The following is a 72089-nucleotide window of genomic DNA, read 5'->3' on the forward strand; positions in this document are numbered from 1 at the left end:
CAGCTAATTAAGCATGAAGAGAGGGGGAGAGATGAGCAGAACTGGAGCTCTGAGTGGCCATTAGAACATGCATGACATTATAACATAATGTTCCTTTTTTTTTTTCAAGAAGGACAGATCACCTTAAAATGCTTATTGAATTTCATATGGTATTTATACCCTGAGATATACCATCTATGGGTACATCTCAGGCTTCTGTTCACTGCCTTTAAGTGGTTCAAAATGCAGATGTTACCCATCTGATCACTGGTTAAAAAACAGATCTCATAACCTCAATCCTGCCCTCTTTGTATTGGATCCTAGTAAATTGCTTGAAGTTGAACTACTAACTTTTAAAGCTCTACATAAGCAGGCCCCTGAGTATATCATTGACCTTCTATGAACCTACACGCCCTCTCAGGTCAGCTGACGTGAGTTTGCTGGTTGTACCCAGAGCCCGTTTAAAGATTAAGGGCTATCAGGCTTTTGCATTCAAGGCTCCCAAACACTGAAATTACCAACCTGCTGAGTTGAATACTCAGAAATAATATATAGATATTAAATCCTACACTTCTTATAATGCAATGTAAGTGTAGTCTTCTCTTTTAAAAACCTTAATGTCTGGTGAATTCAAACATCTTTTAAACTCCACACTGTCAGCTTGTGACATAGACTATCTATTGAAAAAGTTTCCAGGCTCATACTGAGATAACTCAGATGACATCACCATCATCATGTTCATTTTTTAAAAAGCTCCCACTATATTTTTTAAAGAGTAGTAATTCCATGATGATTCAAATAGAGTAATGACAAGATCTTGAGTGTAAGTTTGGCCAGGTTCCCTTTTAAATGAGTCTGCAGGAGTGTTTAAAGGTCAAAAGTTTGAATGCATCAGTTCACACCAGATATTTGCTTATATGATGAAAACTAAATTCAGCATTCCAATACTTAAGTTTTATAAGTTTCCGTATAAATAACACTAATTTATTTCAGCAGGGTTACCATCAATAGCTCTAATTTTGTTGACTGTGATTAAACTCATTACAGGAGATTAAGCACTCCTCTGATATTTCTATTTGTGGCCTTTTTGTTATTTATTACAGAAATTGCATTCTGTGCAGGTGTTGTCTCTCTTGTGTCACCCCCTGCAGCCTGCACCCAGCGGGGGGATATTTTGAAGCTTCCCTCCCCCTGTGAGCTCCCACTCACAGAAAATGTCCTTTCCTGACACTTTATCTAATACACAGTGTTACTATTAGCAACATAAACACGAGTAGACTCTGCCAGTAGGGTGAGATGGCTTGTTTCCAACACAAAGTAACTTGAACAAGAGACATCCAGCAATACTATGTCATACATTTCAACACATGAAAGATTTGACTCATGTTTTACTGGTGAAAGTTAGGATTTGAAGCCAAATAAGAAAGAAAATATGACTAATACCCCATGGATGATTTCTCTTGTTCCAGTTTTTCTTTCCCTTTTACACTTTCTCATCCAGAGCTGGAATTATTACAAAACAAAAGCTCTCAAAGTGAGGGCACTGCTCTTCTGTCTGTTTAGGGAAACAAAGACTACTTGTCACATGGAGACCTTCCAGAAACAGAGTGAAGATTATGAAACACTCCTTCACTGCTGTCTGCTAATAATCCACCCTGCCACTTCCCCACAAAGTACAAAAGGACACACAGCCTTTTGCGTAAAAGTGCATGTACTGTACAGTCAAAGGAGTCTGGATAATGTCTCCTACTAAAAATAAAGACCCTGGTTACACTTTACTCTCTGGATTTCCCTGTCTCTTCTGTCGTAACTCAACGTTATCTGTTAGTCCTGCATTAGGAAGTATTTGGGAAGCACTTATGAGCTTTTCATCAGAATTCAAGATGTGCGTAGGCCCCTGGGTAAAGTTTAATACAAAGTTACACATCAACTCATGGTTCACTCAAATTCAACTCCTCATTTGTTTTTCATTTGTTTCAAGATAAACACTCAAATTCTTTCATCTCTTATTGTTCAGTGCTAACACAACCTTCACTCAGTGACCTGGTGTTTCTCGTTCTTTAATGTCTAACTGCAGATTTTACGACACGCAGGCACAACTGTGTGATAGGTTTATCATTGACATGCAGGGATTGTGTTTTATGGTGTGCACGACTTATTAACAGGTTGCACACTTTGTAAAATGAGGTGTTGTTTCCAAAGCAGCATGTTCAGCACGTGTGTTGCATTTAGGTACAGAAAACTAATGGAGAAAAGCAAAAGAAGTGTAAAAACACATTCAAACTTACAGTAGTTCCCCAAAATTGTGATTTAAGTCTGTGTTATGCTGAAGAAATCAACACTGGGCTGCATTTCTCTCACAGAGGATGAACTGTATAATTTATTTTAGAGTTATTTGTAGCTGCTAATGTGTGCTATTGATCAAAATCTGCCAGATATGCAAAGATACACGTCAGTTTTTTGCAGGAGCACATCAGTGATTTTGCAAGGACCCTTAAACTAGGCCTCATCCACTTGTTGTTTATGGAGCAACATTGGCCTGGCCATTTAAACACAATATACAACCCCAGAGTCTAAACACACACACACATACACACACAAACCCCAGCACATGGCCTCTGTATTTACAGAACATGGATGAATCAAAGCGGCGTTAAGCCCTTGAGCTGTGTGTGACACATAGCCTCTAGTGAAGCGTCAGGCTTGCACTACAACCCCAAATAAAGACATAGGCCGCCGCATTGTTGTCATCAGTCCTGCTCCTGGTTTCAGGGCCTGGAAGATGAAGCATTTTTCTGCGGCTGTGTTTAGGAAAGCCTTCCAGAGGACAGAGCCCTGGGAAATGTTTGTATGATGTTGTCGGGCTGTATTATGATCACGGAACAAGCTTTGGAGAGAGTATTTGTCTTACCTCATGCTGAATCAATTCAAAGAGGAGGGAATGTGCATCCAATCAGAGTTTCTTTTTTGACTTTTTGTCCCACATTCAATCTCTGCAAGTGTTTATGTGTTACAGGCTGCTTTAAGGTTTGTAGTCCAGTACTGGTTGCCATCATTTTGAGGTTTATTGTGGAAAGCTGTAACATCCACAGACCGATGACTATAAAACTTGTTACGGTTAACATGAATACCAACATTTATCTCCTCATGGTGTAATTTGAATTTTTCTGATCCGTTGGTTTTTGTACACTTTCATACAAAACTAATAACGTTCCTATGGACCACAGTTGCATGTTTTCTTTGGTGCTGCTACTTAGCAAATGCTAGCCTACTAACATGCTAAACATCATATCTGGTTAGCATGGATAGTTTTGTTCACCTGGATGCATGCTCTCCTCCTTTAAAGACGTACAGTATATTGTTAAGAAGTAAAGCCTTGTGTAAGAAGGCTAAATCAGCGTGATAATTGAGCAACTATGGCCCAATGATTTCAAAACGTGAACCATATTAAAGGGAAGTTGTGGTTTATCACAGTCAGCATTTTTCAGTTCCCAATTAGATGTTCAGACTCAACAATTTGAGCTAATATCACTTTGGCAAAGTTTTTGAATGTTCATGAACGCAGATGTCACCGCACTGCCTGCTCAGCTAATTGTAAGTAATAAACAGGAAGTTAAACTGTCTCCTTTTCGTATCCACTCATGCATTACAGTCGTCAAAGTCACTCAAGCTCAAGCCTATACTTCTTGTTGTTTTTGTTTGCAGTGTTAAAGCTCCAAGAAATTAATCTATATCACACGACTAGTGATAAAATCAAAGCTGTAGACAAAATGATTCTCCACAGTTAAAGGGATATCTCATGCAAATCAGTAATGTTCCCTCTTAATGGCAAAAGTCCTCAATGGCATAACTGGGTAACTTTTTATAGCAGAGCAGTTTTAAGCTGCAAATACATTGTATGTGTTTCCTTTCATCTCACAAATTTCAAAAACTTTTTGAATCTAAAGTATCTTGTATGATGTTTGTGCAGCATAGATGCAGATCAAAACACTTTTTTTCTCAAAGCAGGTGCAGCCTTTCCCTTAGAAACATAATTGTATTTCCACATAAAAAGTAAGTTAGATATGTACTTATCCTTTTGCCATTTTGATCACAGCAGAAACCTCATGTTTTAAGATCTAGTGAGCCTGTCGAAATTCATGTTTATACATATTACATATACTTGTTCTTTCATCTCGCTCTTTAAACAGACTTTAACAGCCTATTCTTTGCAGCCTCCAATCTGATTTGGCCTTGAGCTCTGTCAGTGATAAAACATGTAAGACCTTTAAACTGTGTCTTACCGGCTGCTTTTACCTCCAGCTCTTGTGTTCATCATCCTCTGAGTTCAGTTCAGAAGGTGGGGTCCAACGAAGATCCTGCAACCTGCAGCCACCGAAGACACGTCTAGATCTTCCGCCTCCAGTTTGGATGGACCTCAAACTGCCATTTTTTCTGAAGTCATACTCAGGATGGGAACCTCATTGTTGTACTGCTGTATCCCAGAGGTGAGGTTAACATATGTTATCGTACAGTCTTATCCATTTCACAGCTTCCTGTTTGATCAAGCACTGAAAATACAATTAAAAGTTGGTTTCATAGTAAAACAGCATCAAATGTTCAAATTGAAAATGTGTATTGTTTTATGACAAATATATGCTAATTTTAAATTTGATGCCAGCAACATGTTTAGAAACAGTTATGGCTAAAAACCAGTACTGGGTGGCTGTGATTTCCGGGCCATAGGTAGTCCTGCGTTAAAGTCAGACATGAGTCTGTAGTGGAAACAACTGCATGGGCTGAAAGTCACTTCCAAAAGCCATTGTATTTGAACACAGTTTGTTGCTGCATTCACAAATGCAGATCCAGAAATGCCTGAGAGTTCTCTCTGCCCAAGCCCATGTAAGATCTACCCCCAGTGGAAAACTGTAACTGATTAATAAAAATTTGACATTCTTTCTGGAAATGATGGACACTGAATCCTCCACTCAGACGAGGAAGGAACATCCTGGCCTGTTACCAGAGCACAGTTCAGATTCTAGCATCCATAGTGGCATGCTCAATTTTTTTTCTATACAAAAAAGCTGGCATCAAATGTATGATGTGCATAGATTTATCATATAACAAAACATTTCAGTTTCAGCATTTGAAATGCTGTCTTTGCACTTCTTTCTATTGAATATAGGACTTTGCAAAGCATCAAATGTCAGTATTTCACACAGCGTACCAACCTTTTTCATACAAACTTTGTAAAAATCTGGAGAGTCTTGGAAAAATATTTGGAGTGAAAACCACATTTCATAACCCTTGATGTAAGCAACTAACACTAGTAAACCTATTCCTTAGCAGGAATTTTTGCTTTAACAGTGTGTCTTTTGTTACACAATCAAACTGTAACCTTACCATTAAGTAGCCAGCATTAATACTAACTTGGAAATGCTAACCTTGTATGTCGACTCAGATGCACAATATGCCACATTTTGCATCAAAACAACATATTTGACAACACATTTACTTCTGAAAGCAACAGCAAACAGTAGCATTCAACCGCTAGGAATTTTGGCTTTTCGTTATGTATCTTGAAACACTATCAAAATATAAGTTTAGGGGCACTGGTGGCCTAGCGGTCTGAGCGCCCAAACATACAGAGGCTACAGTCCTTGTCGCAGGGGTTGCTGGTTCAATTCCTGGCCGGTTGACCATTTCTTGCATGTTCTTCCCTGCTCTCTACTCCCCACATTTCCTGTCTCTCTTCAGCTGTCCTTTCAAAATAAAGGCAAAAAGGCCAAATATATATATATATATAGATATATATATATCTATATATATATCTATATATATATAGATATATATATACACTGTATATATATAAGTTTAACAAAAACAAAGTAAATGTGTCTGCTAAATACAGCTAATTACTACACACTGCACCTTTAAATGTTGTACCATCCAGATAGGCAACAGGCTATACATAGTTAAAACAACATGATTGTTAACCCATTAGCTACTGTCACATGAGCCATTGAAGTAAAAATATAACAACATTTCAGTGTGATAGTGTTAAATAATCGAATAGCCTAGCTAGGATGTGGTGATATGCTAATGTCAGCCATTGTGTGTAAGTGGAGATATTTCAAATAAGTTGTTTTTACATGAAATATAGCCTGTTGTCCATTCAGATCTTTTCATCTATAAATCTCATGGCTGAATTCAGTTGAAGTATTTCAGAGTACTGCATGTACTCTCCCTTTCAGTCCTTTAAGGTCATTCAACCACAATAAGATTTTTTATTTTAGTTGGATTTTCTGAGACAATTTATTCTTAAATATTTAAATACCAAAATAATCATCGAATCAGGGAAGCATACGCCATTCAACACATTCATTTCAGCTCAAACTCCATTTCAATGCATCATCAGTCACATTTGAAACACCCTTTCGTGTTTAATTCCTTTTTAAAAACCATAAATATTTGTCGCTTTGCTTTTATGAACATGACTCACTGAGCTTCAGTTATTCTTCAGACCAACAGCACACATCTGTTATTATTATTATTATCTGTTCTTTCTGATCATGTATTACTCAACGACTTTTCCCTCACATAGTGGATGAAGGACCAAGATGTTAGGACAGTCTCTTCCACAAAAAAAAACCTCAGTAAGTGCAACCAAAGACAAGGAAATGAGGTCACTATGCTGGGTTAACATACATTACATTTTCAGGTAGGCACAAAGTCAGAGAAAGAAGCCTTCACATAACACCAGTAGGACCAGTTTGACCACCACTCGTTAAGGCGTACCTTAAGGTGTTTTAAGACCTTATGAAATATCAAGAGCCGTAGCTGAAATAGCTCCGTACTTGAATGATAAGAAGAACCATAAGCAAGATTTGCAGATATTATTTTGTCATTTCATATCATGGTTGTTGGTTTTTCTACAAAGAAACAAAATTTATAACCAAGTTCACCTTTCTTTACTATCCTATTTCACATTTTACTCTCCACACTTCCTTCCAGTTTAAACAGCTACAAGAAAATCCACATTTGCATGATTAATAAGTTACATTTTTATACATACACACATACAGAAGGGGAGCTTGGAAGTTGCTTGGCACATTCTCATGCTTGACCAACCTCCTACAATCTAGTTAACTATACAGGAGACACAGTTAAACAGGTCTTCTAACACCAGTGTCTCCCCTCGGTCAGTCATGAGGCTTCAGCATGTACAGGAGATGAAACGGGAGCCTGCATGGCCACGATTAAAACACATTATCTGCATAATTATCCTGCAAAAAGGAGGGCATACACAACCCAATGCACTAAGTAACATGAACAGATCAGCTGTACATACAGTATCTTTACATACTGATAAAGTTTAGATTCATAATTTAATCTGTATATACTGTATCTTAATATGCTGGTACCAGGTATTCACAGTGACTCTAAAATAAAATTACAAGAGGAAGTTTGTACAAGAAAAACAAGAGTCTGAGTGACTGGCGAACGTTTGGCATCCCTTTTTTGTCCAAGTTGGTTGTCAAGTCAGTTCTGTTTGATTCCTCTGGGTTTGATAGAGCTGCCTGGGCTTTTTCGTTGGCACTGAGGAGAAGCAGTCTGACTCCTCTGAACACACGTTTCTTTTTTTTTTCTTTCTTTTTTTCAGCAGCAGTGGACACAAAAAAAGGTGAGGTAAGGTGGTGACAGGGGAGATCTTTTCCACCTTGTTATGCTGAGTAAGACATTACCTGGGCATGAGAATCAAATACAGCATGTGCCCCTATCCAGTGCTGATTTTACCTTAAAAGAAAGTGCGAGAATGACACAGAAACACACAAACACACATCAGGTATTGTCCTTACCACTACCACTCATAAGCCATATTTAACAAAATACTCACTGTATCATCCCAAAACACAAAACATTTTTAAATACAATATTCTATGTTTAGTTTGAACTTCCAGGTGTTGCTTTCAGACACCTAAAGCTATGTTGCCAGCTGAAGGAGAAGCTGCCTTTTTGGGGCATTTTGTGGTTCAGGCCAGCAGGAGGAGATCTTCTACAGTATGGCTGCTACAATAGTGAGGTTAGAAGAAAACAGCTACATGGAAGGAAGCTGAAGCAGCTCTTTTCCTGCCATTGTCTGTGTCTTCAGGAGAGGTATAACCCTTTTCAGTATCACTTTTATACTGTTTTCATACATACTTCCAGAGGGGGGGTCAAGCATGCTCAGGTCATTTTTCTGGGGGGGTTCCAGTTTATGTCCTTTCATTTATGTTTTAAAGATCTCCCTAAAAACTCAAGCATTTCTTAAAATACAGTACTACTGAGAGGAGAAGAGGGCAGAGAGTGATGTCTTTACGTAACAGACCTCGCTCTGAGGCGACTCAGTTACCATCATTACATCTTTTGAAGTAGAAGGCCGCCTACAGGCTCGTCATTGTCACGTCCTTTTTTTGTCTCTCGTTGTGTTTCAGTACACGACCATCCCACACTAACAGTGCCACACACACACTGAAACTACACGTCCGGCAGAGAGGATAGCAACACTACTGTTCACATATATTATTGGTGATATATATTTACACTTTTGGTCATTTCAGATAAGACACCACCTAACATGCTATACAGTGTCTCTCAGTCTTAATTGCCACTTTTTATGCAAGTGCTATTCAGCCCAGCTTGTCAAGTATTTAAGCAAGGTACAGTAAGAGATGCACACACACACGCTCGCACACATGCTGCATTAAACATCCACACACATACTGCTGTATCATACACACTAACAGAGAAGCACTCTGGTATAGAGGGTTGCACATTGGTCAGTCTGTGAAGGTGATGTGATGCTGAAAATGTCCTTTTTTGTCTTTTTTTTTCATGAGTTGATTTGCATACTTCCTCACCAGCAGGCAGGTCCAGGATTCAGGATTGAGATTGTGGTACCACACAGATTGAAGAAAATAAGTGTGTGTGTGTCTAGTTTTGCAAATTTGCATGAGAAAAATGAGTATACTGAGCGCAAAATCACGTAGTACAACTTGCATCTCTCTGCTGATTTTGTGTGTGTTATCGTGCATGCAGCAGTGCCAGAGCTAACAGGGCTTGTTGACGTTGCACAGCAGCTCGGTGACTTTGATGAGGCGAGCCACCGTGCTCTGAGACTCCTCCTGCAGCCGCTGGTTGTTCTGCCGGAGGCTCTGCACCTCGGCCTGCAGCACCGCCTTGTCCTCTTTCTCCTGAAAGACATCGGCACACAACAAAAACAAAAGCCGTCGCTCAGATCGCTGTGGCAGGAACGGGAGGGGAGCGACAGGTACAGCGGTGGCTTTAAGGTAACTAGTGGGCACACATAGACACAGAGCTTGAAACAAAAGTGACAGTCACAGTGTGGAGGAGCACATCTAGTGTGGTAGTAGTGAAAAACGGAAACAATATTTTTCAGAACTGGCAGAGTCTAAATGATGGAGGAGTCTCTGAGTTTGGTTTTGTGCTGTTGGTTAATCTGAGTAACTAAATTCCTACAGTAGGTACAGATAAGAATTTTGCTATCATTAAATAATGTTTACACTATCAAATGTTTAAAAAGTACATTTTATTGTCACCAAAAGCTCACAGGGTTGTCTTTAAATAGCTTGTTCGGTCAAGCCAACAGTGTTCAACCTCAAAATATTAAACTTAAAAACAGGAAATCTTCACATTTTCGTAGCTGGGACCGGAGAAAGTTTGAATTTTGCAGTTTAGAAATAAACTTTGCAAAATTATAGTTGAAAAGTTTTCTGTTTAACAAAAACACAAGTAATTGTTGCACCACTAAACGTGTGTGATATCATTGTTTTTGACAGTTTACAGGTTGAAAGGTCGCTCGATTGCAAAAATAGTTAACAGATGAATTGATAATGCAAGACGTGTAGTTGCAGTCCTTATAAAGGATATCAAAATAAACAGAAAACATTCCATTTAATTAGAATAAATAATAGCTTTTATATAATATGTGTACACACAGAAGCACATACACTACTGACAACAGAATGCTCAACACAGAGTCCACTTGTTTACTGCTGAGTGACTTAATCTGCTGAAGGCCATGAGAAGAGGCAGAAAGCTTCAGACGCACAGGCGGACTTTGTGTTCAGTCTTCCGACACATTTTTCTTACAGTATTTTTCGAACATTAAAATAAACATCAACAACAGATTTATGTTGAGTAGCAATCGAATTAGAAAATACTGGTAACAGCATTTAAGGAGTTGACATAAGATCATTTTAAATATGATATTTGAAAACTACAAATGTCTGTACAAATTTACAATAACGTCTCAATAAATAAACGAGTGTTTTTTGTAATTAATGCATCACCTGTGAGTCAGCTCAGAGTTGACATGCTGAATAGACGGGAGGATTTGTACATGTAAACAGCAAAGTTGCATCAGAAAATACAAAAGGTCTCACTCCAGCGACAGAAGCTGAGAAACTGAAATACTTTGTCCTACCTGCTGACTCTCCCGTGGAGCTCACTGAAAATATATATCATAGAGAAAAACATTCATGAAAGTCAAAGCACCTTTTGCAGGTCATCTTGCAGCTTCTTCAGCATAGCTTCCAGCTGGGATACTTTCTCCTCTAGGTGACCTGGAGAGTCACTGCAAAAAAAGAGACGCAGTGACACTTTGTCAAGCAAGTACAGAGTTCAACATTTTATACTCATTAAGCATAACAACAAAAACCAAGGTAAATCAACACATTCGTTTTTACAAGAAACATTAATGCTTTTACCGGCAACTGCTGCAGTTTAGAGAAAATTAGTGTAACGTTAATTCAGGCAGGCCACAAATTGAAGCTCGGAACTATCAGCTGACAGCTCAGCCGATAACATCTACACATCCAATTGGCAAATAGCAAAATTGGAGCTCTGTTTTAACTGCTTTAACCTGCCTTCTCTTTCTGCTTCTACCCACCTCCACCCTAACATCTCCTTTTCATGCTGTGTCTGATTTTACTAGTGTTGTAGGTATTGCTACTGATGCCAGCTCCGTTCCATACCCCTGGGATCTTTGCTGCTGCTCTCCCTGCTTCGGCTTCTTCATGCATGCACATGAAAGAGAGGACTGGGTGTGCTCTCACTACCTCAAGCCTTGGCATTCCATGTACACACGTGGAAGTAAGTAAGTAAGCAAACTTTATTTAGTATAGCACCTTTCACAGACATAGATACAAAGTGCTTTACAGAGAATCAATGTCGACAAGACAATACAATGAGCAATAAATAAGATAATAAAGAAAGCAGACAAAATGACATCAAATTACAACAGAAGGTTGAAAGCCATAACAAACAAACGTGTCTTAAGCTGCTTTTTAAAAGTCTCAGTCGAATCAGCACAGCACACTTGGGGTGGATGACTGTTCCTCTTTTTTCCATTTAAATGAAAAATTTTAAATTGTAAACTTGTACGCAAATTACAATGTCATTGAATTTCGCTCAATAAACAGAACTGCCCAAAAAATAAATAAATCAGTTTTAACGCCTCCTTCATCTCATACAGCGTGAACTTGCTCATTTGCCGGATTGGTCGCTGAGCTGTGTGTCACTGTGGTAACCTCACAGCTTAAAAGATTGTTGCCTTTAGTGTAACCTGTAATACTTGCAGATCAATTACAGTAATTACTACAGCTGATGAAAATACCCAGTCTGAGTGGGTGCAGTCATCCCATGATGCATTGCATCTGACTACTGGTGATGTCAATGGCATGACATGATGATGCTTTTACATGAAATTGGAAGATGTTAGATCCTTTTTTTGATGAGATTTTATGCTTTTTCAGTTAAATCTTTGCTTTTACTTTCTTCTTCCTCCTTTTTGTCATTATCAGCCATAGCTGTGTGTAAACAGTGAATGTCGTGTGTTACACTGATGGCAGAGGCTGTTATGTAAAGCACCAATCAGTAGTCCCATTCAAACTCTGTTGCCACAGTCACCTATGGCAATTTGGGGGGTGAAGTGTCTTGCCAAAGGACACTTCAGCATGTGGACAGTGTTTTATGTCTCATTTATTATATGTGTATAAATACTTGGTCAATGAAGCTGGTTTTGTAATGGGTTGCCCATTCTAATGGTAATGTTACAGCTACATTTTCACCTCGCAGCTGCTTTGCCTAAGATATTAAAAAGTGCTGCTGGATGTATTTGCAGAAAGAAATTCAGACTGTCTCTCTTTTCATAAACCAAAAAAATACAAACCACATTTTTGGATGTAATTTTCCACAAGGTACATACTGTACAGTAATGGTGTCTTCTTCTATCTGGAGCCAGATCTAATGGTGAAACAGTCATCCATGCTGACCTCTACAGTACGTGGGAGGACATAAACTGTCTGTGTAATAACTGGAAACCTGGACTGATAAAAGCTTTAAGTTTGTTTTTGCTCTGTTTTTATGGACTCATATTCTTTTGGCCACAAGCTCAGTGGTCTTTAAATGTTTCTACACAGCACGGAGGAGAGGAGTGCGGCCAATTAAGGTAAACAAGGAGCTGGATGAACTAGAAAAGACAAACAAAAGGGAATGGAGTGGGAGTTGTACGGAAAGATGACAACGACAGTGAGTCAGACATGATCCCGATATGTGTGTGTGTGTGTGTGTGTGTGTGTGTGTGTGTGTGTGTGTGTGTGTGTGTGTGTGTGTGTGTGTGTGTGTGTGTGTGTGTGTGTGTGTGTGTGTGTGTGTGCATCTGTGTTTGCATGCACAGAAGTGCACCACTGAGTCAGTGTGATGAGGGCTGTGTTTATGAGGGAGAAGCCATTACACTGACTGAACAGTTAGATGTTGTTGATGAAGTTAAAAAAATTAAGAGAGAATGAAAGACCAGAGCTGATGAAGAGGGTGTGTCCAACGATCAAACAGAAAGAAAACCAAGACACTAACGAGAGATATTGTATGAACCGTGTAGCAACCCACCTATCTTTTGAGTCTCTGAGCTTTCCGTCTGTCTGGTCAGCACCGGCTTGGGATGGGTCTCCAGCTTTACGGTCTGTAGTCAAAAGAGGTATAAACATTTGAAACACACTGGGATACACATAACAAAGAGTTTTTATACACTTTTATAAAGACACACCTAAATGGAACAGCTCTGTCTTTAGCTCAGACTTATATTCATTATAGCTAAAAGTATGTGGACATCTGAACACGACACCCACTCAGAATCACTGAATGAATATCTCATTTACCAACAATGAGCTGCTATAACAGAGTGCGGTCTACTAAAAGGACTTTAGAAGACTTGCTAAGGTTTAGGCGGTGTTGAATGATAAGGCCTGGTTTCTGTTGGCTGCTGAGTTTATGCTGAAGGTGTTAGTCAGGCTTTAGGTCTGTGCGGACCTTGAAAAAACATCTCCTTGTGTGTTCTGCTTTTGTCACCGGGGAACTAGGTTCAATGAGATAAGTGGCTTTTCCAATAATTTTCCACAAAGCTGTAGGCAGATAAAGTCCAGAATTTCAACATAACTGGAACAAAGGGCCCTAAAGTAGCACCAGACAGCTAGGGGTGTCCACTTGTCATATTTTGTAAGTTCTTCAGTCAACCAGAGGAGAAACAGTACATCATTACTTAATTACTCATACAGTATGGTAAAAGTAGCTCCTCACCCTCTCGTGACAGAGCCTCCAGGATGCTACGGCAGGCGGTAGCCAGGTCAGCGATGGACTGCCATTCCTCCTCGGTGGAATCTGTCGTCTCTGAGAGGACTGAGAGACACAAGTCCAAAATGAACAATTTAACAAGCTTTCTTATCTGTGTGTGGAAAGTATTAACCTGTCTGGTACAAAAGAGCAGAACAGAGGGACTGCAGACTACAGGGCAGCTTTTCAACAATAGCAGGAAGTCACCACTGGGGGATGCTGCTGCGTAATGCTGGTCAGAGTCAGGGGCAGCGGGTAAGAGGGAAGTGTAGTGCTTACTGTAATATGCCAGCAGGTTTCAATGGAATTAGTGACTTTGTAAAAATGTTTTTAACATCAGTTACACTGAAATTTTAGTCAGCATGACACTGAAATACAGTAGATGGGAATAAAGAGGTGTGGTAAAGAGCTATACATAGATTAAATAATTTATTTTTGGGGAATTCTTCTTCAAAATATACATAAAAAAATTATATTCAAGATGCTACAACCAATTAAAAAAAAAATCACAATCACAGCTTTGATTTCCATTTTACTGTGATTTAAGTTAAAAGACCCTGAAACTTCCTGTGGAAAAACCTGTGATATAAAACAAACAAGAGGCTTTAGAAGCCGCCCCCACAGAAATCAGAAGAATGTAATGAGAGGATGAGCAGCGCACTCTTCTTATGGAGCTTAAACGATGAGTCTCATAGTCTCAGCGGAGGCCGAGCAGATGGTGTAAGAGGGGCTCCTTGATTTGGGGCTGCCTAAAACTCCACCCCTCCCACCACCCATCTGTCCCCCTTTTATCCCCGCCCTGGCAGGGGGTGGCAGCAGTGCAGGGGTGATATTAGATTAGTGGGATAGGGGGCAGCACAGATAAAAGAGGAGGGACAAAGGGGATATAGAGGGGAGCAGAGGGAGGATAATGAAGAGAGGGTGAGGGTGAAGAGAGGGCAGAGAAAATCTGGTACAAAAAAAAGGAATTTGAGGCTTAAATCAGGCAGGGATGATTTGCAAACATGTGTAATTGTTCCATTTTGGCTTCATTTGAGAGGTCGTATCAGCTGGTGTGTGCGATAGGGGAGCTTTGTTTTGACTAATCGGGGTCAGAAAACTTCCTGTCCTCTTTTTAATCAACACGCCGCCACATTTTCTTCGGTTAAAGGGATTATGAATATTCTAATTCCATTTATTTCACTGTAAAAATGAAAAAATCTGCACTCATAAGGAAGAACTTACTCTTAGTGATGGAGTTATGAAGACTCAGAGCTCTGGAATTTCTTTCAGCTCGGTCAACACACGACAGCCGGGAGGAAGAGTCACTCGCAGAAGCTTTGTCATCACCAAACTCAGCCCCCATGAACTGAAGACACAGAGAGACACAGAGAAGAAACGACACTGTCAGAGAGGAGACGGAGAGCTGAGTAGAAATTGATCGGATGACCTCTCGTCTTAGTCCATCACCTGTTCGTCCTCCAGGGGAACTTTGGGTTTGACAGCCAGGATCAGATCAGGTGTGGCATCTCTCAGCTCGCCCACATTCTCGTAGATGTGGCGGTCGCCCTTCAGTCCCACATTGTCATACACGTGCCTGTCAGAGACACAGACATGAAAGAACACAAGCTTAATCTGCTGTGATGCTTTGTGACATTTTTTACTCAATCTGGAGGTCGAAAACAGAAAGCAGCATTTAGACAAGTAATCTCCAGGATGGCTTGGATTTGAGCCTGATTGATGTTTGTAATTCTGCGCTCACAGAAGGATCTATCAGAAACATCATATCTGATGCGGTTTGGGTCAAATTATTCAGCTCTGTTTCCCTGTGACAATAAATACAGCCAGATTCATTTTGGAGAGCTGCAGAGTTTAATATCATCCTTATGAATATTTCTTTCATGCTAAATTTCCTCTTCAAGCTGATGCTGTCTTTGGAGTTCTGGAGGTCAAACTAACCAGTGAGCTAACATCGAACTTTGAGACAGACACATTCATGAAACATGGCTTGGACACATGCTTTTTGTCTCCAGAAAGGACTTTGATACATACCCTACTAAAGGTTTGAGATAGGTATGTTAAGAATGGATCGCTTAAGTGTCCAATGAACCGGATGATGCCCCAGTTACAAAGTTAAATGTGACCTGTTTAACTGAGGTTTTGTTGAGCTTTTTCTGCAAACTGTGCTCAGCATGTTTAATCTTGTGAGACTCTGACGCTGACGGTTCACCTTAATAGAGAGCAATGTTATCTTAAGGTCTTAAGGTGCATTTTGACCAAGAGTTCAGGGGTCTTTCAGCCCCCAGAACTACTTTCCCCAGAACTAAAAGGTTCCTGTGCCCCCACTGTTGTCTGCGTTTCGTCCGCGGGCTGAAGTCCCAGGTAGATTGTGCATATCAGGCCAGTGATGTATGGACAAAAAAAATTATATTAAATGACATTTTGAAATCTTGATAAAAACTAAACTAGTATACATTCCCAGGAACTCCCTCTGTGTTTCAACAACTGTGTTAACTCCACAAACATTGTAACGTTCAACTGAAAGTCCCAGGACCTTTGAAAAGTACTACCCCCCAAGCAGGGGCTTTTCAGGGGGGGATGTTATCTACCCCGAACTAAAATTAGACCCTGGTTCCTCCAGTCGAAATGCACATAGTTCAGGGCTAAAGTCACTAGTTCTGGGGTAAAGTTCCTGCGTTCGAAAAACGCCTTTTGGTAGCTGGTCAGGTGCTTTTAGTTAGCTCAACGTCCGAGATCAGCAAAGCGATTTAGAGTCAGAATTCAAGTCACACTTTACATGAAGAGAGGGAAACTTAACAAAAGTCTGCCCACTTGTACACTTTGTAGAAAAGAGATGATTTACATTAACTGCAAGACAAATTTCAGCTGACAAGGCCCTATAACAAAACCTGTGCTACGATGCTAGCATTAGCAACCATCAGCACAAGCAGCCCCCAATATTAAACACTCCTTTCCAGCCTTAACTCAATGAAGTCCACAGTTATCAAGACATCTATGGCCCATTTCAGTACTAAAGTTAACAAACTAAATGTGAGGTTTGGAGTGATGCTTTTGTGACAGGGTTCACATATTAAATCAGAGTAACAAGCTATGAAGCAGACAGCATTAAGCCAAATGTGACAGAAATGTTTCTCACATTAAGAGCAAAATTAAACAAAAACTGTCAAATGAAGAGTAAGAGGCAATAAGCAGCAGTGTCTAAATGTGTGTGTCTAAATTATGAGGAGAAAAAAACATCTTGAATTGTTTTCATCACTACATTTTTAACACCAGGGCACTGCTCTGTCAAACAGTGTTTTTTCCCATCTGCTTTTATTGTTTAATTGGCTTTAATATTTGAACCTTGGGGAAATAAATACTTAGTTTAAGTGCTTAGCAGGTCCAATAAAGGTAGGTGTGTACAAAAAACAGGATTTCTGTGCTAGTTATAACAAATGTTTGAATTTCTTCACCAAATCACCTGTCATAGTGAGACACCTGAGCATGAGTGTGAGATAAGGGCTTGGTTTATTCAGTATTATTTCAGTTTGTACAGTGTTTTTCCTCTTTGCTCTCATGGCAAAGTTATAAACTTAATCACATGTTATTTTGAAAGATACACTGGCTTTCATTTTTTCTCAAAAATCAATTTGATTCAAATCGAATTGAACGAATCCTCCCACATTTCAATGAATCGTCCCTGAATCAGAACGTAGCTATCAAGGTTCAAATTGGTCCAGATCGTCTTGAAAAGGAGCGATGCTCACCCCCTTAGATAAGGGCATATTGTTAAAGTTACTTAACTCTGTTAATTAATAGTCTGTGATGGAAGAAACTGCACTGTCATTTCACTTCCTTACTCCTGAAGTGTTAGAGATTTTCCATTAAGTGAGTGAGGTGCTGAACTTTAAAAATCAAAAGAATGAGCACCCAAGTGTTTTTTCCAATGTTAAGGATTTTTTTAATTATAGAACTTTTGTGTTACGTTGACACACTTCAGTGACGCATTCCTTCATGTCCTTTCTCTGTGACTCGTCCTTTGCAGGAAAAGTGACGCACTGACTCAGAGATTAAAAAGTGATGAGTCAGCTTCAGCTCGGGGATATTTTCAGCCATGTTGGATGATTTAAGAGCTCTTTTACCTAATGCTCTCCTGATGTGTAGCTCCAACTATAACGATCTTGCAAAGCAGCCTTTCTTGTTACTTATACTGTAATTTTTCTCCATATTCTCTTCATTAAAAGTATAGTGTTACAAGCTTAATTAACACTCACCCGTCACATGTATCCCTGTAGGATGTTCTCTCCAATGAGCAGCTGCGTGTGAGCTGTGGGCCGCTTCCCTCCTCGCTCTGATTGGCTGGTTGGTCCTGCAGAGAAGTGGCTCGTAGCAAAGGTAAACTGGGCGGCGGGATAAGCATGGCATGACTTCTCTCACTTTGCTCTTTATCACACAGGTTCCCTTCACTTTCCACAGCCCCCACCTCAATTATGTCCACTTCATCAGCCCCACCAGCCTTCAGCATGTCTTCCTCCGTCACTTCTTCCTCCCTTTCTTCTTCTTCCTCTTCTTCTTCTTCTTCTTCTTCTTCTTCTTCTTCTTCCCTCTCGTCCAGCACCCAGGCCTCCCCAGACTGATCCTCGCCGGGTTTACACTCTGCATCTTTAATGGCTTTCTGGTAGAGCTCCGAGAAACTTCTGCAGATCATAAAACACAGACATATATATTCAGAAAGAATTCAATTACGCCTCTTTTCTTTCTTTTCTTTTCAGCTTCTTATTAAACTGTTGAGTCATAAATTAATCTAGAAGCCAAGAAAAAAGAATAGTTGGAAAAAAAAGAGCTATATTTGTCTGAGATTCATTTATATTCTTTTGAAATCACAGAGCCTCCATTTCCTATGAAGACATCTCTGCGACAATTTGTGCTTTGTTGTCACAGAACAAGCATTTCAGACGTGAAATATAAATAAAGCAAGGGGGAGTTCTCTGAGGATGATTCTGCTGCCAGCGTGAAATGTTTCTTTAAAATGAAGAGCTCCAGAAGTGTACTGCTTAGTTTGGTTTATATTTCTTTTAAAAACTCTGTTTATGCCCTCTGTCTGACTACAGCTGAGTGGAAAGTGTGCTGGACAATGTGTGTCACTGTGATTAAAGATCATTGGAGGGATTGATTAGTTGTGAGCCAGCTGGTGTGACACAGTCTGCAGCAGAGCAAGCTGTGACCTCAGAGTGGCACCTCTCATGTTTTCCTGAACTGTCTTGTCCCACTAGCTCCCTCTTTCTTGTTCATTTTCAACCTCTCTGTCATTCCCTCTCTGGGACTTCACTTTCTGCAGCACGCAGTATACCCATGAGCCCTTTCTCCAGTCTTACTTTGTGTCTGCTGACCCACATGTGCCCTTGTTAGCAGTCTCCCTCCCTTTCCTCCTCTCTTTCCTCCTCCTCCACACCCACCTGCGAGGTTTCCCGTTCTCGTCTGGTGGGATTACGGTGATGTGGATTTTGTGTGCTGTGCGGAGCAGCCTGGTTCTCTCTTCTGGGCTGAGGTGAACCAGGGAGTGTCCGCAGAGCCGCACAACACGAGCCCAAAGCTGCAAACCTCCGCTCTCGGCATAACAGAACCGCTGCAGCTCCGTCACAAAGCCCTCTTCATTCATGAGGAAGCCCGGCTGTCCGACACCATCACGCAGGGGGGTGACCTCAAAAGCCTCGCAACCCCGTGTGACCAGCTATGGAGGAGAAAAAGAAGCATTATTGTCTAATTATTGTTTTTTCTATTTTGCTAAATTTTACTATTTTTGTCAATTTGTTCATTTCTATGTGAATCATTTTGGCTGCATGCTAGCAACTGTAAGAGACAACAACTCTAAACACCTTTTCTTTTTTTTTTAACCAGATTTAGAATATACATTTTATCTCCTCAGAACAGAAAACGATTGTATTGATATATATTACATTTGTAATGCAAACAGGGCAGCAGTTTGAAGAAAGATACTGTAGGTATGAAGGGCCTTCTTCTGAATCGACAAAGTAATTCAATTTGTGTCAATCAGACATTGAAGGCATCCTTAACAACCAGAGTTATTACAGGTGTGTCTATGTAAAGAGTGCTGGAGAGACACTAATATTTCAAGTATATATTTATATGTAAAGTGAAACACTATGCTTACTTATTTTAAAAATCTTAACCTAAAAACAGCCTTAAATTGTGTTTTGTACAACTTAATTTGCAATTTATCTGTGCAATCACTTACATCACTATCTGTTCATCAGATAGAAGTGTCCATAGTGTGTATATATCTGTAATATTTGCCATATTTTATTTTACTCTATTTTTATACAATTTTATTTTATTTCATCATTAATATTATTATTGTTATTATATTTCTAACTATGTAAGTACCTTGTTATAATAATAATAATAATAATAATAATAATAATAATAATAATAATAATAATAATAATAATACATTTTATTTAGAAGCACCTTTCTAAACACTCAAGGTCACTTTACAGAAAGATTAAAACACAATGAATAAAACACGTTATAAAATAAATGAAAAACAAGCAGAGTAACACCAAATTAAAAGGAGGCTAAGGATAAGTTAGACAGCGAATGCAGTTTGAAACAGATGATTTTTGAGTTTTGATTTGAACAGGGGTAGTGAGTCAGATTTCCCGTGTCCCGTGTTGTAAGCTTCTGTAACAAAAGAATCTCCCCCAAAGGAGGATTAAATAAAGTATATCTTATATCTTAAGCATATGTTAAAAAAAAAATCTATCTTTAACTCTATTTCATGTACCAGCTGGATTTTCACGAGTCCTTCACTGTCAGAATACAATTCAAACTAGCAGCATTATAAAATCCTAATTAAAATCTATATTTCAGCAATAATGCTCATTGGGGAGTGATGTACTGATGTGATATTAACACAGCTGTCATTTGGTTACTGGTAAATGACTTCAGGACCAGTGTGTTAATATTCAGTAGAGCATACCTATCTTGAATTTCATATTGGTTCTGTTTTATAAGCAGCATTTAGTATCATGAGTAATATGTGTAATAAGCTTATTCTGTTTTCTGGGGCACCATTGGTTTTGTGGTGTAAAGATGTGCCACATGTAAAAGGGCCGTAGTCCTTATCGCAGCGGTCACTGGTTTGACTCCCTGCCTTTACTTTTTGCTGCATGTCTTCCCCCACTCTCCACTCAAGTGTCCTATCTAATAAAGGCAAAAAATGCCCCCACAAATAACTGAAAAGGGATTTTATTTTCTCTACTAAATCGTTCATTTCAATCAACAAAACCAACTCAAGACCTTGGCTTAAATTAGACTGTTGCAAATCTGTCCCTGCACTGTTGCTACTTTGAGTGTATCCACATGTTTCATCAAAGATCTGCTTTGTGTTTTCTTACATTCATTTCTTGACAGTTGCTTTGGTGGCTTGTGTAATTCAGAGGTACTAACAAAGACCTTTGATGTAATGTTAATTTAATAAGCACACCAGAACTCCTGGCTGAGGCAGAGTAACACAAGTCCCAGTGCTGTTATACTCAATATCAGCACTCATGGAATGCCTCTCGTCCAATCAATTTACTTACTCATTGTTGTGTAACAATCAATACAGGATAAATGAGTGTTATCATATGTTTTGTCACATCACCAAGCCGTTTGCCACCTGCTAAACAACTTAACATTCAATATATTCACCCACCTCCAGTCTCTGCACCACTTCTTTGATGTCCTCCGCCTGAGTCTCCATCACACCTATAGACACTGACTCTCCACGCTCATAGAAGATATCCAAGCATGGTCCCCCCTCCTTCACCTCTGTCACCGCCTTCCAACCAATCACATCCCGACAGGAGCAGTTAAACACCACCCTTCGTGTACACCTCTCAATGAGGACAACGGACTCGGCCGACACCCCCAGCAGACAGGGCAGCTTGTGCTCCTCTACCTCCCCGTCTTCTCCCCAGCTGTTAACCATCACAGCCCACACCAGCGCCCCGGCACTGTGCAGCTCCGCCCCTTTAGTGCCCTTCAGCTTGTCCTTGCGTTTTCCTCCCAGAGAGAGCAGGGGGAACTTGGTGGAGGAGTCGATGGGTGTGGTGGTGACGTAGTTCTCTGCAAGGTCCTTCAGGTATTCCTGCCGTGTGCGGGTGGCCATGGAGCGGAACTTTTCTGACTTCTCTGCAGCGTTTTCAGCATTCACCGCCTTTGCCAAGAGGAAGTCTCTTAAAGCGGGTGAGCGAGGGAAGCGGGCACCCTTAGGGAACAGTGGGCCAAATAATGGCATGTCTTTTGAACGAGTCACTGCCACTCTGAGGGAGAGAGAAGAAGAGGAATGTCAGAGTTTAGAGAGAGGGTACAGCAGAGACACTCTATCTCTGTCTTGTTTTCAGAACTTGAGTGTTGTGTAATACTCTCCAGAATAACAAACCTGTACACTGAAGATGCTGCAGTGATGCAAACACTTTTCTTTGCATTAATTAGGTAGGTTTAATAGTCTAGTTTTGTGTGTTCATCAAGGCCAGAACTTTTCATAAAATTTTTTAGATTACTAAAATCTAAACACAAGTTTTAATGTCAACCAAAAATGTTTTGTCTCAAAATATCTCTGTAGGAGAGTTAGTCCTTTTTTGGGGGTTGAAAGGTGTGAATATTTTAAGTGTAACAGAAAAGACAATGTTAGACCTGTAGTAGGTGTTGTCAGTGCAGGGCTCGTGAACCTGCACAATGATGAAGACATGCTGGAAGTGAGAACGGATGGATTTGGGAGTGAAGGGCAGGGCGCCTGGCTCCTGGAACACGATTGTCACGATGTCGTTACCAATGTGTCGCTTCCTCAGCAACTATAGGAGAAAACAGAGACACAGAGTGATGCAACAAACAAGCAGACCACAGTCATTAGTGAAAACCATATCACACTGGAGGCTGTTTGCAGTACTTATCAACCCATTTAAATTTCTCTATCTTAGGTTGCTGTTTTCTACCAGGCTGTTTTAATATATTTTGATGGATGCACAGTTAACAGTGCTGAATTGAGGCCCATGCAGAGATGCTGCAGTTCCTTTTGTGTCCAATTGAAGCTAAGGAGACCCCATTAACACCTGTAATCTCTCTCTGTCGCTTTAGTAGATTTCTCAGATCAGAATTGAAATTCTCAAAACTACTTGTTCAATCTTCACATCATTGCGTCACTTGTGCACATCAAAAAAGCAGTTTCTCATTTCTTTGAACAAGTTGCAAATGCTTTGGTACATCCATGCAAATGATTATGTACAATTCTCTGCTGTTTTCTACATTATCAAGTGTTTATGTCATGTTGATCAAAATGTATTATAATGGGTCTCTGTTGAATAGTCTCACCCTCCACAACGTTTAGGCATTTGTTCATCGCATAAGTCTTCACATGCAAAATGGTTGAACATGTTGTCAGAATATGTTAATCATATTTCTGTACATTTCCATCAGACTGTTTTACTAAATCTGTCCTGAATAGTTAAATTGCCCCCAGGTGAATCATGACTTTCTCTAACGAAGGGAAATGTGTGAAGCATTAAATCAACCAATGATCAACCAGTTTTCTGAAATAGCTCAAAGATGCATCTCATGAACCATCAACTGACAAGTATATATATATAGCCGGAGCACAACACAATGTTACAATGTAAAAGCTTAAATGTGAATCTTGTCCAGTCTCTTGCAATCAATCTCCCACATACACTAAGGTGTAACTTACAATTTACAATAACTATCATTAAAACTTTAGCCACAGTTGACATCAGAACGTCTCTCCAGAGTACACTGTTATATTGACAACATGACTAAGCAGTTTGATTGTCTTATCGGACATGACACAAGGACTTGTCACTCTGATGGCACCAACATGTTCATTGACACAGATATTTACTTTTGAGAGATGAACTAAGTATTTTGACCAAGATACTGGCTTTTGCAGGTAATCCATGGTGTTTTGCTATTTGTATGAATTGTCGAATATGATTTGAGAAATGTACCAAAGCGACTGAGAAAAACTGTAAAATGTCCATCTCTAAAACAGAAATAAACATGCTAACAGGCTGGTACAAAAACAAGTTTGTCTGAATAGCCCATTGATCTATGTGTACACATAAACAGAAAGAACATCTCTTGTAACTTATTTGCTTTGAGGTTTTGCATGATTAAACTTCATTAGAGACATGGCTGAATTAACTGACAGGTGGGCACATTGGAGCTGATTGCCAGGAGCCTAAAGGCCCGCCTCAACTCAACCAAAAGTTATGTGTAAGCAGCATTTTCATTATAGCGGCCGCCATCACTATGCTTCAAACAAGTGGTGACGTCAATGAGAGTTAGTCTGTGTTAAACAGTCTATAATTAATACCTGTGATAAACGCCCAATTATAAAGCAAAATTAAATATGTTAACACAATGTTACAATGTCATTTAGCAGATGCTTTTATCCAAAGCAACGTACATACGAGAACAAGAACAACACAAGCAAAGATCTAGACAAGAGGAAACAAGATCAGTACGGGTAACAAAGTGCTTCAAGTCCATTTGGATGCAGGTACTGCCAAGCAGTGTGAAGGCAATGCACCAAAGTAAATAAGTATTTTTTTTTTTAGTAAAATAAGGAACATCTACAATGAAGCAACCAAACAATTTAAGACCTTCCATTATCATCATCAACAATTAACTTGTCATCACCACAATAATGACCAAAGTACCAAGTGCTGGGTCACTCCAGAGCTGAACACAGATTCCCAGAGTAGAGCAGGACAGTGCGAGTCAACTGTAGCTGGAAGACACAATCTGCCACTGGGGACAACAGTGGAGAACAGTCTAGCTAAGTGCATAGTGCTTCCTAAAGAGCTGGGTCTTAAGCTGTCTTTTGAAAGTAGAGAGGGACTCTGCAGATCAAATGGAGTTGGACAATTCATTCCACCATTTCGGGACAACAGAAGAGAAGAGTCGAGCTAGTGACACACCAGTAGAAAAAAAAGGTTCCATCTTCATTTGAACATACTGTACAGGAAGTTGTGTTTTAAAATCATCCATTTTAGAAATATTAACACTAAGGGTTATGCAAAGATCTGCATAAATGGGGGCATGGCTGAGTTGACTCACAGGCAGGTGCGCTGTAGCTGTTTGCCTGAGGCATCCTTTAGCTCCATCTCTTTGTCTGTTGCTAGGTTAACCAAAGGGTAGGTTGAGTCGGCATTGCCAAAATGGCATTGTTAGGCTTCAGAACCCCTTTTCGGAAACCAACGGATGATGTAACTGAGACGGACTACATCCATTTTTTATACAGTTTATGGTGTACACATATGTTGTTGGATGTATTTTATTATTTAAAGGGAATTGGATGTTGCCATAGCTGTACCTAACAGATTCAAATAATAAATTATACACATTGACTCAAGATCATAGCTCTTGGAAATAAGGGCTATCCAATGAAAAAAATCTGCCCTGATGGAAAGTACCTGAAGCTGAGTAAAAGTGAAATATGGGCTAAAATAAAGCTATAATGAAAAATAAATCTGGGACCATAATTAATTATGTTGTTGATATCTCAACTATATTTTAAAATGTGCTTTGAAGAACAGAGCCTTGAAGAGCCTTTAACATATTCAATTATGGACAAGGCATTTTTTATATATATATGTTAGCATTTTTTCTCATTTCAGCATGTTTAATCTACATTTTAACACTTGTATCCATTCATTCATTTAGTGAAGCAATAACAGGAGTGAAATTTGAAAACAGAACGGTAAACTGTTCATCTCAAATTTTAAAATGAAAAAGCAGTTCATTCCAAATGGTCCTCAAGGCTTTTAAATGCTATGTTCTTCTGATATAAACCTTAAATTCCCATATTCATTTTATGTCTAATGTGACAGCTAACACTACTAAAGCACTGACTGCACATAAAGAACAGACAGTGATCTGAACAAGCAGACTGTCTGACAAGCTGCAGTGAATACCTCCATGGTGGGAGTGAACACTGGGGGGCAGGATTTTGATGTCATGCTTGTTGCAGAGCACAGAGGCTTTTCCTAAAGCATTTAGCAAAGCATGACAGTACGAACAGAGAGGGTTGATGAAGGCTGCACCAAGACTGATGTATTTTCTTAATAACAGGATGGAAATATATTTGATTGAATTGTAAGGTGAACGAGGACAGATTTATTTGGTACTGGAAACATTTCTGCAGCAACACAAGATAGAGCAGGCGAAGGAAAATGTACCTGCTGCGTGTTGTTGGCTGTGTAGGGCAGCATCGTGGACACATGAAACATAATCTCATAGTCCTGGTAGCGCGTGTAGAGAGAGTGTGTCCCGGTTGAGTCCGCTGCACAAGCAAAAGACACACAGAAAACACACACACATCACACAAAGAGATTAAGCAAAATCAGTCAATGTCTCTGAGTGAAAGAATAAACTCAAACTGTCAGAGTCAGGGTGAAATGTGTCCTATTTACTGGCTCTGCTGCTCAGTGAAGAGAAAACAGCTCGCAGATAATCAGCAGTGACTATGCTCTTTTATAGGCATTACTCAGATTACATGAGGCCAGATAGCAGTTATCTCAGGCTTTCAGTGCTGCACTGATGCCCTTTGGATAATGGCGACAAGGTGAGATCCCGCCAATAGATCGGGGCGTGGTGTGTGTTTTCAGCTCACTCTTGTTGTCCAGCTGAGCTCGGTATTTCTCCCAGCCCTTCAGGCGCACCCGCTCCCCAAGCAGATCCAGAAACTCCTCAAAGGCCGGCCCTGAGCTCTCGTTGTTGTACATGTCTTCCTCCGAGCTCTGCCCGGCCCGGCAGTACATCACGCCAACCTTTCTCTGAAAATTCAGCTGCAATGGAAGACAGAGGGGAACAGAGTTTATCATTTATTTATGGCATTTTCTACCTTTTAGGCAATCCTGATTACTCCAGTTTTTACTTTACGGCTGCAAAATGGATAGATAGATAGATAGATAGATAGATAGATAGATAGATAGATAGATAGATAGATAGATAGATAGATAGATAGATAGATAGATAGATAGATAGATAGATAGATAGATAGATAGATAGATAGATAGATAGATAGATAGATAGATAGATAGAGTAGAATGTACTTTATTCATATTAGCTCTTTTGAATTATGTCAGCTTTTATAACAGAGTTCAAGCTCCTTAATATTTCTTTGTTGTGTTTTTTTGTTTCCTTTCCTGAAGGAGTTCACCTCAAAGGTAGAGCTAGAGGTCATCTGGGGTTCAAGTAAGGTTCAAAATCAATGTTATGATAGTAGGATCTTTTTTGATCTTTCTTCCTTTGTTCCTTTTTTTTGTTTTTCTTGATGTTATTGATTCTAACTCTTTAGTAAATTTGAGTAGATTGAGCCCAAGGAAGGGGGGGCAAAGAAGTGTAACTTAAATATTTTACATTATTAACTGAAATAATGATAGACACATAAAATATCAATGAAATATAATTTTGGTCATAACTGATTACTGATTGCCTGACATGTCAAGCCTTCACCGAGCCAGGACCCTCAGCAAGGCCTGGTCCATCGTGGCTGACCCATGTTTTTCGCCAGCTTCCCTGAGGCCGCAGATTCGCGATGACAAAAAGTAGGACAAATAGGAAAATAAACTCTTTTGTCCCGGTAGCAGCTAGCCTGCTTAACGATGCCACATAGCTGTTGTTTCTATGTTGTTACTGTTGTTACTGTTCTGATGTTGGTGTGTTTTGTTGTACTGTTTTGTTAATGTCACTGCTGATTGAAAGACAAATTGCCCCCCGTGGATAATAAAGAACCTTGAACCTTGAACCTCAAATGATTTAGGATGAAAACAACAATTTTACAACAACAAAAAAAAAACAGGTGGATAATCATACAGAAATATACTGTAGGCAGAAAGAATGATGCATTCAATTTTTAGTACACAATTGGTGTGATTTTTAAAAGTAGCTAACAAAGTAGTTCAGATAATTATTATTTATTTATCTTTAATTTATCTAAAATTGAAAGACAGATGCATATACCGTATGAAGTTATGATAACTACTCCCCTCATGCAACCAGACGTGATTGATTGGTGTGGACTTCAGATGTAGCTATCAGAGAGTCAAATATTCAGCCTGGACTTCGATAATAAACCTTTTTCTGCTTCCAGGTTTCCTAAAAATCATTTTAATCTGACACACATACAGCAGTCTGAAGTGTCAGCAGATGCAGCCTTACTCACCCCTTGTTCGTCGAGTTTCAGCAGGGTGTCGCGGACCTTGGGGGAGTTTGAGGCCAAGCGGAGGCAGTGCAGGTTCAGCTCAGGCATGATGAACTCCAGTAGCCTCTTAGGAGACAAGCCTCTGGGGGTCGTGTGTCGAGCAGCAGAAGGCACAGACTCCTCAAGGATGGAACCTCGCAGTGTCTTCATCTGAGGAGACGACACACAGTCATCACATCCAGCCGAATCGATTTCACACACACACACACACGTACACACACACACACACACACACACACACACACACACATGCACTGAACTTGATGAGAGCTTTGAGGAGAGAAAAAAGATGGCTTACCTCTGTGGTGCGGAAGATGATTCTGTAATTGTACTGAGCTCCACTGGATCCCTCCTTCTCCTCACGACGGAAACTGATGGCTACCGGACCGAGGCGATCGTCCATGCCGAAGAAATTCTGGTGTTCTGTAAGGACATTACAGTCACATAAATATAGCTATGAAGAACAATACTGTTAATGTTGCTCTTGGAAAAAGGGTAGCGGAATAGTTGTGGCTTAAATGTGATGCTAATGAGGAACCGTAAGGACATTATTCAGATTGAGTAGGGGTGTTTATCTTATATATTTATTTCAAAATATGGCTGAACTAACTTCAAATTCAAAGATTGCTGAGTAAATAATTTGTACAGCCACCAAATAATTAAACTTGATTTTGATGAGAAAAAGGAAAGCCTTACAGGACCAGTCTAGGCTTTAACCTGGCATCGTCAGACTAATTCTAACATCTTATTTACTCTGAAACTTCTTCATTCATATTCAGGGATGTTACCAGACAAAGATTCTAGATGCTACAACCAATCAGAGCAACAAGATGGTTGATATAGCAGTAGGATGGTAGGCTAGGTAGTTGATTCAATTTTGCATTTCTTATGGCTTCAAATTCAATATATATATATTCAATATTCATTATCAGACATTTGGCATGGCATGATTTAGTAGCAAAGATTTACAATTTGTACCTACAGTATGTGAACTGCTATCCAGTTTGTTTAATACTGGAGACGTAGCTGATTCAGAACCTTGCATATCATCAGCCATCTTGGCTTCATTGGCACTTAGATTAAATCAATAAAAGATAAATGGCTGAATGGGAAGGGGGCCACGTGCATCTGCCAAAGCAAATAAAGAATGAACACAGGGATCTATCTGGTTCCCATGCTAGTTGTCTTCTGCCTATGACCAAAGTGTATCATAATTACTTGAGGCAAACACAAGGAGTGTGATTATGTGATGTCTATTTACACAATATACCCAAGGGCATACTGAAATAAAATAAAATCCAGGCTTACGGTTTGGTTTTAGACTTCTATCCAAGTCAGGAGAAGTAAAATCACATAACCCTTCCTTATCTGAAACCCCCCTCCGTAATAATTAATATGCAGTCTTTTAAGAATAAAGTTAGAATCTGAAAAATCGACTGAACAATGATGGTGGATCTCTAATAGCATTAAGGGCATCAAAGTGCACTTCAAATTTTTAGAAGCTGAACAGAATTTTTATTTTTATTTGATTTATTTTGGCCTTTGTCTTCTTTCTTTAGGACGGCGGATAGAGTCTGAAAATACGGGCAAGAGAATGCAGTATTGAGAGGTATCAAAGTGCTGAGGGTTGAAGGACTAAGCCTCTGAGGTGGTCACTGAAAAGACTTAGTTTTATTTTTGTGATATCATCTACACATTGATGGAGCGGTGAAGCTGCCTAGCGCTGCACGTACCTTTCATGTAGAAGTATTTGCGATAGTAATGGGCTCCCAGATCTGCATGCTCTATGAAGTAGTTGCTTTTGCCCTGTTGTTGGATGTGACTCTCTCTGGGCTCCTCCAGGACCGACACTGCATCATTGGGGGTCCGTAAGCTGGACCAGAGTCCTCGCCTCCCCTGGGATCTACCCAGACCCACCTGCTCCTCTCCCCCTGTCTCATTGCGGAAGTGTGGGCAGCTAAGCAGGAGTTCGTTATCGTTGCCGTCCCCTTCGTCCAGCAGCAGCGACTGCTCGGGGTCATCAGCGATCCCCCCGTTGCCTCCCCCGCCCTGAGCAGGTGAGGACGGGGTGGCCTGGGAGAGAGGCCTCAGCTGGGAGGCGGCTGAAGCCCCTGAGGTGATGTTCTTCTTCCGTCCAATGCTGTCTCTGTTTGTAGCTGCCTCAGTGAGGTCAAACAGGATGCTCTGAACATCATAGTGGGCAAAATTCCTCACCCAGGCTCCGCCCCCGATGTTGTCATACGGACCTGGTTGGGGAATCAGAGAAGGCACAGGTTTGCTCTTCTTACTTAGACCTTCAGGCTTCGGCGGCTTGGCAGGTTTTGGGGAGTCCCCTGTGGAAAGAGTCAGACCTCGAAAGAATCCGTCAGGCTCTGGCGGGTTGCCTTGCAGTCCTAAAAGCAGGAAAGGGTCTTTGAAGCGGAGAGCATTTGGACTCAAAGGTCCCTGATCTGCACAGCTCGCCTCCTGGGCTTGAGTCTGTCTCTCCAGCGAGGACAAGCTGCCGTATTCTCTATGCAGCAGAACACCTGAGTCCCCTTGAGCTCCTACACCTGCTTTCTCACCAGCTACTCGAGCAGATTTCCCTCCAGCCTTTCCGGAGGAGTCCAAGTCCCCCAAAGTTACATCACTGTTACTTCTCTGCATGATGTGGCCCCGGCCCACTGATCTAAGGGTCAAGCCCACACGGCTCGGAGTGAGGCTGTCTCCATCCACTCCATCACCCTCCCTCCTGGGTGGCCACTCTACCACACCTGCCTCCCGTTTGGGGTCAAAGTTCACTGTAGCAATTGGCGGCCGCATGTTCTGACGGCGAAACTTGCGGATGAAGAGATCATCTGACTGCATGGTGCCCCTAGAAACCAGCTCCAGTCTTCCAGTCTTGTCTCCACTCTGGGCTCCCAGAGCTTCCTGCTCTCCCAGTTAAATGCCTGTCCTGGTCTCTGTGGTACTGGTGTGAAACTGGAGTGATGCGCACGGAGATGAAAAAACCCTCTGAGTGAAAGCAGCAAATATAGAACTCATTCACACCACTTAAGATGACTGAACTTTCTCAACCCTTGGGCTCCCATAGAAATTTCCTTGAGGTGCCAAACAAGTCAACAAGTCCTTGAAGTGTAAAATGAAGAAGATTGTTGAAGGAAATTTGCAGCAAATTTTTGCTGCGGGTGTACAGATGGGTGTTTTAGTGGAACTCCAGTTTTGGGGTGCCCCTTCCTGCTGGGTAAGAATGTGAGGATCATCCCTGGAGCCAGACTTTCTTTCCTAGGTGTAGGAGAGGTAATGTCTCTATCAACCGTCCTAACATGGCATCCATTCCTCTGCACTCTTCAGTGCCTGCTGCTTCCCTTTTGCTCTTATCCACTGGCCACCTGCAGTAAAAGAAGAAGGAAACCTCTTTTATTAACATCATCTTACACATCATGTACCCACATTGCTATTTTCCTCATCGACAGCTTCATATTCAACCCATAACAGCCTCTCAGTGTGTGCACACAATCACAGTGTGGAGGAGAAAAGCTTTGATAAACAAGTATTGAATGCCAAAAATAAAGCAGCAAGCAGGTGTGACGTGTGTTTTATTGTCGAGTAATGCCTCTGTACCTCTGTTTTTCTGTTTTCTTTTATTATTACTCTTTCCTTTACACACTTTCCGTTCCATAGTTTCCCAAAATAGCATCACAGCAGACCAAACGCTCACCACGTCCAGCCTGCACACGCTCACAATAGATGGGCACTAACTCAGGGGAGGGGGCCTTCCTGGCTCACCGAGTGTGTGCCAACAACCAAGAGAAATAAGTGTAACAATCTCACCCTCGCATACGTTCACACACAAACACACAGTTTTAGTAACTTAACTTCTGCATGAATATTTAAAAGAATACATGGAAAGCAGCACCAGAGTCGTCGTAAATAACTGCTGGTACATTATTGTAGATCAGCTGTTGGAACACTTCTATTTTACTATGTCAGTAAAAGGGTTAAAATTCATCAAGTCATTTACAGTCAAATGCTTTTGTTACAGACTATGAAAACAGTGTGCTTCCCCTTTTTTAAGACCGAACGGAATTCAGCTTTTTAAGTTTTGCAAGCAACTTACCGAAAGAGTGATCCGATCAGCCAGTTTCACACTGCATTTCATGCCTTTACCCTGTCTTTGACCAAACTGACGTCAATCAACCAATGCCGAAACCTTTTTTGTCGCTCTCAATAAGGTACGAGGCTTCTTCCTGTCTAGCTTTTTTCTCATGCATCTCGTCTCTCGCACTTGCAGCCTAAAGAGCAGGTGCATCAGTGCAGAGCTGCTACCAGAAAAGCTACACATACGCAAACACACACTCACACATGTAAAAAAAAAAAAGAAGCTCTAGAGTAACGTGAGGAAGTCACAACATATCCTGGTTTCCCTTCCTTGCTCACACCTCGTCCTTCTACTGGCAGTCTGAGGGTATATCAAGCAGACGTTTAGCTGAGATAAAGCCTTGAAAACAAAGCTTTTCAGATTTTGAAGTTGAGTAATTGTTGCCAGCAATCACAGATCAGAGGTCATCAGTGGTTTAAATAGTATGTCAAGATATGCTAATGTGCGTTGAAACTTTCATCTGCACTTTAATCATTTAGAAAACATTGGTTGACATTTAAGGTAGTCACTGTAAGGAGGAAGTGGTGTTGACTGCAGATTTAGCTGTCCTCTCATAAGGTTTTTGTTCATACATAGCTGGATAACGGCTGCTCTTTAATACATGGAAAAGGGTTATTTTAGGTTTTTAACACGTTATTATTTAGTACATTGTGATGCAGCATTTGTTATCTCTTAGCGTTCTCTTCTCTGCACTGAACATTTTAAGGATATTGTTACATATTGAAAATCATATTGGATCTTAACAGTTCATTTTCACTTGTTCTACTTGAAATAAAAGCTTCCTGAGTTTTGTGGAACGGGAAAATGGAAATGTACTCAAAGCGCACAGTTTCCTGAGTTGATTTACATCCTAACCACCAATATCTGACCTTTATGTTTTCACTATTTACATCAAAAATAGCATGCTTTCTATTTTTGTGGAGTGGCTCTGCTTATACGAAGCTCTGAAACAAGCTGATACAGTCTGAGAACACACAATCTCCTCAGCAGAGTTTGAGACACATGTTATTTGATGAAATTGAGCACACAAACTGAGAAACCATCAGAATTAATGTGAATCTTAACATGAGCTATGAGCAGTGGTGGACGAAGTACACGTCTTCATTACTTAAGTCAAAGTATAGATACTCCAGGTCTAATATTACTCCAATAAAAGTGAAAGTTGCTCTGTCAAATTATTACTTGAGTTAAAGTACTGAAGTACTTGCTTTAAAAAAAATACTTTAGCATTCAAAGTACTTCTTAGAAATATCTCAAAATGTTGTATTTTCACAAAGCATGAGTGCAGTCAAGAATACATAGGAGTACATTCTGTTACATTCTGTTTATCTAGAAACCATTACTTGAAATCTCTAAAAACTACACCATGGAATAAAAACAGAAACTAAGTTACTCTAAGCACAGACAACTTAGTTTGAAATGTTCATCTGGAATTAAACAAACGTTATAGCTCGACACGCTTTCTCAGGTTGGACAGTGAATGTTTGTATGTTCGGGCAGAGTGGGAAACAGGGAGAACATTTCAGACGATACGTATCATTCTTCATTTCAAAAACCTCTAACATAGGCTGAAGATATGGACATGGGTGCTAGGGTGGAGAATTATAGCCATCATTACCACCTCTACATGAACTGCCTGATCTGAGGGAAATGCTCTGTTTGCTCCACGTTCAACCGTGGAGACGCACGTGGACAGGTATGACTAAATCACTGAGACAAACAGAACTTCACAAACACATTTTACTGTATTAGGGATCAGATTTCAGAGAAGAGATGGAAATTCATGAGCTGACTTCAAAGCAAAAGTAGTGAGTAACTAGAGCATTGATAGAAATGTAGTGGAGTAAAAAGTACAATAATTGTCTTCTGAATGTAGTGGAGTCAAAAGTAAGTTTCCTCAAAAAATAATACTCAAGTAAAGTACAGATACTCAAAAAATTTACTTAAGTACAGTACTCAAGTACATTTACTTTGTTACCGTCCACCACTGGCTATGAGAGTAGGGTTAAAGACTCCACCATTACTGACAAACACTTCTGTAGCTGTGAACTGTTAGGCTGTGGTCAGACAGGGTGAGCATGTGTAATATTAAAGCTATATAAAACATGGTTTCACTGGCTGCCTGAGCTTCCTTTGTGATGTATAATTCACATTACATAGAGATGCTACATAAAATTGAGTAACACATCACATGCAAAATCTAACTGGTCCATGCCTAAAATGTAAGAAATGTATCTACATTACCCAGTGTGTCAAATGTGTGATTCCACACCTGGCACACATACACACACTGGTTCACACAGAGCAGCCTCTGTGTATCATCTTTATGGTGCCACAGCCACTGACATTAAAATCCTGCTCATGCATGTAGGAGCCTTCAGATCATCATTATGCATGTGGGCACAAATGATGTTTGTGTATCTGCAATCATCTGCATGCTCGATAACAATGTCTTGATAAGTGTAAGCGATCAGTCTTCTTCGCTGTCTCAGAGTGGGAGTGCAGATTTTTGGCAGCAGGTTCTTTTTTCTTTTTTCTTTTTTTTGGAAAAACACAGATTGCCTTCATGTTGTTCCAACAACAAACTGAACTTCCAGGATCTGCCAGAAACACTCCTGCTCTCCACCAACACACAGCACGGGCTGAACTTGGACACTTATCACTCACCACCTTGAACAAATCACATACCCCTGAGCTCCTGAAGACCCCCAGCCCATGAATCACTCCTTGTTTCCATAGCAACTGGTCTGGTGCCACCCTCTCTCTCTCTCTCTCTCTCTCTCTCTCTCTCTCGATGTGGTATCTAGTCCACCAGTGCTAAATAATAATGCTGTTTACTCTTTCCTCCAAAATTGATCAAATTTCTATTAACACACCCACGACTGGATTTACTTTTATAAGAGACCTTATTCCTGAAGAAAGCCTCATTGAGATTCAGCTGCTTGATAACATAAGAAGATGATGATACTTAACACCTCAGCCAAGGGCTGGGCGATCGATCCCTTTTATTGATTAATTCAAATGTGTGGTTTAGGATTATTTTTTCAAAACAAAAATCAACATTTTCCCTTTTACTGCCTCAGCCACTCGACTTGGGCTCCTGCAGTTCACATCCGCCCTTAATCATTACAGGGACACACACAACAGCAGCATGGCCGTTTTTAAAGTTGTGCACACTGAAAATAACAGCAACAATTCTCCACATGTAGCTCCAAAACGTCTTAACAATGTAGAGTGAATTTTTAAAAGTCACTTTTTTTATCACATTTAGAGGAATATTTGTGATCTTCTGCACATTTAATTTGTTGTGAAAAATATATTAAGTTAAAATCATTGTTAAATCCAAATGCTAAATCTAAATCTAAATGTTCAACGATAAATTTAAATGTTAAATATAAATGTAAATGTTAAATATAAATATAAATGTTTAATATAAATCTAAATACTAAATGTAAATGTTAAATATAAATATAAATGTTTAATATAAATCTAAATACTAAATATAAATGTTAAATATAAATATAAATGTTAAATATAAATATAAATGTTAAATATAAATACTAAATATAAATATAAATGATAAATATAAATGTTAAATGTTGCTCTGTGATCCTAAATTTTTAGCTGATATGCAAATTCACACTGCTGCATATCAGCTAAATATTTAGGATCACGGAGCAACATTTAATATTCAAATTTAACATTTAGATTTATATTTAACTTTTATATTTATATTTAGCATTTGGATTTAACAATGAATTTAACTTAATATATTTTTTTCACAAGAAAATTGAATGTGAAGAAGATCACAAATTAGAAAAATACTTTATTAATCCCCAGGGTGAAATTCAATTTTTCCACTCGTGTTATTTTTGGTCATGCTACACCCACAGTTTGGTGTATATACATACAATTTTATGCACAAACATGCACTTAGGGAGAGATATCAGAGTGAGGATGCTGCCATCAACCAGCGCACCCGAGCAGTTGGGGATACGATGCCTTGCTCAAGGGCACCTCGGCAGTGCCCATGCAAGTGAACCAGCACCTCTCAAGCCACCAGTCTACTTGCCAAACTTCGTCCATGCTGGGACTCAAACCGGCAACCAAGCCAAGCCTCTATGGACTGAGCTATTGCCGCCCTAGATATTCCTCTAAATGTGAGAAAAAAGTGACTTTTAAAAATTCACTCTACATTTGTATGACGTTTTGGAGCTAAATGTGGAGAAATGTAGCTGTTATTTTCGGTGTGCAGAACTTTACAAACGACGCCCCATAGAGTTTGTTTCCACAAAAGGTAGTTTGGAACTGGTTTTGTTTTGAGGTTTCAGACCTCGAACAAACCAGTCTGTTGCAAAGTTTGTGTAAAGGCTGTTGCAACTAAAGGCAACAGAACGACCAATTTGTTTCAGCATCTTAAACAGAACTAAAAATATGCATCATTTTAAAAGCATTCAACATTAGCATATTCATTTCCTCAACTGCATTCAAATGACAAGAAAAGGACACGGTGGAGAGCTATGGTAATGAGCATTCTGTGTTAGCCTAACTGGATAGACTAAATAAGGAAGTAATAAATGGGACATTAATGTGGAACTTAAAGCAACTGCTTTAACTTTACTGCAAACACACACATGAAAAGCCAGCCAGATTACAGTAACAACAACCACTTTATGAAAGCCTACGGTAACTCTGCAGGGACATACATCAAACACAGGACAGTCTGTCACAGTTGCTCTGCAAATGGCTCAAGATATGCTGGCAAGTGAAAAAGCTTGGGTTTATCGCCATGCTGAAAACTATCAACCCCAGGTATGGGCCAACCAGCAGCTAGTATTTCGCTGAAGTTCCACTGCCTCATCTGTGCAGCTGTACATGTGAAAAGATCACTAGAGTTCAAGGGATGTTGTTTTATACCGCTGTAGACATGTGGTCAAGTCGAACCATGCCGCCTTACATGAGTTTGACGGTGCATTTTTCTCAACAATGATTAGGTTCTGTGAAGGGTCTTACTTGTCTGATGTCCAAAGAATTGAGCCAATCACTTAGGGAAGGGGTGTCAAACATACAGCCCGTGGGGCAAAACAGGCCTGCCAGAGGTTCCAATCCGGCCCGTGGGATGACTTTGCAATGTGAAAAATTGCAGAGAAGACATTTACTTAATTTTTTCAATAGAAGTAACTACTATTTCAAATTTGTGTTTTACCTATGAGGAGGAAAAATAATATTTGCAGTTGGCATAATCTGGTTGAATTTCATAGACTTTTTAGAGCACTTCAAGATCCAACACTAAAGCTTACGTATATGTAAAAGTGGTGGATCCACTATTTTCGGAAGGAGCCTCATATCGTGCCTGTGCTTACCATACACAGTCCTTCCTACTAACACTACTAAGTCAGGGGACTGGGAAACCTGTGTGCTCGGTGTGGTCGCAACAGGTTTCAGTCCTTAAAGAATATCATATTTGGCCCCAATATGAGACTCATCATTGCGAAAAATACAACAGCTAAATATGTATGCTATTATGATATTATGTAAAAAGATAGTTCATTAAATGTGAACATTTACAGAATGTACTTGTACCTTTTTTGTGCCAAAACAAAGGAAAAAATCTGGAGTTGTTATTATTTATAGGGTCATTATGTTATGATTTTACTGGTCCGGCCCACTTGTGGTCAACTCGGACTGTATGTGACCCCTTAACTGAAATGAGTTTGACGTCCCTGACCTAGGGTATAGAAACTTGTTTTGAATCAGTCCCTTTTTCCTCTTTTCTTCTATTTTTTTTGAAAGCAAAGACAAAGCTCTTGAAATCAAGAATGAAGTTTGTCATGAAAAAATCTGAGGTTTTATTTTTAGGCCATATTACCCAGCTCTACCTCCGCCATTAACAAACATTGTACAACAATGATCAAAATGAGATAGGGTGGTTGCAAAAAAAGGCAAGATGCAAATAAAGTTATGACCAAAACCACAATTCTGATAATTCAGCTGGTTGCTTGTAGCCTTAAAGAAATTAAGGCAGGAACTCATGTTTCATCTTAGAATGTAAGCCAGTAAAAATCTCTGCAAGCTAATGCTGCTTCTTAGCTGAACAAAAAGCTGTACAACAATCGCTTTGCAGAGGAGTAACTTTATGCCTTTGGTTACTTTATTTTCACACAATCAAGTGCCTGGTGACAAAAGCATTCTTGACTGCGTCATTACTTGAAGCACTCAGCTAAGATAAGCAAATCTAAGCTCCTCTTCACACTTTGAATTGTTTAACAGAAGTGATACTAGAGGTGGCTTTACATAGCTGGTGTGTCAACAGCTCATTGTCAATAAAAAATATCCTTTTGTTAAGTTAACTGTTTAATGCAAAAATAACTTTTGGTGTTTCTTTGACTTCTTAGTATCACCATGTGGGTAATAATAGGCCTACATACAGTAATACATTCCCTCTGAGTCAGATTTAAGTACATCAACAAGGAAAGGTACTTATGTTTTAAAAGCAAGTCAATAGTTTTCTTACCATGAGTGATATGTGAAGGCTTGAATCAAATCTTCACTAGACAGGAGGTGTAACTTAATTGTGACCTCCCTCTTTGTCTGTGATACAGCTATGTACCTTTAGTGATGTGTGATGTACCTTGCATAGAAGAAAAAAGAGGAACTAAAGTTGTCACTACCCCCTCAGCTGTCTGCTCACTTCATTTAGGAACTCAGTGTATTTTCAGTAGATTTCCAGCTGTGTGCATTAACCTTACAATTTAAATGTCATTTTACATCCTCCACACACACAAAGGCAGTGAGGCTCTGGCATTTCAACAACAAGGCTAACATCTGATGCAAGAAAAAAAATCTTCCCCACAACAACACATAAATGATTAATACCAAGCTTTATGTTTTCCCAGAATGTTTCTTAGTGAACAGTCCTATGAGCTACATCAGTCAGAATAATACAAAACCCTAATATAATCATGAAAGGATGATTTTGTAATGGCAGGGCAGGCTAAGTGGTTATAAAAAAGAACTTGAAGACATTATAAAGGAGAGAGACAATAAACAGTGATGGGAAGTTTTTTTTCTTTTCGGAAGCTTTCAATAAAGCTGATTGTACAGTCATGGCCAAAAGTTTTGAGAATGACACAAATATTACATTTTCACAAAGTCTGCTGCTTCAGGGTTTTTAGGTGTTTTTGTCAGATGTTTCTATGGTATAATGAAATACAATTAGAAGCATTTCATAAGTATCAAAAGCTTTTATTGAGAATTACACAGAATTCATGCAATAAGTCCATTTTGCAGTGTTGACCCTTCTTTTTCAAGACCTCTGCAATTCTCCCTGGCATGCTGTCAATCAACTTCTGGACCAAATCCTGACTGATGGCAGTCCATTCTTGCATAATCAATGCTTGGAGTTTGTCAGAATTTGTGGGTTTTTGATTGTCCACCCGCCTCTTGAGGATTGACCACAAGTTCTCAATGGGATTAAGATCTGGGCAGTTTCCTGGCCAAAGGGCCCAAAATCTTAATGTTTTGTTCCCCGAGCCATTTTGTTATGACTTTTGCTTTATGGCAAGGTGCTCCATCATGCTGGAAAAGGCATTCTTCATCACCAAACTGCCCTTGGATGGTTGGGAGAAGTTGCTCTCTGAGGACGTTCTGGTACCATTCTTTATTCATGGCTGTGTTTTTAGGCAAGATTGTGAGAGAGCCCACTCCCTTGACCGAAAAGCAACCCCACACATGAATGGTCTCAGTATGCTTCACTGTTGGCAAGAGACAGGACCGATGGTAGCGCTCACCTCGTCTTCTCCGAACAAGCCTTCCTCCAGATGCCCCAAACAATCGGAAAGGGGATTCATCAGAGAAAATGACTTTACCCCAGTCCTCAGCAGTCCAGTCCCTGTACCTTCTGCAGAATATCAGTCTGTCCCTGATGTTTTTGCTGCCCTCCTTGACACCAGGCCTTCCTCCAAAAGTCTTCGCCTCACTGTGCGTGCAGATGCACTCACACCTGCCTGCTGCCATTCCTGAGCAAGCTCTGCACTGGTGGTGGCCCGATCCTGCAGCTGTAACACCTTCAGGAGACGGTCCTGGCGCTTGCTGGACTTTCTTGGGCGCCCTGGAGCCTGTTTGGCAACAATTGAACCTCTCTCCTTGAAGTTCTTGATACTTCCATAGACGGTTGACTGAGGTGCAATCTTACTCGCTGCTATAAACTTCCCTGTTAGGCCCTTTTTGTGCAATGCAATGATGGCTGCACGTGTTTCCTTGCAGGTAACCATGGCTAACAGATGAGGAACAATGGTGTCATGCACCATCTTCCTTTTAAAGTGTCCAGTCACTCAATCATGACAGATTGATCGCCAGCCTTGTCCTCATCAACATCCACACCTGTGTTAATGTGTGTGACACCTGTGTGTCATTGAAATGATGTTAGCTGGTCCTTTTGTGGCAGGGCTGAAATGCAGTGGAAATGTGTTTTTGGTGATAAAGTTCATTTTCAAGGCAAAGAGGGACTTTGCAATTAATTGCAGTTGAGCTGATCACTCCTCATAACATTCTGGAGTATATGCAAATTGCCATTATAAAAACTGAAACAGCAGACTTTGTGAAAATTTATATTTGTGTCATTCTCAAAACTTTTGGCCATGACTGTACTCTGATTGTAAACACACACGGCTTTAGCTCTGAGGATGCTTTATCTCAGAGTTTCCAGAGTTAGATCGTTACTTGTCGATCTTGAATTTTATCAGCCCAGCAGGTTCAGCCTGTATGTCTTTAGATACTTTCATCATGTTGATTTAATAGTTACCTCTACAAAACCTGCAACTGTCAGTATATTTTTGTAGTTAAATACAAGTCAAAACTCCTCGTGACTGAAGATAAACACCGTTTTATCGCGTAGGTGCATCATTTGCAAGTACAGAGTGCCAACACATATACACAGAGTACTGCTTTTGACTTCATTTTCATGCAGCAGTTGCACAGATCAACCGCTACTAAATATTCCATACAGTCACAGAGGCCTGTACTTGCTCAGATCCACTGACAGCATCTAATGGAAATCATCGATGACCCTTGATGCCCCCTGAGCCACAACTCCACCATCGGGTCATCAGAAACTTGACCTTTCACTGGCCTGGTTAGCAGGAATCACTTAAACACTTTATATTAAATAACTTCGAGTAGTGCACTGCACAGAATGTGATTTGCTGTATTTTTGGCAGGACTTAAATCTCTGTGTTGTTGTCATATGCCGACAATTCGCTGACATTTCCATATATCATCTGAGTCAAAATGGTATAAAAGAAAACCTCAGTTAGTCATTGCTCTGGCTTTCATCAACACTGACTGAAACTGATTCACCACATAATCCCTGTCATGGAGTAAAACTTAGACATATTTTCATTTGGATCGACAGATATATAAAAATAGCTGAAATCTCAATCACTTGTAGACAGTGTCAACGGGTGCAGTAGCAATACGCACTAATCTTAACGATGCAGTCTTTTTTTGTCTCTGCTATCACAGGATCAATCCTGGCAGAATGACCCAGACATACAGCTCATGCTCTCCAGTTTTCTTTTTCTTCTTAATGCGCAGCAATCACTGAGAACCCTCGAATGATGCTTTCCTCCACAGATCCCCTCATGGAACCAGCACTGGTCTCCCTTCCCTGAGAACGTCAATAATGCATGTAGGCAGCAGTGTTTAATCCTGCATCTGAGAGCTTAAAACTCTGTTAGCAGCCAGTGGACAGTAATGATTTCAGTATTGTGCTCACATGCTGTGGATAAACTAGACTTTATTTTAGCGCTGAAAAATCAATTTCTTTGTGTGCTGAGCTCCTGTGTCAATCAGAGGTGAGGACAGTGTCAGGCCAGACTGAAAAAAACATGAAAGCGAAAAAGGAAATGTGAAATTAGAATGTGCAGCAGCATTATTTTATCTGCTTATGGGGATTATGTATTTTTTGTCTTATGTTGCTTCAAAAACACTTTTCTTTTGTTCCAATGCTACCCATGGTAGATGTTAGCTAAAACTGACAACAAAACATGTGGCCCACTTCCATGTTAAATCCAGGACAAGGTTAATGAGCCTCTGGTGAGTGCTGTCAGGACACAAAATGAAGTCAGAGGACAGATATCAAACAAACAGCATTTTGGGGAAGTCTTGGTTGCTTGACTGATTTTGTGTGCTGGTCATGCAAGTCTGCATCCTGTGAAACAGGAAGAGATGACTGACTTCTGAACCCTGAGAGGATGGGTGTCGTCATCATTTCTACTTCATGCTTCCACACCTTAGGTAGAAACTGCAGAGTGAATGAGTCCTGAGGTCGACTTCCCCTCAGCTTTGTTTTTATCATTAAAATGTGTTTATTGAGATTTTAATCATGTCTCTCCTTCAGAAACACTGCAGAGCTAAGCTAAACAGCTTAGCAACAATTAGATGATACAAGTGTTTGCACTTTCTGCACACTTATTCATCACGTCAAGTTGCATTGACTGCTCAGACCTGCAACTTTATGCTGTGCTTGTTCGTTTTCCGCATCAATAGAGGTCAGAAGTGGTGAAATACACTACACACCACCACTTAGTTAGATAAGCAGTCTTTAGTTGTTTCAGACATGCGACTTAAATGTGATACTCCAACATGGCGAAACAAACAATACAGCACAAATTCAAACAAGATCCATGTTACTGCATCTTTAACAGAGTGGGTAAATTGCTCAGGTATCTCCCCAAATAGTCTTAAATATGTCCGGCTTTGCAGTCTCAAGATCTGCTGCTGCTACAGTGTCACTGTCTGTCTGTATAGTTAAAAGCTGCCCTGCCAATTCTTAACCACAAACTCTAAATCATCTCTTAACAGTGATTGATTTGGGGAACTCTAAAGCCAGGCTCAGTCTCACTCTCCCTATTGATCCTGTTACTTCTGAGATCAGGTTGCCTCCCTGTTCTGCGGCAGAGTATGTGACACTGACCTGTTATGCTTTTAAGAAACTAAATGTGTATTAATGTGTCTGGATCTGTTTCAGAAAATGATTCGTTTTAATGCCCAACTCTTGCTCTAGGTATCCTCGATCTTCCCCCTGCCAGCCCAGCCCACTTTCAGCAACACTGCGGACAGTGAATTGGGCCGCGTCCAGAGGCTGCTAAGTGGATGCTACTGCAGCACTCTCTCTCTCTCTCTCTCTTTCTTTCTCTCTCTCTCTCTCTTTTTGTGAAGTGTTTTATCTCTCTTTTTCATTGGAATGGTTTGCAAACGTCAGTCCAAGCTATTGGTCCCAAAAGACACATAAGCCTGCATCCCTGACACCTGGTGCTTAATTTTAAAAAGGGAATAAATGTCAATGAGAAAGGAAAAGAGATAGTGTATTTATCTTATATTATAGGTATTATATTGCAGCAACAGAGACCTGCACTCTTGGCAAGGCCCGGTTTGATTCTGTGATTGATAATCCTCAATATCACTGTGATGCATGCAGTTCCCCACACAGTTTTGCCTTGAATATTACAAATGAATCATCACTACTAAGATGAAATTTAGTGTTGCTTTCATGATTTTTTTGCTAATGATGTTTTCAAAAGACCTCAAGGTGATGCTGACAGATAACAGAAGAGCAGTTGCATCATTTAAAGAAGTTACTGATGCTCATTTTGTTTCGGAATGATGATTGAAGCATCAGAACGTAAAAAAATGTACTCCTTTCTTCCCTTATTTCTCTCCTGTCAGTTATGTTACACAGTTAATGCCAATCAGATCTGTTATGGTTAGCTTGGCATGTTTTTCCAACCAAACATGTCAGAGAAAAAGTGTGATGAAGACCTAAATTCCCAACTCCAGAGAAGGGGTTTGATTAGCTCTGAAAAGTCTAAAGTGGAAAATATTTCAAGCTCTGGAAATGTTGAATGCCTCATTCCTGAAATGGACCAATCAGCAGTGAGATCCAGTAAAATGCAGCCTTTGTGTGCATCCTCTCTGCTGTATAGCTCTGTTATAGTGGTTTCATGTGGAGGTTAAGCTTCCCTCCAAGCTCTGCAGCAGGATTAAGCTTCATCTTCACACTATCAAACACCTTTAATTTCAAGGACAGCTGCCCCGCTCAAAATGTGTCCTTCAAAAATTGAAAATAAGTCTTCTGCCTGATGAATTATTAATGAGGTCAGGCGAAAAGGGGACGAGGGTTACCGTGATGTTAATTATTCATTGGTCTGTTGCTCCCTTGTCCACTCTCAGACCATCGTGGATGCACACGCAGACAGACCCGAGCTGATTGGTTATGATTTATATCTGAGTCTGTGTCTCAGTCCTTTGTCTTCCAGTTTGGTTGAGGTCACCTGTCATGTGACCTGGTGTCTGCACCAGTTTCAGTTCATTTTGGGCCATTTTTGAATGTTGTCTCTGTGTAAGAAAAAGCTTTACAAAGATCACAAACTGCTTATATGTTCTTGTCACAGAGTAATATGTGACACAATTAAGTGCATGTAGACGCTTTATTGTACTTTTGTTTGACTTTTTACGGAAGCATTATCTAGAACCTCCCCCTTCTGCAAATACAAAAGAGGAAGTGCACTCAGAAAAGCTCCATCTATAGTATTGTCCATATTAAAACCTGACTTCCTCTTGTAAAAAATAGCTCAACCTTAAACTGATGCACTCTTAAACGTAAGCACTATTGTTTCCAACACAATCTACGTGCGGTTCTGTGGGAGTGAAAAGAAAGTAGCAAACTCTTTTGGCTATTGTTTGACATGTTATTCACCATGACATCGACACTGTGTGCTAGCAGAGCACTGCCACTTCCTGTGTGTGTGAAAATACACCTTGTGGCAGGCCCTGTGTTTCTGTGTGTGTGTGTGTGCACGAGTGACTGAAGGGACAAGTAGGGAGATTCAAGGCCTCAATGTGAGAGTGCATGTGTGTCTTTGCTGACTCTATAAAAGCCTCATAGATGTGACAGGAAGAGCAGCTGTCCCTCTGTGAGCGCCCTGTGTGTGCGTGTGTGTGTGTGTGTGAGTGAGTGTGTGTGTGTGTGTGACAGAGAAAGGAACTGACCCTCAGCTTCATGACTGCGTCTATTATGTTTAGATACAGTTCACGTTTACCCCTCTGTCAAAGTGTGAGCTGCTCTGAAAAGGGAGGGAAATATTGCCTACTATCACTTTCATATCTGATACCCTACCTTTTCTACTTTTAGAGAAAGATACACTGATCGCCTGCTCTTCCTCACTAGTCCTATTGTCCACTGAAACGCAGCTGAGTGCTCATGAAATGGCTGCAGCTCTTGCAGCCCTCACACTCGTCCCTGTTTATCAGCTGAAAATCACTTTTTTTATGGGGGCAAATCTCCAAAAGCTGTTTGCACTTACTCTAAATAAGTGTTGCTTATGACTGCAGGGTGCTGCAGTGTGGGGAAAGGCCAGACTGTTTGAGCCTGGGTCCATTATGATCATAGTGGAAACAAATTGCTATCATTATTGGAGAAATAGACTCCAGCTTCTTGTTGACTCTCAGAGTGGAGGCATCGTCTCCCTTCAGTTCATCAGTCTGAATGTGGAGACGGATGAGTATTTTTTTTCCGTGGCCTATTTATTTTTAATTATTTCCCCGTCCTATCATTCTATTACTAATCCATTTCCTTTTTTTGTTTCAGGCTTAAATATACAAATACTGTTATACTGCTTTCACTATGTTGTATGCAACAGGAGGAACTCCACAGCAGGGGCTATCAGAGGTGTCACTACTCTACAATGTACTTCAAATGATGCAGTATCCACATATTTCACTTCCAGTAATATTGAAAGAACTAAAGTTGATAAAAAAAAAAACAGATCATCATTCTGTGCTTTAGCATTTGTGAGGGCAGCTGTGGTCGAGTGAGTAGAGGGAGGGGTGTTATTAACAGCTAAATTGAATCGGAGAACCTAAATCTTATTTCTGTTTTGAGGATGTGACGTTCTTTAGCATGGTGGACACATTGCTTCCTTTTTTTGAAAGTGCAACTCCTCATGCCTTTAATTTTAACATGATTACAAATGTGTTGTGTTCAGTGACTTTTTCAGCACAGCGTGCAGGTTGGCATTTAAGAAATGAAACATATTTTACCCCTGACAGCTTTTTTTCCTTTTGTCTTATTATCAAAAGAGGCATTAGATACAGTGTTTGATACTTATATCATATGATAACTACACATTCTGGTACTTTAACATTTCTGCTCAACATAACGCCCTCTTGCATTAATGTATGAATGAAGTTAGAGGAGAGATGTAGTGTTGAATCCACAGACGCTAGTCCCTCAAAAACTCCCTCATTTGCATAAAAAGTTGCACCTTAACCCAGAAAGGGCTGCAGCTTGTTATGAATAATAAAAGGTCAGGAGAGGAAAAAATCATTTGAAGTAGGAAAAAAATCCTACTAACTGAGTATTTTCTACATGCACTTGCTGTAGTGAGCAGCCTCTCTGCTGCCTGGTGGCCTTGTGTCATTAACACCAGCGGCTCTGTAACTTCTGACCTACATAAAAATGAGCAGATCGTGCACCAATTTGATAACTGTGGTGATGCAGATAGCAGCTCATATGCACTGTTCTCTCTGAAGCTGTCTGTGCAGGCTAAAAAGTCATACGGAGGAACTGGTTTGGTACATTTGTGGCTTTTCCACTTGTGAATGAAGACACTCAGTGCGTCACATGCAGGCTGCTGTGCATCGTGTGAATTACGAGTGTACGTTAACGCTTGCATGAAATGATTCACCGAGTCGTTACAGACGGAACCTGCTCATCCGCTGAGTTTATCAACGAGTGCCTGCAGCCAACATTATTATTTTGAGAGTTGACTTTTCTTCACTAACGTAGAAAATTGACATGTAACTGCTGTGACAAGGCAAGGCGTGTATTTGTGTCACATGAATTAAAACCACCCCGATTAAAAGATGTGTGTACAAACTTAGTTTTCATGAGAACATGAGACTACCCGTTCCCCTTCTTTCACCTTTTCCTCTGAGGTCACATTTCTCAGTTGTTTTCTGAGAGTACTTTCTGTCTGGTCCTGTGCGAATGGACAAAGCAGCACTGAAAGTATCTGCTCAACCTGCTCTCTCACTTCTCTATTTTTGCTCCCCAGCATGTAAAATGAAACCATTGAGGTCGCAACTTCCTGCTCACATCTATGAAAAAACAAAAAAGGGTCTTTGATGAAAATAAATAAGCTCATAATCACTAATTATTACACATTATTACCACAGTCTCAATGAGGGTTTTGGAATATCCTCCCAGTGTGGGATGTTTTCTGCCCCTTTGATCTCTATCTGCAGTGTTTGGTGATGAAGTGACATGGCGTGATCATGAATGGTCTCTTCTGGTCTGCTTTCAGTGGCTCTGAAATACCCTTGAGTGCACTTCTCCTGTAATGGCAATGTGAACAATGAGAAGGAGCCACTGCACCGCTTAATGGTTTAATGTATGTATGACATAGCTGAGAGGAACAAAAAGCTCAGATGGGCTTCATTTTACAATGTAATCCTTGCTTTATTTTATACGTGTGTGCTGTACAGAACGGATAGAAATGTGAGTATTCTGCTGCTTCCACGTACTTTAGGACTATTACATCAGTGTTTTGATGTTTGAAATCCTTGGTCAATTTCTTATTATCATGTGCTCACACTCCATACAAAACAGAGTAATTACAAAAACCCATCATCTATTTAAATGAGTTTAAAACTTCATGCATCAATAATTGTTTTGTTCTTGAAGCTAGAAGCACCTATTTCTTTTTTCATCCTTGACTTGAGTCTCAAACAGCTAATGGATTTTTTTTTTTACAGGGATATTAATGACTATTATTCCTTTGTGTCATATTAAACATCTAACATTATTGTGTTGTGCTAACAGAGGGGGTTTAAAACTGTTCAGGGACGTATTTTTAAGCTGAAGCTATAAATGATACATTAAAAGAAGACAACAGGAACTCTACAGAGATTTGACGCCCACAATATTCAAATCTCATTGAAAATTAATTTTTCTTATTTATCTCAAATGTGTTGAAATACCAATTCTGGAACTCAGTGAGTCATTCTTTCTTCTTATCAGTGCTCCTGGACAGAAACAGCCTCAGATAAAACCAACAAGGCCTGATCTTCCATTAGGACAAGTAGCCAACGGGGGACAGGTGACGACTCGGAGCACACACTAAGAGGATCCACCCAGAGGCTTACTCTGCCAGCATCATGCCATCCGACGAGGACAAGACTCCGCCTGCCCAACTGCCTCCCTCACTGAGCCCCCACGGGGAGCCTGCCGGGGTGTAGCCATGCAAAATGGCTCCAAATGAGAGGAGTGATAGGATGCTGAGTCAGACCAGGACTAAATCTGCCTGGTAACCCTCCAACATGTTTATCTAAATCTCAATGACTGAGAAGAGAAATAGATCAGAGTCACTTTGCTTATGTCTGTGCTACATTCTGGCTACTTCTGGTTCAGATAAACACACACTGGCTGTTTTGTATGCTGTGGACTGAATGTCCCTTCAGAAATAACTATTTGGCAGCCTGCATCTTCCTCATTTTGTCAAAGACTGCAGAATGTGAAGCTTTTTTGCTACAGCTGAATCCTTTTGAGAGATGCTGGATAAATGATGTGATCCAAAGTTAAAAATCCTTGCAGACAAATAGCATCAGGAGACATCAGTCTGATCTAACAGCCCTGAAAGTGACTCAACCTCGCTGCATAACCGTGTGATGCTGCTAACAAACTGTCATCTCCATCATTCAAGCACACAAGCCTTGAATTTCAAAGGGCAAATGGTAAGAACAGAGCTCTCTTCGGATCTTGGTATGCCACGGTAATAATGACAGTGGTTTCTGACGTCAGGGGTTAGAGTCGGCATAAACAAAGAGCGAGAGAGCATTAAGGATTATTTTTAATGGCATTACCTCCCTGCTTCACAATGAGAGCTGAACATGGCACACACGTACACAGGCAGGCTCTCCTGGTGCTTGTTTGGTGGAGGAAATAAAAGTAGGCCGATCGATTCAAGAGTCTCCTCTGACTCTGCTCCCCCTCCTACTCAACCTGGAATAGTACGAGTCCCACACAACACACAGGCCTCTCAGAGGAAAACACAACCCCGGGTTGCGTATTATCACACTTAAAAAAACAAAGCCCTAATGGGATACTGGCTAGTTTTTGGTCATTTGGACATTTCTGTTAAGACAACAAAAAAAAGTATAGCGACACAGATTAAACATGTCGGGTAACTGCTGCTGCTGGGCTGAAGAACAACAGAGCGAGCCCCAACACTTCAGTCAGAAACTCCATGAGGACTAATCATCAAGTTTGAGGAGTGTCAGATGTATCATCAACTCCAACCTGGACTCGAATCCCTGATGCGCCGTTGTCAACAACAATCTTTTGATCACTGATGTTCTGTTTCAATCTATCAATTGGATTATTTTTCAATGGGAACCTGTGCGGTAAAAGTGAAACAACACTAAATTCAAAATACTCCTAATGACAGAGCAGCGCCTTTAAAGACAAATCAAACAAGACTGTCCACCTTACCTTTGAATACATCAGTTTAAATTGATTTATCTTCCCCACTCTTATTTGTAAGGACGGCATTCTGACTGATAATACACACTTTTGAGAACATTTTCTTTAACAGTGTTGGTGCACTCTTGTTCATAAAAACAAGCTTCATGACTATATCAGCTTGAATTCAGTGAAACTACAATCGTTAACAGCCTAACAGCTAATCTTTAAATAAACACTCGATTAATCGACACTGGGAACTCTGGATTGAAATGTTGTGAGAACCCTAATCCAAACATCTCTTATCTGCTGTCAACACTCTCATAGAAAGCTTCTACTCCTCACTGTGGCCACACAGACATGTGATTGTCATACGTGTAATTGAGCTGATTCAATAATGGGAAAACAATTGGGGTGCAAATTGTTAAACTACTTTAATGATAGAAATTCAAGTCTCTTTAAAAAAAGATAAGAAGGCAAAAATAATCGTTAATTTTCTGTGGACAAAAATGACTCAACGGCTTCAGTTATTATGTTCATAGTGTGCTTTTAAATCAAGTTCTTTGCACCTGCTGTATTAATTTTCTTTTTAAAAAAGCAGCACATTTTGAATAATTCTAGTATTATATTTGACCATGGATTTGATGAAATACATGCTGTTAATGTAGCAGTGCAGGGGTTTGAGGCAGAACTAGTCTACAGCAGATGAGTTGAATGAATTGGCTGCATGCTGTTAGCACAGTTATGTCATTGCACTCCATGCAGACATACCTATCATTTAGCACAGACATTAGCTGTAGATTATGTGTATTTTCATTTGCACCTTTTTACACCTGCATTCCGAGTGAACCCTAATGAAAAACCTCCCACCCTCCTGCCAGCCTCCCCAGGAACACAAACACACCAATACAAAGCCAGCAGGTCACAGTCAGCCCTCACACACATCCTTCCCTCCATCACGTCAGCTCTGACTGCATTTATATTGTTTAAAATGCTCACGTCAACCACAGTGAGCACCACACTGCACGAGGAGCCGCGCGGCTCAATGTAAATTAAATGGCCCGTCCTTTGAGTGCACTGGCTTATGTAAGCCGCTGCTGCTTGCCCCCCCCTCCCCACCACCACCACCACCACCATCCCCCCACACCCCCCCAGCAGCTCTCCTTCAGTGCCTTTCTTTCCCTTCAGCAGTCTATCCATCCCATCCCCTGAAACCCTAATGCCTCGTAAACACACATCAGCCCTGTCCTAAATTAGAGGGTGCAGGAGGAGGGTGAGGATGGAGAGGAGGGAGGGAGAGGAGGGAGGGGGGGAGGGAGAGGGGGGTCTGACTCCCCGCATCCCTCATTTTCTCTGCCACCTTGAAAACAACACCCCAATTCCGGTGGTGCTTCTCCATTCCATCATTGTTTGTGCTCATCCTCACATGCAGCACTGTCACAATGCTCCCCGTCAACACCAACCTCCTTGCATGCTGCACACTGATGCCCTTTTTCTTGTCTTACGGATATAATGAAAAATCTAGAAAAAAAATCCAGCTCTTTTTTTTGTTCATGCATCTTCTCTCTCTCTTCCATTCTCTCAGTGTCCCTCCATCCCCTCCCCTCCTCCCTCCACCTTGCCCTCATCTCTCTCTGTGTCCTGCAGCTACGAGCGCTCCCTCACAGCACAGGCACAGGCACAGGCAAGGGTTTTTTTTACGCAGGGGCTTCTTCTGGGCAATGTCAAAACACTGTTTTTGAGACAATCTCCTGCCTGCCTGGGCTGGAGGAGTGCAACACAATGGAGGGAGACAGAAAAGATGATGGGGGTTAGAGTCGAGAGAGGAGGAGGAGGAGGTGAGGGAGGAGGGGGGAGGCCGGGGATGAAATGCGACAAAGGTTGAGAGCTGGATTCAAACCTATAATGTAAATGGTATGTTCAAGGCACTTAAGTGGAGTGTGTAAAATCCATTTTCAGGAGCTGACATCAACACAATGGGCAGAGGAGGAGAAACGATGGTGATATCATAACGCACAGCCGTTATTTCATCTCCTCTGCCGCTCTCACACATTGTCTCTGGCTGGATTGAGCATGCCTGTACAGAGGTATGTGGTGTTCACGGTGTGCACATCCATCCATCTGAATTCATTATCATCAGAAAGAGGACACAGGGAGGCTGGAATGTGAATTCTCCGTAATGTGAACACAGTCAGAGAGAAAAAAAAAGGCTTACCTCCACATTTCAGCTCCGCTCAACCCTGCCTTGTTTCATCCTGTTCCTCACTGCCGACTCCCTCCCCTGCTCTCCCCATGACAGCATTTTTCTGCTATCTATCTCCACGGTGAAGCTCGTTCTCCTCCTCCTCCTGCTTCAGTTCCTCCTCCTGTCTGCCGATCTCTTCTCTCTCTCTCTCTCTCTCTCTCTCTCTCTCTTTCTCTTCCTCTCTCCAAAAATAAAAATCAAGCGACAAGAGATCACACACAGAACACACAAATACACACTTCCTCGATCTCTGTGGCGTCTCAACCGGCTTCTCTTATTCTGTTGTTAAAGTCAAGAGGCAGGTTGATTTGTGCCGTCCTCCTCCCTCTCTCTCTCTCTCTCTCTCTCTCTCTCTCTCTCTCTGAGTCTATTCCATTCACATCACACTAAAGCCAGCCCCCCTCTTTCTCCTCTCTCTCTCTCTCTGTCTCTCTTGCACACACGGCTTTACCCAGCCCCCCCTCCCCAATCTCCTTGTCAGAGCAAGGCTGAGGCAGCGACGGACAGCAGCGGCCAAGAGGAGAGCTCCCTGTGTCTTCAACTGAACTACAAAATGCTTCAGTTGCAGGACTGTGAATTTTAAATTTGTGCTGAATCAAGCATCCTAAAGCTCCTTGAATAATAACATGACACGCACATCTAAGAATGTGGCAGATTAGATGCTGATGCAATGCTGTATCAAGATAGTCAACCCCCCTACAACACACACACACGCACACTCACACACACACTCACACACACAATTTCTGCATTATTCTTTCACTGATAGGAATACAGGAAGACGCACTCATGCTATCAAACAGATTTCATTTAAGTCTTATTCTTGTGACATTTCTGCATGGGCGAGATAAAGGCTTCAGAGCAGACTCAGGGGCAAAGGTGAAAATGTCACAGTGTGTGTGTGTATGTGTGTGTGTGTGTGTGTGTGTGTGTGTGTGTGTGTGTGTGTGTGTGTGTGTGTGTGTGTGTGTGTGTGTGTGTGCAGTTGTGTGTGAGTGTTTATTTGTAGAGACCTCTGTGTACTCCCCAAACATAGCTAGGGTGGCTTGAGACCATAACAAACAATCAGAACAATGAGAGCGCAGCAGTGTAACAACAAAGCTGCTATTTTTTTGTCTATAAAGGAAACATACCTGGGAGTTTTTTCAGGACCTCATGATGATCAGAAGAATTGTGCTTTTTAACCTGCTGCTGCAGCAAAGCCAAGAGTCCGGCACCATCCCCCTAATTACTGTATGGAGTCTCGTCCCGGCCGGACCATATGGCTGCGTGTTAGCAGGTCAATGGCTCTGGTCTTGTCTAGGGTTTGGTTGGGTGGGGGTAGGGGAGGAGAAGCAGCCTGCGTTGCTGGTGGTGGAGCTGGTGTGTGTCTTTTGGAGATAAGGAGAATAAAAACAGAGGCACCAGTTGGAACAGAGTTGTCTAAAAAAACAAGCATTCGACACTTGAATGATCAATGATGAGGTGTTGTTCAGCGTCATTATCTGTAACATAAGCATAAAAGTCTTATTGGTTCAGATCCCCCCCCCCCCCACACACACACAAATCAGAGTTTGAGGTTCAAATAAAGTAAAATATCAGCATGAACATTTCTGTATTAGGTCATAACTCATGCACAAGAGCTAAATAAGAAATAGATAAATATAAAGATGGATAGTCCGACTTGTCAAATGCCCCAGGTCATAGTCAGTCTGATTCTGTTCCATAAGCTGCACTTAGTGGCATTTAAGGTGTGTAAACAGTAGTTTCCATGGAGAATGATTTGTGATGGTCTGAGTCTTTTTTAAACAGCTTGTCATACCAGAGGTCATTTTGTTAATGGGGCCCATAGAGTATCAGTGCTGCAGTGACACCATGTGGAAATACCCTACTATGACTCTCGCCACAGTTCCAGCTCTGCAGAGAAACATGTATCCCTCTTATGTTACATCTTATGTGCAAACAATCTGGAAAACTGCAAAAAGAAAACATGATCCTCCTGAGCCATTAGCACAATAAAAAAACAAGTTTCATTCTTAAAATTCAAACCAAGTAAATTACAATCAGAATGCTGGAGTCCCCATCAATGATTCATACCACAGTTTATATTCTTTCCTCCAAAGTGAAAGCTATTAATGGATGGCTTTCAACAATCTGAGCAAATGATCTGTAAGATGGCTAAAATCCAGCAGCAGCGTACATTAAGGCAGTGAGTACCCATTATAAATAATTGTCAACATTATTTTCTGATTGTTTCTCTGGAAAACTGCTTAATCTGGGTTCACATTCTGCCAGAGCCAAAAGTGAAACATGCAGATTGATTGTGTTCAAATAACAGTCCAAAACAAAATGTGTTTTTGAACCTATAACCTTATGAGACAAAGATCACCAGCAATGGATTACAATAACAAAGAATAAAGATAGGAGATTGTTGCTTCTGGAATAACTCAAACAAATGCTAAGAATGATTTTGGTGCACATGTGACACACTTCATTGTAATAATTTATCAGAGCAAAAACCTGAAGCAGGAAATATAAAATAAACTTGGATGTCAGAGATTTTGATAACACAAAATGTGCCACCACGATGAATCAAGATGAGGAACTGTACCGACTGTCAGCAAGACTTCCCAAAAGACTGCTGTGGAGAGGATTTTAGATTAGTGTGAAGTCCTCAGTGTCCTCGTGGGGGCTGATGCGAGACTCCGCCAGGTGCACAGAAAATGAGTGTGATGCTGTGTAGCTGCGGTGAGTAAGAACTGTCAAACAAACAAAAAATAACTTGAAGATAATGTCAACCTGTAGATTCACTGTCATTTCAGATGGAATTTGGGTTAGGAGTTTGGAATAAGTAGTTACACCTGCATAGGGTTGCAAAATTCTGGGAATTTTCAAATTTGGAAACTTTCCATGGGAATTAATGGGAATAAAACAGGAATTGACTAAATTGATGGTTGGCTCTTAACAGGGAACTTAAATATAGTTGGGGAAAATGTATTTTAGCATAATCCTGACTAAAACAACCAGATTTCATGTAAGTATATGCTTGAATATGCTATACCTCAATCACATGCACATAGCACACTGCTTACTGCAGGGCTATTGAGACCACACCCCCTACATGCACTTTGTATTTGCATGTTGAATGGGACTTTGTTAGAGGGAGGGGGGCTCTTTTCATTTCACATTTTGAATGGGACTTTGTTGGGATTGCATTTTTGTTAATTTTTGAATGGGTTGGGTCGGGGGGATGAGTAATATTCAACTCAACATTCATGTTTTTGTTCTTCAATGAAATAATCACTTGTTTAAAAAAATATTTAACACTTGATAAAGTTCTACTTACAAATAAATCTGTCTTAATTGTATTATTTTGGATGGATGTCTGCTTATAAGAAAACATGATACCATTCCATTAAAACACCATCAATTCCCAGTTAATTCCCATTATTTCCAATTTGGAATATTTCCAAAATTCCATGGAAATTTACCGGAAACTTTCCCGAAATTTTCCACCCCTGTGCAACCCTACACCTGAAGTAAAAGAGCAACACAGCACCAGAAGTTCTGTAAAATACCTGTGCTGTGTGGTTTACTGTGTGCCTACCTGTTTCTGTCCAGGTGTGTGGCTCAGAAGTAATTAGCAGCTATAGTCTTAGAGGGAACGTCAATTAGCTCCCTTTAACAATTAAATAGCTTGTAAATTGTCCTTATTAAGTTAGAAATCATATGTTAGTTATTTACCTCGGGCTTGAACAGCGTCATTGTATCCACTGCAGGTGTCTATTTGTTGTATTGGACTGGTTACAAATCCATCGCCTAACTAGCATCTCAGCTGATTATCATTGGACCCGGTTAGAACTTCGGTAATACAAGTTGCATACAGGCTGGGACACCTATGTGTGACACTTGTAATATTGCCCCCTGGTGGCCATTACACAAGCTTTCTGTTATCTGCTGAGCTTCTTCAAGATATTAACAACATACTGTAGTTTTATGTGTTTCATTCTGCACAGGTATCCGTTTTCCAGACTTTATACAGGACTTAGAAAGACCTCTGCAATATAACTACTACTTTGATTAGAATTATGTCCCACAGCTCAAACCATAGACTAAAACAAGTTTAAAAAAAATCTCAAAATATAAGAATATTTGATTTTGGGGATACCACTACAGTATTGTAAAAAAAAACAACATATTAATAACTTAATTACTTACTTAATTACTGTGTGCATCTGTGGTGGAGAGATGTACACAGAAGAAGCTAGAGGCCATTCTAATTTACACAGATCATCCACTTCATAACTTCTTTGTGGACCAGAGAAACAGCAGCAGTGGACGGTTCATCTCTCTGCGCTGCAGGACAGAGATACAGAAAATCATTCATCCCTGCAGCCATTAGGCTTCATAACTCTCTAGCCAATGGGAGATGAGATGACAGACACCAGAATTTCCCTTCTGGGATTAATAAAGTACATTCTATTCTATTCTATTCTATTAATACAATGTTTGTCTTGGTCTACTTCAGTACACTCAACCACAACCATGAGGAAGACTGCTGACCTGATAGTTGTCCAAATTATGATCACTGATATCGTCCTCGAGGAGCGTAAACCATAGATGATCGTTGCTGCAAAGGATTGCTGTTCACAGATTACTGTACCAAAGCATATTAATAGGAAGTTGACTGACAAGGAACAGGTGCACTACTAACAGGAATGACCACAGCATTAAGATGATGGTTCAGAAAAGTCCATTCAAGACCCCTGGAGGAGCTTCACAAGAAAGCTCTTTGGGACAGGAGCTACAACTGTAGGATTCCTGATATCTGGCCTTGCTGAACCAGAGAAGAGTTTCCTCTTACCTGGGCCAAGGAGGGAAAGGAAGAAAAAGAATTGACTGCTGCTCAGGGGTCCAAAGTCCTATTTTCAGATAAAAGTACATTTTGCATTTCATTTAGAAATCAAGGTCCTAGAGTCTGGAGTGGAGTGTGCTTGAGGTCCAGTGTCAAGTTTTCACAGTCTGTGGTGATTTAGGGTGGCATGTCATCTGCCGGTGTTGGTCCATTGTGTTTTAAGAAGTCAGAAGTCAACTTAGTCATGTACCAGGTGAATTTAGAGTGCTCCATGTTTCCATGTGCTGAAAAGTTAGCCAATGCCTATTTCATTTTCCAGTAGGATTTAACACCTGCCCACAGCACCAAAACTCTCACCGAATGGTTTACTGGCCATGATACTACCGTGCTTGACTGGCTAGCCAAGTGGCCTGACATGACCCCATACAGTGTGGGATAACTGTCAAGAGCAATATGAGAAACACCTGACTGAAAAATATAGAAGAGCTAAAGGTTGCAATCAGAGCAAGCTGGGCTTCTGAAACACCTCAGCAGTGTTGCAGGATGATTGCCTCCATGGTACACTTCATTGATGCAGTAAGTCATGGTAAAGGAGCCCCCCCCTACCCAAGTACTGAGTTCATAAATGAACAGACTTTCAGAAGATGGATATTTCTGTCCTTTTTTGGATTGATCTTAAAAAATATTCGTATAATTTGAGATACTAAATTTCTAATTTTCATGCTCTCTAAGCAAAAGTCGAAATTAAAACCGTAAAGGCTTGAAAAAATGTTGAAGCTGGTTCATCGGCCACATTTTGGCTATGTTCACACTGCAGGCAAAAGTGGCCCAAATCCGATTTCTTTGGGGTCAATGACCAGGTCAGATTTTTAGAGGCAGTGTGAACACTCAAATCTGGCCCATTTAGACCAATTCCAAATGTGGTCCTGAATCAGATACAGATCAGATTTTTTTTAATGCGACCTCAGTGTGAACGGCCAAGGTGGATTTGATGCGTATTTAATACTTTAACGTCACTTTATAGCGACACACGTCACAATCCTGCACGGCGGTAGACTTGCAAAAATGGAGGATAGCAACGATGGAGCAAGTCAATTGAGAGTCCTACTGAAGGAGTCTTGGGGAGAGCCGCTTACAGATGTTATTGAAAGTTGCCCTCGACATCCGGAAGCTTTGAATAAACTCTGTCTCTGTGAAACTATCAACGTCGCAGACCCACCGCTCCTGACTCCGTGTCCGAATCCACAGACCTTTCAATCGTATTTGCGGCCACAGCTCCGCAAAAAGCCGAAACAAGCGATTTGGCTCTCTCTTTCTTTATACTTGACCTCCTCCGCACCTGGTCATTCATTCTCCGGCTCCCATTGCACAATATCGTTGCAACAGAGGCGAAAAATGCTTACTTCCTCAATGTTTACGTTTGTGAAACAGCTGCATGTGACGTCATTGTTACTGTTCTTTTGCGCATGTGGGGCAGTTCGGAGCTGCAAACAGTTCACATTGGAATCAGATACAGGTCACATTATAGATGGTAATGTGAACAGGCAAACAAAAAATCGGATCTGAGCAAAATACCAGAATTGAGCATTAAGCCCGACAGTGTGAAAGTAGCCTTTGAGACACACATTAAGGGAACTTAAGAGTTTTTTAAATGTTTTTTTAATCAACAAGTTTTTCATATCAAACTTTGAAATCATACTCTTGACTGTGTTTCACTTAAAGATATACTAACTCATTTCAACAGGGATCCTTTGTGAAATGTAAACATAAAGTACAAACTGAAAGTCATTTATCACTTTCACATATTTTCCTGTTCATATTGTGCAGCCAGTTAGTTTATATTACGTTAAAAAAAAAAGACAACTGTACACAAAATTTACATTCCTCTAACAGTTCAACATGGCTTCAGTCTTCTAAGCTATTATTTTTTTACAATCAGGTCCAGTATGTACAGTAACAGGGAACATGAGTTTAACTTAAGGGGTTGATTTGTCTCATTGCACACTGTACGGATGGTCATACGAGGAAAATGTGGGGAAAAAAGGAAGTCACCTGAATGATCACAAAGAAAGAGCAGAACTACTCCTGAAGATAAACATATGTGGCTATTGTGGTTTGCAACGTTTTAACTGTAGATCTTGACATTGAAAAGTGTTTCTTCATCTTCACCTTCTTATTTGAATGTACATATTCTTACCAGTGAATCATATTTGATAACAAGGTCAATACAAATGATCTGAGCCCAGTTCAGGGACTTAGAGAAAGATATGTTGAAATCCAGGCACTCGAGGGGAATCACAACCTTTTGAGTGGGATTGAGAATTTGAACGGGCCAGAATCTTAACTTTTATGTGTGAGGGCAAAAAGTTACAAACATCAGATAATCAGTGAGTTTTGTTTCACAATTATTCAAACTTGTGTTTTAGGTACAAGACAGTTTTTTAAAGATGTTTTGAAGCACATAAAAACACTTCTCCCCAAAGTAGAAAAAGGGGAATTCATCAAAGATACAATTTGCCACCTATCTAAAAAAAACCCATCATGATATTTCAATTATCTTATTCAAATTTTTTAATTAATTTACACTTTTAAACAGTTACCTTGTCTCAGTTTAAATGTATTGTCACAAACAGGATCTATCAAAAGAAGTGGGTGTGTTTTATTTGTGTTAGTGTCACCGCTGATCTTTTTTTAAAAATCAGATGCTGAGAACCTTTTAAACCCCGTAACATTATGAATATTGACAATAAAAGCTTTCAGATCCCAAGTGAAATGTTGTGTTCTTTGCTTTTTTTCCTGAAGAGCAGTCCTTTTGTGGGTTCAAAAAAGTTTCCATGTTTCATTGAGACAGTCATGATGAAATCATTTACCTGATCCACAGTTTGTTTTTAAGTCTACCATCTGCAGGTTTACAGAAGGTAAACAGTGAACCAGGCCAGGGACTCTACCACTTGCCCCTCTTGCTCCAGTCTTTAGGTGTGAAGTGGAGACATTTTGGATCAATGCGCAAGTGTCTCTTCTGCATCGCCCTTTCATGACCATCAACAATGTCCTCTGAAAGAGTCAGGATGTATTGACCCTAGATCCAAGAGACAAGACAAGAAAACAGTTAAGATAGTCAGTTTACACTGTCTAGAGTTTACTGCAGACAACTATTGATAAATAAACCACATCTAGTTACACAATATGTGATCTTTCAGGAAACTACCAATTACGTAATCCAAGTGTTAATCCATCTATATTTCAGTTATTTGCCACATTATATTTGTATTTCAGAAAGGCTTACATCTTAAATGTAAGGGTAAATAATTCAAGTTTAAAGCTGAGGCGGGCTCCTAGACACTGCCACTGATGATTACTAGTTTGATATTTATCAAATCAGACACAGAAGGTTAAAACATCAAGAATAAAAACATTTGGAAAGCAGCAAAGGTCTCCTACCTTGTATAGTTGATGAGGTTAAGGTACTGAAGGGTTGAAATGACGTCTTCTTTCTTACACTTGTGATCTCACTGATCTCACTAGTGATACAAAACAAAACAGGTCAAAATGATTAAACAACTGAACATTAAACTGCAGATTTGGAGTGTGAAAACAATATTAGATCATGAAGGATTTCGGGGGAAGGGATCGTAGTATCTATGCTCATATATGGACGCATGTTGACATTTACTATGCATAGACTGAGCGCTCTGATGAAGACCACAGCACATCTGCTCCATTGAGTGAATCCACCACATTGTTAAGCTGTGCATGCCGAGTATGATAACACTAGGTCCACATTACAAAAATGTTCCTGTAAGTTCTCAGTGTTTTGTGTCTTTCGCGGGTCTCTCTCTGTCAGATTACACATTTGCAGTGCACTGAAAAGATTGTAAATGCAAAGACAGTCTCACTATGTTTATTTATTTGGGTTTTTTAAAACTTATTTTTTTTAGGCTTCTGTATGTGAGGCGCTTAGACCGCTGGGCCACCAGCGCCCCAGTCTCACTATGTTTAAAAATAATTATCACGCACTGAGATGCTTACTACCTCTTATTTCTCATTTGAAAATAATTCAAGTTAAAATGTTTAAATTTGAGTTCAGATTGGGTTGAAATGCTTACTTCTGTCTGATACGAATCATGCAAGATAAAAAATATTATCTTTGAGAGATAAATTGCTGTCATAGATTTCGCCTGTATGGGTTAAGGCTCGACTATTCTTTCTCTCTTTTCAGTTAGAGTTACACTACTTCTTTTATAACATCATTAAAATGTAATATGAACGATATTACATTATATCTTAGTAGAAGTGTAATTCATGCAGGAAGTATCAGACATTTATTATTGAGATGAACAGTTACATACTGAGTGCTGCCTCAGAAACAAAGTGAAGTAAACAGACTGATATGCTGGCTTAATAAGCTAGCTGTTCTCTGTAAGAGCGCAAGTGTTGTTGTTGTTGGCCGAATTGACCACACAGATTAAATAGTCTACAATTATTTTTCTTTGAGGACAGTATTTTTCAAAAAAGGGAATTAGATAGGATTTACAGCCCAGCAGGTACCTCTTAAAAACGAATATGGAAAAAATGGTAATAAAATCCAGATTGTGATTCTGCCATTAAAAGTCTAAATATATGTTTGCCATATCACCCACCTCTACAGCATATTGAAAGTATTCTTATAACAGTTTTATTTATTTATTTATTTATCATCTAGTTCAAATTTGAGTCACTTTTTATTCTATTTTATTTATTTTTAAATATTGCATCTTATTTTCCTTTTAAGGTTTAATATTTAGTGTTTTATTATCTTAGTAATTTATTCTATTTATTTATTAATTTTAAGTATAGCATCTTATTATCTTTTAATGGTTTAATATTAGTGTTTTATTATCTTAGAAATGTATTTTATTTGGTGATTTTAATTTCTTGTGTTGAGTTTTAACATCTTTTTTTACCTCCAGTGTTTCCTCATTATGATATCATGAGAGCGTTCCTCAGTTCGTTCAGCAACTTCTTTTTTTTATCTTTTATTCATTATTTTATTTTCATTGTTTTTATTATTATTGTTGCATATATGTGTTCTTCACTTTAGGATTGTGGGTGGGTTTTGGGGTCGGGGCTTGGTTGGGATTAGGATAGTGGGGGTCTTTTTATTATTTTTGTACAGCACTTGTGTTACAATATCATTGTATGAAAAGTGCTTTATAAATAAAGTCTGATTGATTGATTGATTGATTGATTGATTGATTGATTGATTGATTGATAGTAGAGCTGAAAGGATGACACAAAATGCCAACAGTCACATACTTGATGGTAATCTGCGGCCTCTCTCCGTTGTCAGGTTTTAGGTCCATGAGAATTTCCAGGATGGTCTGGGACCAGTAGGAGCGATAGGACAGAAGACCCAGGTCAGAGAGCGGCTTCTCAGGGGTGCCCGTCTTACCTTCTACTTTGGACAGCTCGTAACCTGATAAGGAAAAACACATAACGCAAAGAAAGTGAGCACGGATGAGATGAAAATGCTTAATTTTGACTGTGCGTTGTGCAAATGCTGGTCATACACTTACTGAACTCAATGAGCAATTTGCCATAACCTCTCCTCTGGTAGGGAGGTAATGTCAGGATGCAGGCAACGTTATAATCTTCAGTTGACTCTTTTTCCTGCAAACACAAAAGAAAACTGAGTTAGGCTTAAGGAGCTCTTTTTAGAAACAACCCGTGTTAATTTTTTTAATTACGTGTGTACCTTAGAGAAGTAGCCCACTATGTGAAACCCTTTGGAGTCGTACTCAGTCATTACATAGAAGAGGAAAGGGTCTGTGTCGTAATACAGGGTTTTATGGTCCAGGGAAACACTTAGCAAGTAAACATAAGTTCTGGGAATATGTCTGGAAAATACAACAAAACACATATTAATGAAAAGAAAGACCAAAAAATGCTGTAAACATTCAGTTAAAATGTGAAGCTGCCAAGGAGGGAGAAATACATCTTTATTACTAACTTTATTTTCCTGCCGTCAATCTCAAAGAACGAGATGGTGCCCTTGCGGTAGATCTCATTGACTGGTGGATGTCTGAGATTACATTTTGTCTGTCAAAGATGATAGACACAAGAAGATGAGTGCAATGTGCAACAATCTAAGCAGCCAGAGATTAAGGTGCTTAAACCAGCGACATGCTGATGATCCCTACCAAATGCCTCTGCAGACACTTCAGGCTCTTGAGGTACTTGAGACAGAATTCACAGAGGTAGAGGATGGGCAGCGTGGTGAGTTCTGCGGGTACGGTGAGAAGTACCAGGGCTTCAGCCTGTGACGTCCCAGCTCTATGCACTCTATGTTTTTCATCCGGGTGACAATGTCGTCTTGGCTGCGGTCGGATACCAAACTGCTGTCATGCGGGGCGCAGTGGGAATGCCATCAGAGCTGTCCTGGGATCCTAGTAGTAACATGGCGTATGTCAATTTGTTTCAAGAAAATGCAATTGTAGGTCAGTTTGAAGATTTTCACACATGCTATATTCAATGCATGTAATCAAATGACTAAAATCAGGTCTGGGTTAGAAGCACCTACATGTTATTTGACCCACCTAATGGCCCTTTCACTTAACAGTTCCATCCCTACTCGATTCAACACGGCTCTAATCAACTCGACTCTACTTGATTTGGGTACCTTTTCCACAGACCACTCCCGGTGGCGGGGTCATCATAACACAGCTGCGCGAAACTGCGTTCACGTCATTTTGAATGCGACACAAACACAACAATCACAAACAATGGAAGACATGGAGGCAATGGCGTCACCTTTTAGTATCGGCTCAGCTCGCTTGGAACCAGAGCAGAGCAGGTACGAAAAACTGGTATCTGACACGAGGTACCGCGCCCGTGGAAACGCAACACAAACCGAGTAGAGTCGAGTCGAGTCAAGTAGAGCAGGGCTAAGACGGGCCGGTGGAAAACGGCCTCAAGAGTGCACAGATGATTTGGACAGAAACACAGAATTAACGGGCAATAATAAGAAATAAAACAGACCTCTGGTGGTGGTAGAAAGACGCTGGCACTTTGAGGCTTGTTATACTGCAAAACCTTTATCATCTAACAGAAAAAGACACAAAAACAGGTTTTCAGAATCTAGAAAGGGGAACACATTGAGTTTTGTTGACACTGAACAGATAATTTGACGGTGAATAAAGTAAGAGTACAAGAACAAACACAAATGTTAGTCCAATCATTTCATTTGATTATGGCAGCCTGTCTCGTGAACTTACATGATGAATCCATCAAACAACAGTTATCAGAACTAATGCTAAACACAGACGACGGCTCATGTTGAAAAGCTTAACTGAGTGAGACAAAACTAAAAAATATGAGGTTTGCAAATCTTTCTGCCTTGTTTTGTGGCATTAAGTGTGTTTTCACTGTGACAGGGTTTGAAGTTGTGTACAGAATCAAAATGGAATAAAACACTTTGTAAGACACAGAGACGATTTGACATGCTTTTATCTCCTCACACCTGGACTACTGTAACAGTCTTTTTAGCAGCCTGCACAACAAATCCCTCGATCATCTCCAAACTGTACAGAACTCAGCTGCCAGGGTTTTAACCAGAACCAAAAAATTCAACCACATCTCTCCGGTTTTAGCTTCCTTGCTCTGGCTCTCTGTACGTTTTAGAATCAATTTTAAGATGTTACTGATTACTTTTAAAGCTCTGCAAGGTCTTGCTCCGAGCTATTAGCAGACTTTAATACCCGATGAGCCGACACATGCATTGAGATCCTCGGGCAGAGGTTTACTGTGTCATTCCAAATACCTAAATGAAACAAAAGGGGACAGGGCATTCGCAGTGAGGGGGTCGACACTCTGGAACCATCTGCCCGAGGAGATCAGGTCTGCTGAGTCAGTGAGCTCTTTGAAATCCCTTCTTTAAACCTTTTATTGCAGAGCCTTCCCGGATTTTATCTGAATTTTATTGACTTATTTTAACCGTCTAAAGGAATACAATTATTTTAAAATATATTTCTTAAGAGTTCTTTTAGGGGAATTTTATGTCTTTTAAAATATGTTTTATTTATGTATCTTGACTCGTGTGTTTTTATGATCAGCCTTTTTTATTTTGCTGCCCATGTAAAGCACTTTGTAACCTGGTTTTGAAAAGTGCTCTACAAATAAAACACTTAGAGATAACATAGTGAAACAAATGATACTGTGCAAAAGCAAAGTTAAGTGATTGAATTGATGAGTCATGGCACTGAATTATCAAATGTTACATTTTTCTGTCAATCATGGTGAAATGCAGTTTAAACAGACAAGGTCAAAGTATGACCACGTTAGGTTAGATTATGGGGAGGTATGACTAAACACAGTCTAAGCTGATCGAACAGACACATAACTGAAGAACAGCAGGTTGTGAGGTGTGCGTTCCTTCTTCAAACAACAAAAAAGACAACAGGGAAGCACTCTTGAAATGAATTGAAACTATTGACTGGCAAACCGTTTTCTGTCAAAGTGCTGTACAAGGATGGTGCTAAGATGAGATAAGCTGAAGAGAGAAAATCTCCTTTTTAAGATATCTTGTTTCAGAAATGCAAAAGAAGATTAAAAAGTATAAATTTGTTTTCCAGCAGATTATTTCTGAAAAACGTTTTACAGATCTTCAATCCTTATATAGTATGAAAGGCAGTGTTTGAAGTCATTTTATATAAAAAAAAGTATTGTAGATGAATAAGATGAATAAAAAGTATCATTTGAGTAAATTGTAGGATAACGGCAATACTTACAGGTCAGTGTTTATAATTCACACCAACAAACCATTCTGTCAATCTTCCAATCTTCTCATACTGTGTATGTTTTTTTAATAACCTGGTGCAATTATCTGTGCAATAACTTACATCACTATCTATTCATCAGATAGAAGTGTACATAGTGCGTAAATATCTGTAATATTTGCCAGATTTTTTTATCATTACTATTATTTTGTTATTATATTGTGTATTAACTATGTAAGTACATTGTTTTATTCCCCTGTCCCGTGTTGTTAGCTGCTATCAAATAAAGTATATCTTATCTCATCTTATTATTTTGTTTTGCCATAACTGGAATGATTCCAGAATTAACACATCCTATTTATTTACTACAGACTGCATTGAAAAACAGAAATGTAAACTCAGACGGATTAAACAATAAGGCTGAATGTAGTGATAAAGACAGTGAAGTTAAATACCTCGTCAGCTCCTCCACAGTTAGCTTTCCTTTTTCTCCCGGGCTGTGTAGGGATAAGTCGTCTGGCTGTGCCGTTCTGTATTTATAAGAAAATATGTTTTATTAATAAGAAATGACGTGTTATACAGTCCGTTAATAAAAAAAACATTAACTCTACAATTAATAATCACAGAGAAACAATCATTACCGTTGTAAGCAAGGAGATCGGTTCGTGGTCTTCCCGGGTCTTGAAGGTGTTGGTCTCCCTCGCAGCAGGAAAAACAGATGCCTGAGAGGCTTCAGCTGAACCTGGCAGGGAGGGCACGGGGGTGACCGGGGATACCTGAGTCGCCAAGGGGACGGCTTCTACTTTCCTCTTCTGCAGTAGACAAACATTGTTAGACATTTGGCTGTAATGAGATTAGACTTACACACAACAGATTCAGGATTTTTGTATCCAAACAGGATTTTATGATTCTAGTCAGACTAACCCACATGTCAAATATTTTCAAAATAAACATGTAGTGATAAAAAGCTCAGGTTTTATTTTATGAAGATTGACACAGTTATACTAGCTGCAGTTTGCACACCAATAAGAGCTGAAACTGTGTCTTTTTAATAGCCAATGCATATCTTATTTAATAGGTTTGAACATGTCTGATTATCTCCAAGTTAAACTAGTATAAACTAACCCTATTCAAACCTGATATTAAGAAGCATTCGACACAGATCAGCTGCAAATGCACAGAAAGTAAAGCTAGAGCTTAGACATGTATTTTGGAGTCTTTCCCCACAGACGTGCTAGCAGGCACACATCATCAACTTTGAACATTTTTCCTGTACATGTGATTGTAAGAACATATTGAATTTTAAGATCTACAGACAAACTTTTCTAATCACTTCATGTAAGAGAGATCACAACATAAATTAGAGAACACCGGCTACCTTGACGCGTGGCTTGTCAAGTCCAGTGCAAACACTGGACAGACTCTTGGACACACTCAGTGTTAAACCACTTCCAGATGTGATCTGCACGACTGAAACTTCTTCTTCTTTTTTTGTGTCGTGGTTGTTTATCTCTGGAGTTCCATGCAGGTCAGCATGCCCCGATAGCTGTATGATCACACAAGACGCATGTTAACACCAGGTTCAAACACGGACTGAGGTCATTTCTAGAATGGGTCAGTTCAAGTTGTACCGGTGTGGGGAGTGTTTTGCCTCGGGATGGAGCTGTGGCAGATTGTACGTTGAGCTCTAGACTCTTCCTCTGAATTGAACAGAAAGAAAGGAGAAGGGTTAATTTACATTCATTTTAGCACTTAGATTAATACTTTGGTATTCACTTTTCCTCATCTTTTGATAACACAACATTTAAAGGAACAGTTTCTTATAGATGTCATTTGTGACCAGATCATTTCTGAGGATTTATAAACAGAAAACAAAGAAAAGTGTTGATTTCAGTGTTTCTTATTAGTGGAATCTCTATGTAAAGCACTGCTTCAATGTTTTGCTTTAATCTTCTTACAGTGTCAAGACTGAGTCAGAGGATATTCCTGCATTTATACGGCTAACAACTGTGTAGGTTAGGGATGCACGATATTATCGGCACATTATTGGTATCAGCCGATATTGGCTTTAAAATGAACTATCGGATATTGGCCAACACGCCGATATAATTTACCGATAAAAATGGTCTGCTGCACACATGTTGGGTTCATGTTTTAAGTTAAATTTAAATTTAAGCAGCAGTCTGTAAGGTACATGTAGCTGACTAATTTAGGCACATTTACTGTCAAAGAGTAAACCATATGATTTAATTTGGGTTTAATTGCTGTACAGTTGCACTTTTCACATGTTCCCTGTGAACAGAGGTTAGGTTTACTTACTATGTCAAATGTGAAATTGGCAAAATTTGCCCTGGTTGTGGGTTTTGTTATGATTGTCTCAGGGAGAGCATCATCCAAGTTTTTAGTAGGATTTACCTTTTTGTATGAATTTTGTTTGAAAGCAATAAATATGCAGTTTTAAGTACAAAGTATTTTCTTATTTTGCACAAGAAATGAATATGACATAACAAATGTTATAAGAGTATCACCATAATACTGTACGCTAATTCCAATACAGAAGAGTTGATGATCTCTGCAATTAGGTGTGCAGAAAATAATATCGGTATCAGTAATCGGCTAAATGAGTTGTAAAATATCGACATATCGGCAAAAAATCCAATATCGTGCATCTGTAGTGTAGGTAGATCTGAACAAATAATTAATTTAGCAGGATTTAACATTATCTGTAGACAATAGAATGACCATGTAAATGGCCACTAATGTTAAAATGTACTGTCTAAAAAAGTTTAAAGGTCTTTCAAAAAACAAAAAAACAACAGTACTGTCCATTTTAAATTCCTTGCTGTGATGTTTTGGGGATCTGAGATAGAAATATGGTGGTGGTGGTGCCTTTACTTACCACTTCCCTCTCAGGAGAACTGGGGCGGGATCCTGACAGACCATTCTTGGTTGGTGTTTTAGCTTCTTTCTTAGGGAACTGAAGCTTCTTCATGTCCAGCCTGTCTGCTGTGACCCACTCATCCAGGCGCTTGTTGACTTTGAACAAAAGCAATTTCACAAAAACATTTATTTTCTGTCATTTTCTGTGTAATGTATCATATTGGTCTGATTATAAGACGACCTCCCCTTTCAAGAATACATTCAGAAAAATACCCTTTGAAGACAAAATCTAATTTTTATAAAGAAAACAAAACTTTTACAGATTTTTTTAAGGAACACAATGTTTCCAACATTGTCTCAAATCAAATTGAAACACTTACTGTAGATGTTCTAAAATATGATCATGTGGGTAAACGAAGCACTTCTGACTTCAGTATTTATATGTTTGTTTGCTTTCTTACTAATCTCAGCTATGCTAAATACTTGACTCTGATTGGACAAAACCCTTTAACAATGGTAATAAATTCTGATTAACAGAGGGGAGGCTAAGAACAACCTGATAACACACATACCACATCAATCTGCAGAATAGAATAACGGCACACATTGTATACTGTTTATGCTGCTTCAATTACTGAACAAATATAAGACAATCCCACTGTTTTGATGTAAGTTTGAAGAAGAAAAAACATCTAACATATGGGTCAGTATAGTAGCTCTTTTGACAAAGTGACTGTAACAGGACAAGAAGTCACACAAACTATACTCACAGTCGATGTAGTGAACATAGAAAAGCTTTCGTGAGGAGACCTCCTTCACGCTTAGAATTTCGGCGAGAGCTGCAAAAATAAACAGAAAAAACAGTGACCAAAATGTTTCCAATTTACAAGCATACTACAAAACTGTCATAAGACACTGCAGATAGATCCTCTACATACAACTTTCACCAAACTAAGGTATCACGATTTTAGAAAGTCACCTTTCACTCAGAGTAGGAATAGAAATTTAAATGCAGAACATTGATTTGATTCTTGTTAAGTCAAGGGTTGCTCTACCACCTCCCGGAGAGTTTGTGAAAGAGGATGTGTATGCTGCTAAAAAGGTGGCGTCCAGTGCAGTATCTAACTGAACAGTTCTGGAGTAGATGGAAAAAGGAATATCTCCTGAATGTTTCTTTGAGGCAAAAGTGGCAAGTTCCACAAAGCAACTTAAAGGTGAATAACATTGTCATTATCAAGGAAGACACAGTTCCAAGAAATGAGTGGCTTTTGGGACGAGTTGTGGAAACTGAAGATGGACCTGATGGGTTAGTTCGTCGGGTCAAGGTTCAAGTAGGTGAGCGGAAGTCACTAACTACAAGAGGCTGTTCCTCAAAACCCTCAGTCAGTGAAAGACCTATTCAGAAGGTAGTACTTCTATCCATCCATTATCTTGACCTCTTATCCCGTTAGGGGTCACGGGGGGCTGGAGCCTATCCCAGCTGGCTTCGGGCAGAAGGCAGGGTACACCCTGGACAGGTCGCCAACCTATCACAGGGCTAACACAGAGAGACAGACAACCATTCATGCACACAGTCACACCTACGGGCAATTTAGAGTGATCAATCAACCTGAGCATGTTTTTGGATTGTGGGAGGAAGCCGGAGTACCCGGAGAGAACCCACGCATGCTCGGGGAAAACATGCAAACTCCACACAGAAAGGCAGGGCCGGGGATTCGAACCAGGAACCTTCTAGCTGTGAGGCAACAGCGCTACCCACTGCACCACCATGCAGGTAGTACTTCTAGTGGACAGTAATTGAATTATTGTTATTGATATGTGGACACTTTAAATCAGACATATTAGCTTGTTTACCAAGGTGGCCTGGAGATTTTAGTATGCGTGAAATCATGTTAAGACTCGGTTTTGATTAAAAACCATGACATGATTTGGTGGGAGTGTTAGTGGCCAGCAATGCTCATTACATTCAGTTGATGTTAAATGTTTATATTCCGGGTCGAAAGCAGGTGACCCGGAACTGCTCGGGAATTTAAAAATACGGCGGCGTCTCTGCGTAGCCAGCTGATCAGAGGATCACAGCTGATCAGAGGATCACAGCTGATCAGAGGATCACAGCTGATCAGAGGATCACAGCTGATCAGAGGATCACAGCTGATCAGCACCAGTGAGGGCGTTGTGGTGTGTGTGCAGTCGGGGAAGCTTCAGAGTGGTCCACGGTCTCAATGGTTCTCCAAGCATAGGAAATGTTTTGCAGCCTTGGTAGGCGAAGCGAGATATGTCTGTTTGAAATAAAAGTTAGTCTATTTATATACCGAAAACATTATTGTGTGTGATATTAGGAATTGAAATGTTCTTTGTTTGTTTGCTTTTAGTTTCACAATGCATACTGCAGATAAATACATTGCACCTGTCGAACTCTACGCCTCATCATTTTCCATGGGCTGTAACATCGTGAGTGATGGAAAGCTGTCCTATTCTATGCTAAATTATTGCTAACAGTCAGTTATAACAATAGTTGCAATAATGACAAAAATGGCAAAAAAAAATTATTAATAGAATTTATGATTAAGGCAAATCTCAAAGTTCATTTTGAAATGTAACTGTTAAATAAAATGCACATGCTGGGAAATGTTGATGCCAGTTTTTGAAACTACCCGATAAACAAAATCTGAGGTGATGAAAAAAACTTATATATACAAATAAGGGTGGATTAAAATTGATTCAACATCATTTGTATTGGGATATTGTTAAACAACATTATACTCCACTTGTTCAACTTCATTAAGTCTCTTGCGCTGCTCTCTCGTCACTCGCTGAGTGGAGGGGTTTTACATGCTTATTTTTGTCAATAAGAACGAGTAGACAGAAAACTGGACACTGAGTCTGATATGAAAATATGATCCTGTTCAGTTGTCCTGTTGCAGTAAATCCACATGTTGAAGTCTTCACTCTATGACAATGCGACCTCCGAGATTATTTATAAGCCTGCTCCTCACGTTGATATTCAGCGTGTTTAACATTTTGAACACCTCTATATGATCCTTAGCTGTTTAACACCGTCAGTAATATACACTGAGTCGTGACGGAAAATTTGATTTAGGGGGGACAACACACATTTGGCATTATTGTTGAAATGGAAAACTTTTACATTTTTTTAATGATTAAACAATAATTGATGTTTACATCAAGGAGAATACTTGAAATGTACATCCCTAATTTAAAGAGATTTACCTTATTTGTTTTAATATTAAATACTTTCATTTGGGAATCATTCACTTTCCATTTCTTGATAATTGTTCTGAAATTTTCCAGCAAGGTATTTTTGTATAGTGAAATTTAGTTTTTTTGCAAGGTACTGAAAAAAAAAGTGTGCAGTAGTTTTATTTGAGTTACAACACACCTTAAAAATGAAAATGGATTACTTTGTTTACAAGTAAATATAAGAGAAAAAATATATATTGCAACTGTCCATATCTGTTGATTGTATCGTTACATTTCTATTCGTATCGTATTTATTCTCACAATAAACCAGTAGTGACCAGAAGTAATAGCTTTGACTTAAACAGACAAAATGTGTTGAAGCCATTAATATAACAGCTTTAAAATATTTGACTTTACACTGATATGTCAGAAAAGTTTAGCTGTCAAAATGAGATTTACCAGCCTGACGTGATTTTGGATTTTTCAATAATATTTAATATATTGTTTAACCCAAACACTAAACGTTATGATATGTGTTGTCTCATGCTAAGGTAGTGTGATTGTTACTATTGTTCATATAAACCCTGTTGTGTTGTCCCTCAGCATGTGTCCCCTGTGACTG

General features: G+C 39.9%; 2 protein-coding genes across 9 annotated transcripts in view; both read right to left on the minus strand.

Annotated features, from left to right (window-relative positions):
• Positions 1 to 6840: 6840 nt before the first annotated feature.
• zmp:0000001168 (signal-induced proliferation-associated protein 1) lies at positions 6841 to 56642 on the minus strand. Of its 8 annotated transcripts, XM_034683219.1 has the most exons (18): positions 56342 to 56642; positions 55997 to 56134; positions 52933 to 53169; positions 29626 to 31263; positions 28191 to 28315; positions 27854 to 28042; positions 26300 to 26474; positions 25866 to 25969; positions 22306 to 22463; positions 21323 to 21932; positions 19062 to 19336; positions 17880 to 18302; positions 15076 to 15202; positions 14851 to 14974; positions 13594 to 13692; positions 12907 to 12979; positions 10516 to 10594; positions 7619 to 9191 (listed from the first exon to the last, which is right to left on the minus strand). In XM_034683219.1, the coding sequence occupies exons 4-18, from the start codon at positions 30737 to 30739 to the stop codon at positions 9048 to 9050; spliced, it is 3819 nt and encodes a 1272-aa protein (XP_034539110.1). In that variant the 5' UTR covers positions 30740 to 31263; positions 52933 to 53169; positions 55997 to 56134; positions 56342 to 56642; the 3' UTR covers positions 7619 to 9047. The 8 variants fall into 8 exon arrangements, with proteins under 8 accessions (XP_034539108.1, XP_034539110.1, XP_034539113.1 ...); XM_034683217.1 differs by lacking the exons at positions 52933 to 53169; positions 55997 to 56134; positions 56342 to 56642 and adding an exon at positions 51770 to 52340 and having other exon boundaries at positions 6841 to 9191; XM_034683222.1 differs by lacking the exons at positions 52933 to 53169; positions 55997 to 56134; positions 56342 to 56642 and adding an exon at positions 51770 to 52340 and having other exon boundaries at positions 7619 to 9291.
• A 2544-nt stretch (positions 56643 to 59186) lies between these two features.
• LOC117812472 (histone acetyltransferase KAT5-like) overlaps positions 59187 to 72089 on the minus strand; it is a 13274-nt gene continuing 371 nt past the window's right edge. The window contains 18 exon segments of the mRNA XM_034683226.1: positions 59187 to 59714; positions 60076 to 60132; positions 60135 to 60154; positions 61929 to 62088; positions 62189 to 62282; positions 62368 to 62469; positions 62471 to 62509; positions 62619 to 62711; positions 62813 to 62898; positions 62901 to 63011; positions 63014 to 63058; positions 63647 to 63713; positions 65842 to 65916; positions 66028 to 66198; positions 66765 to 66932; positions 67018 to 67086; positions 68286 to 68422; positions 69037 to 69105. Of these exon segments, the coding sequence (XP_034539117.1) occupies positions 59578 to 59714; positions 60076 to 60132; positions 60135 to 60154; positions 61929 to 62088; positions 62189 to 62282; positions 62368 to 62469; positions 62471 to 62509; positions 62619 to 62711; positions 62813 to 62898; positions 62901 to 63011; positions 63014 to 63058; positions 63647 to 63713; positions 65842 to 65916; positions 66028 to 66198; positions 66765 to 66932; positions 67018 to 67086; positions 68286 to 68422; positions 69037 to 69105 (1700 nt within the window). The 3' untranslated portion in view covers positions 59187 to 59577.

This window comes from Notolabrus celidotus, chromosome 5 (assembly GCF_009762535.1).
Source record: "Notolabrus celidotus isolate fNotCel1 chromosome 5, fNotCel1.pri, whole genome shotgun sequence".
Classification (NCBI taxonomy): Eukaryota; Metazoa; Chordata; class Actinopteri; order Labriformes; family Labridae; genus Notolabrus; species Notolabrus celidotus.

What these genes read in the sequence shown, in the direction of transcription:
- zmp:0000001168 (XM_034683217.1), bottom strand. Translation starts at nt 30,739, where the DNA reads ATGCAGTCAGATGATCTCTTCATCCGCAAGTTTCGCCGTCAGAACATG. An exon ending in GGAGGCTCTGTCACGAGAGG is followed by an intron (nt 12,980 to 13,593) that starts GTGAGGAGCTAC and finishes TTTTGACTACAG; the next exon opens with ACCGTAAAGCTGGAGACCCA. An exon ending in CTCAGAGACTCAAAAGATAG is followed by an intron (nt 10,595 to 12,906) that starts GTGGGTTGCTAC and finishes CTTTTTTTGCAG; the next exon opens with TGACTCTCCAGGTCACCTAG.